General features: G+C 35.8%; 1 protein-coding gene across 1 annotated transcript; it reads left to right on the top strand.

The window, feature by feature from the left end:
- The first annotated feature begins 32084 nt into the window (after positions 1-32084).
- On the top strand, positions 32085-38714 carry LOC149158702 (protein LURP-one-related 8-like). The gene is made up of 4 exons (XM_089434072.1): positions 32085-32330; positions 32653-32895; positions 33441-33545; positions 38571-38714. Exons 1-4 carry the CDS (start codon positions 32085-32087, stop codon positions 38712-38714), a joined length of 738 nt encoding a protein of 245 aa, XP_089290198.1.
- The last annotated feature ends 33375 nt before the right edge of the window (positions 38715-72089 follow it).

The raw sequence follows: 72089 nt of genomic DNA, 5'->3' as shown, positions 1-72089 counted from the left end.
CCTTTAGGAAGGAAACTTGTCCGATGCAAATTGGTCTATAGGACCAAGAGTGCTGCAGATGAGCAAATCACTAAACAGAAAGCAAGGCTAGTAGCTAAAGGCTTCCAACAAGTGCATGACATTGATTATGATGAGACCTTTGCTCCAGTAGCAAAGATGGATTCCATACGCCTTACGCTTGCCATTGCGGCTGCCCAGGGATGGGAAGTACATCAGATGGATGTGAAGAATGCCTTTCTTCACGGAGACCTATCAGAGGAGATTTACATGGAGCAGCCACATGGTTTCATTCAAGATTCATCTTTGGTTTACAGACTGAAGAAATCTCTCTACGGCCTTAAACAGGCCCCAAGAGCTTGGTATGCGAAGATGGATTCTTTTCTCTTATCACAAAACTTTGAAAGATGTAAGTCTAATCCGAATGTTTACGTGCTCAGGACACATGATTCTCTTCTTATCTTAGCTTTGTATGTGGATGATTTCCTGATCACAGGTAGCTCGACTTCAGGCATTACTGTAGTCAAGAGGGCCTTGCATGATAGGTTCTTGATGATGGACATGGGTCCGTTACACTTCTTTCTTGGTCTTGAGATTAGCCAGGATGCCACAGGCATCAAACCCTCTTAGGCTAAGTATGCACGGGATCTCCTCAAGAGATTTCACATGACTGACTACAAGCCAACATCGACTCCTTTTCTGTCTGGGGTCCGCCTTGAGGATGGAGGTGACACTCCATTAGTTGACAGCACTCTCTACCGACAACTAGTGGGGAGCTTATTGTACCTCACCCACTCCAGACCAGATCTCTCATATGCAGTAGGGGTAGTTTCCAGATACATGCAGGAGCCACATGAGCTACACTGGAATGCTGCCAAGCGCATCCTCTGATATGTGCAGGGCACCATCACCTTCGGGATTCACTATGCAGCAGGCATTGCATTGAATCTCCTTGGCTGCACCGATTCTAATTGGGCGGGTGACAATATTGATCACAAGTCCACCTCCAGATATTCACTCAGTCTAGGGTCTAGCCCTATCTGTTGGTCGAGCAAGAAGCAGGTTGCTATTGCTCTCTCTTCAGCCGAGGCCGAGTACAGAGGAGTAGTCAACATCACCATTCAGGCTCTGTGGCTACAACACTTCCTCACTGAGTTGGGTGTCTAGTTCCACCAACCCATTGTCATCTGGTGTGACAACTAGAGCACTCTCAAATTTTGCAGGGATCCAGTACAGTGGCAGCAGATGAAGCACATAGAGATCCATATGCACTACATCAGAGACTTAGTACATGATCGGGTCATTGATTTGCAATTATGTCATTCAGCAGAACAAACTACAGACATCTTCACCAAGATATTCATTGAGCAGAAGTTTTGCTCTCTGCGCGATCATCTTGGAGTGAAGGACATGGTTGCTTAGCAACTGTCTTTTCTTCCTTTTTTCTTTTGATTACATTGTATTTTGAGGGGGGAGTTTTCCCACGAGGTTTTCCCTCTTTCCTCAATTTTAGTACAAGTTGCACTATCTTTTGGGTGACCTTTGGCCTTAGATTCTAGGGACCATTTTCTATTTTTCCTCATAGTGGTGTTTAGGGGGGGTGTTGGAACTACTACACACCTACATGCGGACTCTTAGTTAGATCATGGGACTACATGCAAGATTCCATCTACATGATATACTCCTTGATTTTCTCCTTCTTTAACTCCGTAACTGATTAGTTCTTCTGCATGATTTACTCCTAGATTTGCTCCTTCTTTCACTCCGCAACTGGCTAGTTCTCTCCGGAACTTGTTGTAGGTGTTGAGTCTTCTCATTGATCACCACTATGGTGCATTACCTTGGGATCTTCACCCAATAATTCTATATCATGAGCATTGTAACCTATTTTCTAATGAATCATTCTTTTGTTCTTTCGATTTTCTTTTAGTGTTTTTTCTCTGCAAAGCTATGTGTTTAACCTTTACTAGCTAGATTCATCTGTGCAGGTTTTCTAACACATTTACACCCAATTAAACACTAAAAGACACAGAACGGGTCTCAATGGCCCACCCTGACAAATTAAATGGAGAAGTACTAATGGGCAGTTGAAAATGGAATTACATCACGCCCAGAAATGACCCTTCCCCTCCCCGGGAACATGTTGGAAACGTTCACGAGAGGATGGATCGTGCGGGAATAATGCCCACAACCCTCCAAAAGAAGAAACACCACCAGAAGGACATCCAAAACGAGCAAAAATGTAATGAACTGACGCAAGGAATTAAAAAATTAAAAGGAGTGATAAATGAGGATCCTAGACCACATGGGGAAGGATCCGATAGATAGATGGGCATAAATGACGAGTGATCCAGATAGTAAATGCCACCCGCCCACCCCGGAGATTTTGAAAACCACCCGAAAAAAGGAAAGGGTTCCAGCGTTGGGAAACTAAACCAGGAAAGAACCAGAGCCAGAGGCCTATTCAACCATCTAGAATAGGAAGAATGTAATTACATGTCATCACTGCAGCAACAACAATAACATCCCTTGCAGGTTATCCAATAGTTACAAACTCTAAACCCGAATTTCTTGCATGGTCTAGTAATAAAGAAAAAACTCATCCATTAGTCCCAAAGGATTGTAAAAACATTTAAATTCATGCAAGAGCCCTCCCCAATGAAGATAGCAAGCCAAGCATCCCAAAATGTTTTAGACTCACACGGCATAAAGTCGATATATCAGAGGATGAAATGAATTATAAAAATGCAATAGCGGATATAGATCACAAGGGAAAAAATCACCGAAATATGACAGAGTTCAGACCACATGAGACTGTAAAGAAACATGTTATATATGCCAATATATCCTAGGCAGTAAACTATGAGGTAATGGATGACAATAAACCAGCTATGAACACCATAACAATCCACCCAGAAACAAATACCTCTAGCGATATAGCCAGATAGGGAAAACACGCCAAATTTTCTAGATTAAACTATTTGAACGGCCCACTAAATCTTACTCCCCTTAAAGACGTCGTGACATACCTAGATATCTATATCAGATTGATGGACAGGTGAAATATGGTGCATGAGCACTGATGATAGCTGTTAACAGTGCCTCTCCCTTGCAGCTTCAGACTCTTCTTCCTACTTCGGCTCATACATGCTTAGCCCTATGTTGCTTGGCCTTGCTCCAAGGAGATTGGTAGTTTATACATATTTCTAATCTCTAAAATTCTATAAAAATAAAACCTGATTCCAGAATCTTCGCCTCTTTAAATATTTATGTCTGTTTGTTATCTCCATGATTTAAAAAATAAAAATTGGATTCTTCTTCAATACTTCTTGCCCCTTGTCGGCCTTGGTAGATACTTCTTACCACCTGTAATATTCATGGTTGCCCCTTGTCACCACTAGTCATATTCATGCATGTTTGTAATCTCGAGTTCCATACCCATTTAAAAGTACAGCCAAATTGTTTTGTAAATGCATAACTTGGACACGTTTCTTAATTTTTTCTCTGTGTTTGTTGATCCAACTTTCTTTGAATATTTTATGGGTCAGGTATCTATGACCAACCGAGCTTTGTTTATTACATTTTCATTTCATTGGTCCTTTGGATACCTTTGCACCATTAAGCAGGCAGGTAGAGTTGTTATCAACATTTTATACATCAACGCTCCTCTCATATCTAATAGAACAAACAACGTTAAAGATTCATGGCTTTGTACGGTGCGGGTTGCTGCAACTAATCAAACGTGAAATTTTCAAAGAATTCTCACGTTCTAATGTTTCCATGGCTGGCTCATGGTCATCTTTCTACATACTCAGAGCTAGCCAACAGACTCGCAGACCGTGGCATCAAAGTCTCCTTTCTCACAACTCCTCTCAATGTTCCCAAGATAGCGCCCCTCTTCATCGTCACAAATCGAAGCACGCCAAGAAAAGTTCAGACAGTGGAACTGCCATTGCCAGCGGTGGAAGGGTTGTGTTAGGGCCTGCGGTCCGTGCGACGGGTAGGGCAACTCCACCGTGCGAAGTGCATGCAAAATATGAAACGAAACGAGCCAAGAAACGAGTTTATAAGGTGTTGGGCGAGTTGAGGGGGCGGTCCCATGAGTTGGGCAGGCCGACCATCCTCTTGGGCGAAACAACACATGTTGAACAAGTCAGCTTAGGTGTTTGGTGTGGGTCTGCCGGGTGACACAACCTGCCACCCGCACGTATATAGTGGAGTTCATTTGGAGGCAAACGACCATCATTCGATCAACACGAGTTCGAATAAGGAGTTCTGCAGTGCGTGGATGAGCCCGCACGACGGGCAGAACTCGGGTGTAAACTCGTCCAGAAAAGTCGTTCAGACAGTCGTTCGGTAAAATTGTTCGAACAGTTGTTTGGGAAAATCGTTCGGACAATCGTTCAGGATAGTCGTTCGGACAATCGTTCAGGAAAGTCGTTCGAACAGTTGTTTGGGAAAATTGTTCGGACAGTCATTCGGGAAAGTCGTTTGGATAGTCGTTCGAGAAGTCGTTCGGGAAGGTCGTTCAGAAAAGTCATTCAAGAAGGTTGTTCAAGCAGGTCGTTCAGGAAGAACTCGGGCGAGGTCGTTCGGGCGACCCGGGCGAGGTCGTGTGGCGACCCGGGTGAGGTCATTCGGGCAACCCGGGCGAAGTCGTGTGGTGACCCGGGTGAGGTCGTTCAGGCGAACCGGGTGAAGTCGTGTGGCGACTCGGGTGAAGGCGTGTGGCGACTCGGGTGATCGAAGTTGGGTGAACGGGTAAATGTGCGGACGGGCAGACGGGCGAGGGCACGCCATGCACGTCGGAATGAAGAATCGTGCGGACGGGCGACTCGGGTAGGGCGCGCTGTGCACGATGAAACGGAGGAAATAGTGAAGTGTTGAGATTGTGAACGAAGGTGTGACTCGTGCGGAGGTGCCCGTGTGTGGCGACTTGGTTACGACGAGATGCGCCCAAGTTGGGAAAACAACACGATCATGCGACGAGGTGAACAAAGAGTTGGTGAGTCGTGCGACGACCGTGCAAGGTGCCGACGAGCTAAGCAACTGAGCTTGCCGAAGTTGAAAATTGGCTAAGTGTAAATTTGGGGTTTCCCAAGATTTAACTTGTACTTGTAAAAGAAGATTAAATATATTGATTCGGGTAGACTCATATTGCAGGGAGTTGCCCCTCCCTTTATACTGTTGTGAATTCCTCTTGTATAATGATATTATGTGAATGTTATGGGCTTTCACTTGTATAAAGGAACACATTAATAATACTTGGTAACGAAAAATAAACGAAGTATGGAATGTTAGGCATAGTCTACAATCGTAAGTATTGGTGAAAAGAAAATGGTTGGTAGTGCCGCACGTCGCTATAAGCAGTTGAAAGACTACCACAGGTGTAGGGGCGTGACAGGTGGTATCAGAGCTCATGGTTAGAGTTGGTGAACTGAATCAAGGAGCTGATTCTACGAAGACCGAAGACTTGGCAGGGAATTCAAGTTTTGTGGGTGACAGCTGGAATATCAAGGTGATTCAGGTGCATAGTGAAACAGGTTTAGCAGAGGTGAAGCTTAGTGCTTCGGCCAAGCTGAACGATAAGGGATGGCAGGTTTGGAAGAATGCGAAGGGAAGCTCTTGCTTGCCTTATACAGGTTGAAGTGGATGAAAGAAGAGAACCCCCAGATTCGAAAGGAACTTGAAGTCTTTGAAAAGAATGTTGAAGATGAACTTCTTCAACTTGGTTGGACAATGGAGTAGGATGAAGTTACAGATTGTGCTGACAAGGAAGAGGAACCCGTGATGATTGAAGATGTTGCAGATATGACAACGATGGAGGATGAACTTGAGATTGATCAAGTTGGACCAGGATCGTGCAGTTTGCAAACATGGATGGATGGGGATACTCACATGGAGGAGCCTCATGATGATGATGTAAGTACTATTGATACTTGTGTTTCACTTGAGAATTTAGTAGATGGACAGTAAGCAGGGAAGGGCAAAGTTAGTTTGCTGATGCTAGGGAGGATCATACCATGGATGTCTATGATGAGACCTTGTATGGAGAAGCAAGGATTGTTGACTGTTGCAGGACTTGTTGGAGTTGTTTGTGACCTTATGGTAGAAGGTACAAAGGCCCGTGACAAGGGAGGAACATGATGGTCATTGCATATGAATGGGTCATTCTTTAGCCACATGGAGAATTGGCTAAGTGCCTGGCATGACTCATGGATAGATTGGAGGGCACACACTTGGGTATGATGATACTTGGGTAGACTTCTCATGGCTGAGACTAAGAGCAAGTGTTGGTGGAACCTTCAATGGGGGAGCTATGATGGAAGAGACTCATGATGATGATATGGTTGGGTGACCGAGTTCACTAGACCGAAGATTGCAGACTTGGATGAGGATGACCGATTGTTGTGATGAGTCTACTTGGTTGGACTACATGGGCAACTTAGTCATGGACATCAGGTTGGATACATGGAGCAGGGCAGCCTTATGCAGGGAAATTGTGCAAGAGCACTTGTAGAGGTGTCACTTATGGACATCCAATGAAGAGTGCCAAGGAAAGGATGTTGTGCAGGTGGATTTGCTGTTGTCACATGGAGACTTATTATTTATGAGCCAATGGAGAGGTTGTGCACTCTTGCACAACAAGGCCATGGGCTTGGATGGAGTTGTGAGCAGACTATGGAGCATTCCTACTACAAGGAGGGCTGAGGCATCTTGCAGATACCTTTGGGCCGAGACTTGTATGCTTGCTGAGATATTGGTTGGAGATGACTCATGGAGCTCATGATGACATGAAGTTGTGACTTCTAGGGGGACTTCATATATGGTGGACTTAGAGGATCTGTTGCATTGAGGAGCTGAGGTCAGAGACTTTGATGCAGGATGGGGTGCATACTTTCGAGTACATGTATGGGTGTGGTTTGAAAGAGTGACTTGATGTGGAGGATCGATATGATACACTTTGGAGTGATGGAGTTACAATGATGATGATGCCTTAGTGGCAACACTTGGGAATGGGTTGAGCTAAGACTTAACCACTTTTGGCACATGGGAGATGATTGATCTATGATCATGGGCAGCACATGGACAGATGAGACAGGTATATACTTGTTTCTATGGCAGACTTGAGGGATGGCATATTGCAGATATGATGGAGGTTGCTTCATGGACCTGGATGTGGCACATCGAGAGTCGGAGATTGATGAAATGGTCTGTTCATATTGAGGAGGTACACATATGGATGATGATGTTGGGGTAGATGCTGATTTCATGTAGCACATTAGTACAAAACATCATGGACAACATGTTGCAGATGAGATGGAGGCTACTTCATGGACCTGAGCATGGCTTACACTTGTATGGAGATGGATTCTTGATCAAGTTGAGGATGTGACGAGATGTTCTGAGAAACGACTAATGGTGGCATGAGGATGTGCATTCTCATGGTTTGAGCGTGACAGTTCGATTAGTTACCCAACTAGTTCAGACATGAGGGGATCTAGTGTACAGAGATGTGTTAGCATTGTGTTGGAGTATCATGGCAGCAGTTCACATGAGGACGATACATGATGAGGTCGACACGATATGTTGCAGGAAGCATGTAGCTTGAGATGGGGGGACCAGCCTTCCACGATGGGGAGCAGCATGTGGAGATTGTGACAGGGTGGTTGATGATCATGGATTGAGATGATTTCCGATGTATGACATATCGATGGGGTGTATACCTTGGTATGGTGATCTTGGTGACAGATGGTTGCCGGGATGAGATATTGTCGAGGACGACAATGACTTCCAGTGGGGGAGGATGTTAGGACCTGCGGTCCGTGTGACGGGCAGGGCAACTCCACTATGCGAAGTGCGTGCAAAATATGAAACGAAACGAGCCAAGAAACGAGTTTATAAGGTGTTGGGCGAGTTGAGGGGGTGGTCCCATGAGTTGGGCGGGCCAACCATCGTCTTGGGCGAAACAACACATGTTGAACGAGTCTGCTTGGGCATTTGGTGTGGGTCAGCCGGGTGACACAACCCGCCACCCGCACGTATATATTGGAGGTCGTTTGGAGGCAAATGGCCATCATTCAATCAACACGAGTTCGAATAAGGAGTTTTGCAGTGCGTGGATAAGCCCGCACGACGGGCGGAACTCGGGTGTAAACTCGTTCAGAAAAGTCGTTTGGACACTCGTTCGGGAAAATCATTCAAAAAGTCGTTTGGTAAAATCATTCGGACAGTCGTTCGAGAAAGTCATTCGGACAATCGTTCGATAAAATCACTTAGACAGTCGTTCGGGAAAGTCGTTCGGACAGTCGTTCGGACAGTCGTTCGAGAAGTCGTTGGGGAAGGTCGTTTAGAAAAGTCATTCAGGAAGGTCATTCAGGCAGGTCGTTCAGGTAGAATTCGGGCGACCCGGGCGAGGTCGTTCGGGTGACCCGGGCGAGGTCATGTGGCGACCCGGGTGAGGTCGTTCGGGTGACCCGGGCGAAGTCGTGTGGCGACCCAAGTGAGGTTGTTTGGGCGAACCGGGTGAAGTCGTGTGGCGACTTGAGTGAAGGCGTGTGGCGACTTGGGTGAACGAAGTTGGGTGAATGGGTAGACGTGTGGACGGGCGGCCGGGCGAGGGCACGCCGGAACGAAGAATCGTGCGGACGGGTGACTCAGGTAGGGCGCACCGTGCACGACCAAACGGAGGAAATGGTGAAGTGTTGAGATTGTGAACGAAGGTGTGACTCGTGCGGAGGCGCCCGTGTGTGGCGACTTGGTTACGATGAGACGCGCCCAAATTGGACAAACAACACAATCGTGCGACAAGGTGAACAAAGGGTTGGTGAGTCATGCGGCGACCATGTGGAGGTGCCGACGAGCTGGGCAACTCAGTTTGCCGAAGTTGAAAATTGGCTAAGTGTAAATTTGGGGTTTCCCAAGATTTAACTTGTACTTGTAAAAGAAGATTAAATATATTGATTCGGGCAAACTCATATTGCAGGAAGTTGCCCCTCCCTTTATACTATTGTGCATTCCTCTTGTATAATGTTGTTATGTGAATGTTATGGGCTTTCACTTGTATAAAGGAACACATTAATAATACTTGATAATGAAAAATAAACTAAGTATGGAATGTTAGGCGTAGTCTACAATCGTAATTATTGGTGAAAAGAAAATAGTTGGTAGTGCCGCACCTCGCTATAAGTGGTTGAAAGACTACCGCAGGTGTAGGGGCATGATAGGTTATCTCGGGGATCGATTGCACGTACAACATGCTGGCCCATCTATCGCCTCTCTTACGTTGTGAAGTGCACCTCATAGAGAAGCCCTTCGAAATCCTACTGTGCCGCGTTACTCTGGATGTGGTAGTCTTCGAATTGCTTCAATATTGAACTTCTCGAGTGGCAACGAAGCTTGGCATACCCACCGTGTTCTTCCTCAATTTCGGCACAAGATATTTGAGTTATTAGCTCTCACCGCTCAACGCCGAATATGGATAACACATCACTACAGACAACTTGATGATGCCTCTGTCGGGATAACCCTCATTCACAATCTCATGGCTGTGGTTTTAAACACATTTTACATTCAATTCTGATATGGTGAACCTTGGGAGAGAATAAATGAAAAACATGGGAGGGTAGTAAGAAAAAATTGGAGAAGTTGTAGACGCCAATGTATATTATTGGTTCCAAAACAAAAAATCCAGAAAAAAATGAAGACGATCTATCTCCAAAAATAAACCAGCCTTTTCTATATAATAATATTCCGCTCTGCTTCTGCCCGTTGTTTCCTTTGAAAGTTCCGATTCCACGAAGTCTCATTCTCAGAGAAAGGCTTGGGCTTTTAAAAGGTCCAGTATTCGCCGTTGAAAAGCCGGATGAGAGACAGTTGGAAGGCGGTGTGCAGGTTTTGGGCATTATTTTTAGGAATATACATGTGATATCGTAGAAAATTCCACAGCTGTAATTTTCAATGGTCACAGCTCAAGTTGAAGAAAATCCCGCACAGGCCGACCGTGCAATCGAAAGTACCAAAGTGGTAAAAATTTATTTAGAGAGAGGAGGATGAAAATAAAAAAATCCATTGGCTAGATTTGCCCAGCAAAACCCATCATAGCGACACCTTCGATGTAATTACGTCATTAACCTTGAGTATTAGACATGGTGTGGGTCGAGTCTATGAGAAGTTTAACATGCATAATCAAGATGGTTGTCAAATGGAGGCCTTACACCATGACATATTATATATTTTATCCCATATGCAAGGTTTATAAGATGAACGATGGTATGCTCAAGGGAGTTAAAGCTTAAAAGGTTGCAACATATACATATGTGAGTATGTTAATGATTGGATTTGGAACTTTCGCATTAGGATTATTGATAGTTAACCATCATGCTTTGATAAGGGGAGAAATCCACTATGATCCAGTATAAAAGTAATGGAGTATAAAAGTAATGGACAATGGAACTATAAATTAATTTTATGCTATATGTAAAAATGTTTGGTAATATTTTTGTAAAAATATTCAAATTTTTAATAATTTTATGTAGTCTTTATATAAAATTTTGGTGATTTTTAAAGTAAAACAATTTTATACTATAAAAGTTGAGCGAATATTTTTTAGAAAAATGGAAATTAGCGAATACTTTTTTTGTAAAAAGCATGGAATATTAGCCCACTTACAAATATTAGCCTCTAAAATTTTCCCTGGAGTGGAACTCATCAAATTGAACCTTCTATCAACTTTCAAAAAATCTAAATCTATCTCATCATTTGACAAAATATAGATATGCAGATCTAAATCTTTCTCATCATTTGACAAAATCTAGATATGAAAAAGATTTGAAATCTAACCATTTGAAGGGTTTTTATTCATGATTTGAGAGAATTCAGATATCTTCCATTTCTTATCATTTGACGAAATCTTGATATGCAAAAGATTTGAAATCTAGCAATTTGTAGGGTTCTTATTCATGATTTGAGAGAATTTAGATACATGGAAGATTCAGAAGTCCACTGTTTATTTAGATATGGAAGTCCAAAAATCCATAACCTCTTTGTAATGCCCCTCTACTTTAGAAAATATTATAGTTAAGATGTTGTTATTTAATTATTGAAGTACTGTGAGTAATGGCATGATAGCCGAGAATTGTTTTCTGGAGGAAAAAATATGATAATCTAATTATTTGAATTTGAGATAAATTAAATATAGTATTTGAAGAAATGACATGGAATGAACAAAGAAACGAATGAGATGATTATCCTAATCCATATTCTAGGATGGATAGGTTGGATGAAAGGAAAAAAAATATACTTTCCCAGATCACGTCAGAAAAACCCTTGGAGTGAAATCATGTTTTTTACTAGATAAGAAGAGAAAAATCTGGGAAAATCATCCAATGCAGGGGAAACCACATTGGAATGGGTAAATAAGCACCATAGTGGAAAAATATGGGCCTTAATGGATGAAAAAGAATCCTTTAAAGAAAAATATCAGTAAAAGCCTAGGCTATGGGAATTGGTAGAACCCAGAAAAATGGGATGTCGTTATGGAAATTTTGCTAGGGAAAGTGAGGCATATGAATGCCTTCACCCAGAAAACAAAGTTTGTTGTTTCTGGGGGAAAAGAAAAGGGAGATCTCAACATTGGTGAGAACCAATAGAGAAGGTTCATGGTTGGGATGCAGAAATTGTTATTTTCAAGTTATTTTCATCTACTACTATAAGATGTACATTTTCTTTTTGTACGATTTTGTACTAGAAAGGAATGTTGCAATTTACTTAGATGAAATGATGTATATGATTTTAATTCATTGGCTGAAGTTAGATGTTTGAATCAATTATGGTAATGAGATCATAGTTTATTTCGATCAAAGTACCTATGGTGTATTACTAATTAAAAGAAAAATATACAGATAAGTTAAAGGAAGTTAATTACTAGTTCAATGTATGACAGATGAAAAAATCACAGTAACGAATTGAGTATAATGTATTTGTTCAAGTATTCAAGTTGTAGTTTTATTGCTTATACATTGGTTAGCTTTTAGTAAAAAATGGAATGTAAGTGTGGTAGTAAAAACAAGATATGGTTTAGAGAAGAGCCCGAATGATGTGAGTGTAGATAGGTTCAAGAGAATTACTGGTGAAGAGAGACAACATCAGGCTATATATTTTATAACATAACCCTGATAACACAGGGACTAGTTGCCTAAAGTAGAACGACCTCCTGGTTTGCTACACGAAAGCCCGTAAACAGCCATAATAAATCTTCATAACTCAAAATGTTTTCATATACCTAGGCGCTAAATAAGCAGAAATAGACCAAGAAATTTAATTGGAATCTAGTTAGCATGGAGAGACAAAGAGATATGGAGGTGAAAGCATCCATTCCAAGTAGGCTTGGAAATGTCACACTCACCAGTTACATATGGGAAAACCCGAATAGAGAATTAGGGGAACTGTTTGGACAAAAGAAAAAAAAGTAACAGAGATCACTGTAATAGTTTTTATTTACACCTTATGGTACAGAACAAAAAAAATATGTTGGAATTCCATTGGGTTATGTCTGATCCAAGTACAGGTCTATAATAAAAAATAACTCCCTACTCAATACCATATTTGGGATTTAACCCCTATACAATCCAGAAATTAATGGAAAGAAATCTCTCAAAATGACATTAAAACAACAAGCCAATTTCTCATAGCAAAATAGAAAAATTATAAGTGTGTTCATGTATAACTGGAAATCCCATAAAAGTAACGTTTTGTACCTATAATTTTTCTATTTTGCTATGAGAAAAATACATGTCACTATTTTGAATCCATCGAACTAGTTTAACCTCTAACATCAATTGAGTTCGCCGACCACATAGGGTAGGTAGACTGGTAATAAATAAAAATAAAAAATATGTATCTCACAATACACAGTCCTCTGTGGAATGGAAAAATTTTCCCTACAATAATACACTTAGTCTCTGTTGTTTATCACAGAGAATAAGAAAAAATAAACGCTGTCATGCGACAACGCAGAGCACAGGAGTTGTGTGCCACTAGTATTTTTGAATTCTCACTTGATAATTCTTGTTGAACCCCAAAATGAGTCGCAAGAACCAACCTCGAAGGTTTGAAAGAATGTTTGTGTGCATTCTCGTTACTTCTTCCAAGGGAGACACCCCAAAATTAGAATGTGGGTACTGGCACCTACACACACCAATAGCCAAATTAGAAAACACATGATGTATTCTGGGTTGAATAGAATTGATGTCAAGCAATTAGACAGGTAAGAGAGGAAAAATGCACTCAACTTATCTGGGCGGCTTGAGAACTATATATGGAAGGCTAGGAAGGAGTCGACCTATACCACCTTATCCCACTCATACTCTACCACACCAAAACCAAAATTTACCGTTAAGAATAGGAGGAAAAGAGAGGAATTACTAATTTAAGGGGGAAGATTAGTCTAGTAAATCCCCTTTGGAATTCTACAGCCGTAGACGACAAGCATATGAAACGAGGACTACACAATAAGATGAAGGGATCTATGGAGGTTGTTACCTGAGCGTAGCATGCAAGATGTTTTTTAGAAAACAAAGTCCACAATTGGGGAAGTAGCGTATCGCGCCCTATACGCAGTTAAGGGGAGAGTGATAAGAGCAGCAGTATCTTATATGCTAAACCCAAGTACAAATCGTAGAGTATACCTGGAAAATGTGAACAAAACATCCATTAGGAAAGTTAATAAGGGTTAAGCACCCGTAAGAAATAAAGTGAAATGCAATTAGAAAAACTGGTGTATAGAAAAAAGGTAAGCGTCATTTCTGTTGACTAACTGAAGTTATGTCAGAAGCGACCGAAAACCTCATAATAGGACCATGAAATTTCATTGTGGGCTACCCAGAACTAGAAATTTATGAGAATTCAAGACACTAGGTATAGACTAGAAAAATTGGTCATCTCTGTGCTAAGGAAGAAAAAGGAATGGTGGAGAAAGAATGACATTAAAACTGACAAGAACACGATAAGAACACCAAATAATAAAAAAAAACTTACCTGCTAAACCCGCTTTGGGACATTGAGACTGTGAGGGAATCGGCCTCAAATGGGTAGAACCATTCCTCCATTCACATTCCTTGGGGAGATAAAATGAGAGCAAACTTACTATGGAATAACAATTATACAAGCAAAACACCCAAAACCTTGTAACAAGGGACAATGAGTAGAAAGATAAACAACCTATCAATGTAAAGGTGGCCTTAATAACTAGGTGAAGTAACTTCCACTTTTCCCCACTCCACTAGATAATTGCTAAGAAGTCCATCATAGCTGGTATGGAAGTTCCATGGTACCAAATTTGCAGGGGTATAGCGATATACTACTAAGTTGGTTACTCCTGTGTGAGCATTGCAATCCTGGGAGTGTCTAGAGTGAGACAGCATGCAACTGAGAGGTTATGGTGGTGGGCATAATAGCAACCACCTCACCTTAGGGAGAAACCTCCTTCTGATCTTGAATATTCAGACCAAATGTGAGGGAGAATGGGCATAGGGACCTTAGTGTTTGTGAGGAGAGGGCATCATCGTCGATCTAAACCAAAGAAATGATGGCCATCAATCTCACACCAATAATTGAGGTGTACGTTGGGCAGAGGAGATGTACAAGACTTCACATGGGAGAGACAATGTGAATGCATCAGATTGGGGGTTTAGTGGTCAATGTTACACGGGGCACTTTGACAGACAGTTCACACAGTTTCCATAAGTAAAAATGGAAACCAAAAGAACTTACAATACTTCCACGAGAATGAATATTGGACATCAGAGTTAATATTCATATCGAACTTAACAAGAATACATTCAACCCCATTATATAAAGTAAGTGAGAACAAATTAATACCATTCAATAATTCCAACGCTAATCATATATCACAACAAGACTATAGGAATATTTATAAAGCGTCCAAGGCCTTGATTAGAGAACATTAATATTGGTCTACTTGAATATTAAATAATTCAACCATAAGTGTTTTGGTTAAGAAGCTCTATGGAAATGGTGTAGTGAACCTAGTTAGTTACCAAAATTGTAAATGTAATACAAGAAGAAAAAAAATTATGGAACCTGGGAGTTCGTGACAAATGTAAGCCCATATTTCTTCACTGGGTTTGAATAGAGGCTCCATCACTGGTTACTATTGCACAAGATTAATGTTAGAAGGAAATTCTCTAATATTTGTTGAATTGCTTGATTGATAGTTACTCTACTTTATTTCAAGGATGGAAGAGTCACCCCTAGCCATTACCAGAGGGGATGATTTATACATGGAACTAGCGGAAGGCAGTACTTCAATGCCCACTCAGTTTGCAGAGATACTAAGGATCTTGTAATAGGAATTAGCACAACTCCGGAGTGGCAATGATTATTTAATAAAATATAGTAAAGAACAAGAGAAACTAATTAGGGAATGGACTAAGAAATAGAGTCATAAGAGTTTGAGCCTGAATGGTCGAAATGAAAACCAACGAGATCAATGCGAGAAAAATATGGAAGTGATGAATAATCTCACAAAGCAGATTCCAAATCCCATAAGGATAAGAAGAAGAAGGAATTATAGGGAGAATTCCAAAAGATAAAACCTCCTGCCTTTGACAGGTAAAAAGAGGAGGACACAGAAGCCTAGCTCCTGAACATGATCAAGTACTTTCAGGTGTATGAATATGAAAGCAACTTGAAATCGAGATTGGTTGTTTATTAGTTGTAGGGAAAGGCCACCCTATGGTGGCAGGAGACAAAAATGATACATCTGGTGGATGAGAAAACTATTTCTTGGGAAGATTTCAACCAGAAATTTAAAGGTCGTTATCTGAGTGAGGTATTATGATGATCAGGAAAAATAATTCCATGAATTGAGGTTGGGTTAGCTTACCATGGATGAGTTTGTGACTAATTTCACCAATCTACTTCGGTATGTGCCTTACATTAACGAATAAAAGGCTAGGGTGCAAAGATTTTTGAATTGTTTACTAGATGTGTACAAAGAAAGAATTGAATTCGATAATCTAAGAACTATGGGTGAACTAGTGTGTAAGGCCAGACTTTTCTACCAGCAGTTCAAAAATCAAAGTGAAGGCTCCAGACCCTGCAGAGAAATGATAAAAACAAGATGGGGATGAATGTGAGAAGGCAGAAGCCTGCCTATTTAAATAAATTGTGTAAGGACCACCAATGGAAAAAAAATTAACAGAGGGGATCCAAGTCAACCTGCACAATCTTACACTAGCACAAAACTGTGGAGTTGGGCAACAAGAAGGGTACACGAAGTAAGGAGAGGGAGCCACTAAAATTATGGGGTTGTGATGAACCACACTTGCTGTGGGGTTTCCCTCGCAACCTCAAATCCATTCAGAATGTCCAAGTGGCACATGAAGCTTCTATAGTGGACGATGTCACCAGAAGAATAATGAGAATTAGTGTAGCATTGGAGGATTTGTAGGAAAAACATCAATCTACAATGGTTGATATTGAAGGTATTATCCAAAACCAACTTGTGCCTATTTTAATAGATCCTGGGGTTAGTATAAGCTATATTAGTCATAAGATAGTGGAAAAGTGTAGTTTAAAATCAGAAAAATATTCAAAGTTTCTCGTTGGTAAAGCTAGCCATTGGTACCAAAACAAAGGTGACCCATGTGGTAAAACAATGTGTGGTATATTTAAATGGATACCATATAGAAATCAACTTAAAAATTCTTCCCTTAGGGTCATATGACCTCCTAATTTGGATGGATTGGTTGGAACAACAAAAAGGTGTTGTAAATTGTCTAGAAAAGATTGTGAGTTGCATTGACTCACAGGGGAATTCCTTTTTTATAAGAGGAAAACCAAAAATCAGTCTCCTTTAGACAAATAATTACCTTACAGTTGAAAAGAACAACAAGGAAAGGTTGTTAGGTTTATATGGTGCATTTGGAAGAAGATGGACATCAGATAGAAGGTGAAAGGATAGACCAAATTCCTATAATAAGAGAGTTCCAGGATGTATTTCCTGAAGAAATTCCCAAGTTACCCCCTCGGAGAAACATAGACTTCTCAATTGACTTAGTTCTAGGTGCTGCGCTTGTGTCTAGAGCCCCATACCGAATTAGCATGCTAGAGTTGTTAGAATTGAAAATGGAGCTACAAGACATGCTATATAAAGGTTATATCAGACCGAGTGTGTCACCGTGGGGAGCCCCAGTATTGTTTGTTAAGAAAAAAGACAAAACATTTAGAATGTGTATTGATTATAGGCAGCTAAATAAATTAACCATTAAAAATAGATATCCCCTACTTCGAATTGACAATTTGTTTTATCAAGTGAGGGGGCCAACTATCTTTTCAAAGATTGATCTACAAACTGGATATCATCAGTTACACATAAAGGACGAGGATATACATAAGACAACCTTTAGAATGAGATATGGTCATTATGAGTTCGTGGTATTACCTTTCAGTTTCACTAATGCACCTGCGAATTTCATGTGTCTCATGAACAATATGCTCCATAAGTACCTTGACTGGTTTGTGTTAGTCTCATTGATGACATGTTAGTGTACTCTAAAAATGAGGAGTAACACCAAGAGCATCTTAGATTGGTGTTGCAAACATTAAGGGAGCATCAAATTTATGCAAATAGCAGTAAGTGTGAGTTATATAAACCCAAAATCCAATATTTTGGACACATCATCTCCAAAGAGGGATTAGCAGTAGACCCTGAGAAAGTTAAAGCCATTATGAATTGGCCAATAATGGGGATTGACGGGTACTACCAAAAATTTGTACAGGGGTTTTCAAAGTTGGCCTACCCCATTACCTTTCTACAGAAGAAGGGGGTGAAGTTTAAAGGGATAGGAAAATGTAAAGAGAGCTTCAATAAACTAAAGAAAATGCTGACAACATCTCCTATCTTAAAGATAACAGACCCAAATAAGGAGTCTATAGTGTGAACAAATGCTTATATGGAAGGCCTAGGAGGTGTGCTACTGCAAGATAATGTTGACATAGCCTATGAGTTAAGAAAGATGAAAAAACATGAACAAAATTATGTTGTTTAGGAACTGGAGCTAGCTACAGTAATTCATGCCTTGAAAATGAGGCATTATTTGCTGGGAAAAAAGTTTGTGTTAGTGACTGATCATATCATCTTAAAGTATTTCTTTAGTCAACCTAATCTAAATGGAAGACATGTAAGATGTTTAGCATTCCTTAGCGAGTTTGAAATGGAAATCAAACACATTAAGGGAAAAGAGAACAAGATTGCTAATGCACAAAGGAGATATTGTCATTCTCTTATATCAAGTGTAGAAAGCAGTGTGAAAAAAGATTTTGAAGAACGGATATAGTTAACAGTGCAACAATACCCATGTTTTGAATAAATGTAGCTGAAATTACAGCAGGAAGAAATCTTGGGTTATGCTCTAAACTCAAGAGGTTTAATTACATATCGAAATAGGTTGTATATCCTGGTTGTAGTAGTATTAAAACAAATTATTTTGGATGAATTCCATAAGAGACCATACGTCGGTCATTCAGGGTATTAGAAAATGGTAACAACCTTAAGAAAACATTTTTTTGGCCAGGTATGAAGGAAGAGGTAGCAAACTATTTAGCCAAATGCTTGGAGTGCCAACAGGTGAAAGTGGAACACCAACATCCAGCAAGATTACTGAATCCACTACCCATACTAGAATGGAAGTGGGAGGTGATCTCCATGGATTTTATAATAGGGTTACCAAGGACCAACCATCAACATGACTCCATTATGGTGGTAGTTGATACGTTGACTAATGCAACGCACTTTATCCCAGTGCAATCCAATTTTGGTACAACACAAATTACTAATATATTCATGAGGGATATCTTCAGACTTCATGGGATACCAAAGATTATAATTTTGGATAGGGATGCAAAATTTACCTCCAACTTCTAGAATCCCTTGTTCGAGGGATTGGTAACTAAGTTGAACTTCAATATTGCATACCATCCTTAAATGGATGGGAAAACTGAAAGAACAAACCAGATTCTAGAGGATATGCTCTGAATGTATGTGATGGATAGGCCCACGAAGTGGGAAGATTTTCAGCATCCAGTTGATTTTGTCTATAATAACAACTACCAAGCTACTATCAAGATGAGGCCCTTCGTTGCCTTGTATAGAAGGAAATGCCATACCCCACTCAGTTGGAGCCAACCTGAGGATAGGTTGATTCTTGGACCCGAGGTTCTACAGGAAATGGAGCAGATGGTGTGAGAAATTCAACAAAATATTAACACTACCCAAGACCGAAAAAAACGTTATGCGGAAAGGAAAAAGACTCATAAGGAGTTTAAAGTAGGAGAGCATGTCTATTTGAGGGTTAAGCCTTAGAAAAATACTATGAGAACCGAAGGGTGTTCTAAATGAGCACCATGATTCTGTGGGCCATTTGAAGTTCTGGATCGAGTGGGTCCAGTAGCATACCAGTTGGCTCTACCCACTCATGTTAAAGTTCATAATGTATTTCATGTACCGTTACTGAAAAAATATGGTCATGATCCTTCTCATATTGTTGACTCGAATATGTTACAAGTGGAGCCCGAAGGAGACATTCCACAAGAGCCACTCCATGTCTTGGAGCTAAAAGAGACCATGCTCCATAATCAGGTCGTGGCCCAAGTTAAAGTGTAGTGGAGTCACTTTACTCCTGAGGAGGTCACTTGGGAACTGGAAGACAACATGAAAAATAGTTATCCAAGTTTGCTTGATAAAGAAATTGCTGAGTAATAAACACTTAGGACGGTGTTCTTTTATTTTGGGGGGGGAAGATGTAATGCCCCTCTATTTTAGAAACTATTATAGTTAATATGTTGTTATTTAATAGTTGAAGTAATATTAGTAATGGCATGATGCCCGAGAATTGCTTTGTGGGGGAAAACTATGATAATGTAATTATTTGAATTTGAAATAAATTAGATATAGTATTTGAGGAAATGACTCGGAAAGAACAAAGAAATGAATGAGATCATTATCCTAATCCATAGTGCAGGATAGATATATTGGATCAAAGGAAAAAATATACTTTCCCAAATCACTTTAGAGAAACCCTTGGAGTGAAATCATGTGATTTACTACATAAGAAGAGAAAAATATAGGAAAATCATCCAATGCGGGGGAAATAACATTGGAATGGGTAAATAAGCACCGTAGTGGAAAAAGACTGACCTTAAAGGATGAAGAAGAATCCTTAAAAGAAAAAAGAAAAAACAGGAAAGGCCTAGGCTATGGAGATTGGCATAACCTAGAAAAATGGGATGTTGTTATAGAAAGTTTGATAGGGAAAGTGAGGCATAAAAATGCCTTCACTAGGACAACAAAGGTTGTTGACTCTGGGGGGAAGAAAAGGGAGATCTTAGCACGGGGGAGAACCAATAGAGAAGGTTCAAGGTTGGGAGGCAGAAATTGTTCTTTTCAAGTTATTTATATCTACTATTATAAGATGTTTTTTCTTTTTGTACATTCTATACTAGAGAGGAATGTTGTGATTTACTTAGAAGAAATGATGTATATGATTTAATTAGTTGGCTGAAGTTACATGTTTGAATCAATTATGGTAATGAGATCATAGTTTATTTGGATCGAAGTACTTAAGGTGTATTACTAATAAAAATAAAAATATACAGATAAGTTAGAGGAAGTTAACTACTAGTTGAATGTATGACAGATGAAAATTTTACTTTAACGAATTGAGTATAATTTATTTGTTCAATTATTCAAGCTGTAAGTTTTATTGTCTGTACATTGGTTAATTTTTAGTAAAAACTGGAATGTAAGTGCCGTAGTAAAAAGAAGATATGGTTGAGAGAAGGGCCCAAATGATCCAAGTGTAGATAGATTCAAGAGAATTACCAGTGAACAGAGGCAACATTGGGATATATAATTTATAGCATAGCGTTGATAACGTAGGGACTTGTTTCCTAAAGTAGAATGACCTCCTAGTTTGCTAAAGGAAATCCTGTAAAAAACCATAATAAATCTTCATAACTAGAAATGTTTTCGTATAACCAAGCGCTAAATAAACGAAAATAGACTAGAAATGTTTTCGTATAACCAGGCGCTAAATAAACGAAAATAGACTAGGAAATTTAATTCGAATCTAGTTAGCATGGAGAGACAAGGAGATATGGAGGTGAAACCGTCCATTCCAAGCAGGATTGCAAATGTCACATTCACAAGTTACGCATGGGTAAACCTGAACAAAGAATTAGGGGAACTGTTTTGAAAAAAAAAACAAAAAAATTAGTAACAGAGATAGCTGTAATTCCATTGGGTTATGTTTGATCCAAATACAAGTCTATAATAAACAATAACTCTCTACTCAATACCATATTTGGGATTTAACCCCTATACAATCCAGAAATTAATGGAAAGAAATCTTTCAAAATGACATTAAAACAACAAGCCAATTTCTCGTAGAAAAATATATAAATTATAAGTGTGTTCAGTTATAACTGGAAATCCTAAAAAAGTAACGTTTTGTACCTATGGAAGAAGAAAAATATATACATAGGACATAGATTTCACCATTTTAAATCCAGGAACTGGCTTAACCTCCAACATCAGTCGAGTTCACTGGCCATGCAAGGCAAGTAGACTAGTAATAAATAAAAAGAAAAAATATGTATTTGGAAATACATGGTCCTCTGTGGAATGGAAAATTTAGTCCTATAATAATACAATTGTTTATCATAGGGAACAAGATAAACAAACAATACCATGTGACAGTGCAAAGCATAGGAGTTGTGTTGCACTAGCATTTTTTAATTCTTCCTTGATAATTCTTGTTGAACCCCAAAACGAGTGGCAAGAACCAACCTGGAGGGTTCAAACAAATATTTGTGTGCAATTTCATTACTTCTTCAAGGGAGATACCCCAAAATTAGAATGTGGGTATTGGCACCTACACACACCATTAACAAAATTAAAAAACACATGATGTATTCTGGGTTGAATAGAACTGATGCCAAGCAATTAGAAAGGTAAGAGAGGAAAAATGTACTCAACTTATATGTGTGGCTTGAGAACTGTAGATGTAAGACAATGAAGGAGTTGACCAATACCACCTTATCCCACTCATAATCTGCCACACCGAAATCAAAATTTACCCTTAAGAATAGGAGCAAAAGAGAGGAATTACTAATGACAAGGGGGGAGATTAGTCTAGTCAATCCCCTTAGGAATTCTACAGCTGCAGAGGAAAGGCATCTGAAACTAGGACTACACAATGAGATGAAGTGGGCTATGAAGGTTTGTACCTAAGCATAGCATGCATAGTGTTTTTCAGAAAACGGAGTCCACAACTAGGCAAGTAGCGTATCACGCCCTATACACAACTAAGGGGAGAGTGAAAAGAGCCATGGTATCTTATATACTAAACCCACGTAAAAATCGCCGATTATACCTGGAAAATGTGAAAAAAACATCCATTAGGAAAGTTAATAAGGTTTAAGCAGCTGTTAGCATTCAAGCGAAATGCAATCAGAATTGAATATTTCAAATGGGTTACATGTTGCTAAGAACAACCAGTGCGTGAAAAACAGGTAAGCATATTTTATGACTGTCTGATGCTATGTCAAAAATGATTGGAACCCTCATTATAGGACTATGAACTGTCATCGTGGGCAACGCAAAACCAGAAATTTCTACGAATTCAAGGCACTTGGTAAAGACCTAAAAATTGGTCATCTGTGTGCTAAGGAACCAAAAGGAATGGTGGAGAAAGAATGACATTAAACCTGAAAAGAACAGGATAGGAACACCAAAAAAAACACTTACCTATTAAACCCGCATTGGGACGTCTAGACTGTGAGGGAAACAACCTCAAATGGGTAGAACCATTCCTCCATTCACATTCCTTGGGGAGAAAAAATCAGAGCAAAATTACTATGGAATAATAATTATACAAGCCAAACACCTGAAACCTTGTAACCAGGGACAATAAGGAAAAAATATAAACAATATGTCTATGTATAGGCGGCCTTAATAACCATGTGAAGAAACTTCCACCTTTCCCCATGCCATTGGAGAATTTCTAAGAAGCTGATCACGGTCAGTAAGGAAGTTCCATGGTACCAAATTTGCAGGGGTCTGGCGATATACTACTAATTTGGTTACACCTGTGTTAGCGCTGCGGTCTGGGGAGATTTTAGAGTGACCCAGCGTGCAACCAAGAGGCTGTCGTGGTGGGCATAACAACAACCACCTCACCTCAGGGAGAAACCTCCTTCTAGTCTCAAATATTCAGACCAAATGTGAGGGAGACTGTGCACAGGAACCTTAGGGTTTGTCAGGAGAGGGTGCCACTGTCGATCTAAACCCAAGCAATGATGGTCATCGATCTCATACCAATAATCAAGGTGTTCATTGGGTAGAGGAGAAGTGGAGGACTGCACATGGGATAGGCGACGTGGATGCACCGAATTGGGGTTCAGTTGTCAATGTTACACGGGGCACTTTGACAAGCAGTTCACACAGTCGCCATAAGTAAAAAGGGAAAGCCAATTGACTTACAATACCTCCATGAGCATGAATATTGGACACCAGGGTTAATATTCATATCAAACTTAATAAGAATACATTCAACATGATTCTATAAAGTAGGTGAGAACGAAATTTTACCATTCAAGAATTTTAGCGCTAATCATATATCACACCAAGACTCTAGGAATATTTATAAATCGCCCAAGGCCTTGATTAGAGAACATTTATATCTTGATTAGAGAACATTAATATAGGTCTGCTTGTATATTAAATAATTCAACCATATGTGTTTCGGTTAAGAAACTTTGTGGTAATGGTTGAGCGAAACTAGTTAGTTACCAAAATTGTAAATGTAATACAAGAAGTTTTATTTTTTTTATGGAACTTGGGAGTTCATGAAACTTTTTAAATTGCACATTTTTGGGAAAACTTGAATCTAAATGGTAGTGGAGAATTATGTGGGGATCACATGGTCACCACATAGGAAAACCTGAACCACTCAGGTGAGTAGGTGCCAACATGATAACATGACATGACATTGTCATAGTATGACATGCCATGCTTATGTGACAAAGAGGAAAATTCAAGAGGATTGACATACTGATGTGGCGTGCTAAGTTGACATGGAATTTGATTTGGTAATCGTTATTGTTAGTGACATGGAGTCTAAAAATATGAAATTTGGAATTTTGTAAAATTTGTATTTATGTGATTTTTAGATGTTGAGTGGTCCATGTATCTTGAAATTCGATAAACTAGAAATGTGAATATTTCCTTTTGTTGACATGTCACTAATGATGTGGCCACATAGGAATGCTTACATTGACATGGAAGGCCAAGTGGATAGTGAATGTTCTAGATATTCAATCCGAAAAGACTTCTTTTATATAATTTGAACATTTTAATTTTTCTGGAAAGAAGGTGATTCATATATCAAGAAATTTGACAACTTTACCATAGTAGAAATCTATAAATCTAGTTTTTTGTTTGAGTGACACAAGAAAAATTTCATATTTGGAGCTAGAAGTTTTACTAATTAGATGAGTGTCAATGCCTAGATTTGTAATATGACGAAATTGAGAATATGTAGTGGTCGATAAATGGAAATCTATCATCAAAATATGAGTTGGCAAGTGAGAGTTTCAAACTCGTAGACATGGCAAAGAGGGGTGATGATACACGTGGTGGAATGCCACATGTAAGCCACCTAGATTATACAAATGATAATATGGTGCAAACAATAAAACTTTTGAGCACCATAACTTTGTGTCGAAAGCTTCGATTTTGATGAAATTTATATTGTTGGGAAACTCACAATCAGTAGAACATGATGATAAACATAAACTTAGTGGTTTAAGCTAAGCATTAGAAGTGGATGTTGAATATATTTTTTCTAAATTTTAATATATATTTTTCAATCAAATATCGTTTTTCCCTTAATTTTCAAAAGCTAAAAATTCTATTCAATAAGAAAGCATAACAATACATGTAATCTCCTGCCCAATTTATATACATGGTGACTTGTAACCATTAACAATTTCACCACGTATATATATATAACGTGGCAAAATTTAATTATAAATATATAGTGATGATAATCATCTCATTCTGAATAGTTAGCTCATTATTATGATAGGTAAGGGAATAGATTTCCGCTTGTCTTAGGGCCATTAACTTCCTTACATCCTAATAGAATAAGCTCTTATGCATCACCCTTAAGTTTTTCAAACAATATTTTTATGTTTTTGTTTTAGGGTTAAGGAACCAATTTTAACATAAATTATTTTGTAAAAAAAAATATTTTTCTTTATAATTATTTATAAAAATTATTTCAAACAAAAATTGTATTGTTTATTTTTAAGAGACAACTCAATTGGTAATAAAAGTAATGTGTAATCGTGCAAACCAACAAATATAATATTCAATCCCCCCATCATAACCTCTTTTTCAAACAATATTTTTATGTTTTTATTGTAGCGTTAAGGAAGAAACTTTAACATAAATTATTTTTCTTTATAATTATTTATTAAAATTATTTTAAACAAAATTTGTATGGTTTAGTTTTAAGTTTCGCAATCAAAGTGATGTGTAATCATGCAAACCAACAAATATAAGATTCAATCCTCCAATCATAACCTATTTTTGAAACAATACTTTTATGTTTTTATTGTAGCGTTAAGGAAGAAACTTTAACATAATTTATTTTGGAAAAAAAAGATATTTTTCTTTATAATTATTTATTAAAATTATTTTAAACAAAATTTGATTTGTTTAGTTTTAAGGGATAACTCAATTGGTAATCAAAGTGAGTTGTAATCGTGCAAATCAACAAATATAAGATTGAATCTCCCAATCATAACTTATTTTTCAAACAATATTTTCATGTTTTTATTGTAGGGTTAAGGAAGCAACATTAAAAGAAATTATTTTGGAAAAAAAAAACATATAGTTTATAATTATTTATAAAAATTATTTTAAACAAAATTTGTATTATTTAGTTTTAAGAGACAACTCAATTGGTAATCAAAGTGATGTGCAATCGTGCAAACCAACAAATATAAGATTCAATCCCCCAATCATAACCTATTTTTCAAACAATATTTTTATGTTTTTATTGTAGGGTTAAGGAAGCAACTTTAACATAAAGTGACGTGTAATCATTCAAACCAACAAATATAAGATTCAATCCACCAATCTTAACTTATTTTTCAAACAATATTTTTATGTTTTTATTGTAGGGTTAAAGGAAGAAACTTTAGCATAAATTATTCTAGAAAAAAAAAAAAGTATTTTTCTTTATAATTAATTATTAAAATTATTTTAAACAAAATTTGTATTGTTTAGTTTTAAGGGACAGATAAAATAGCACACACTCAAAAATATTCTATTATCTTGCATCAAGGAAATTACACACATATTTATACAGGCAAAAGTCTCAAGATAGGAATTCTATCTTAGACATACAGTAGTGTGGTTGAGAGATTCTCTCAACCACACACTAAACTAGGAGAAACTATATTCTAGCTAATTCCTATTATGTAGAAACAAACTCCTCAAATAGAGAATTACAACCATAGACAAGTAGGAATTAATTATTTCTAACTCCCCCCCTTAATGACTACTTGTCATGCTAGTGATTCACAAAGTCTGGTTGTGGTCAAACATAACAAAGAATATGTCGACGTCCATATAAAAGAGCAACCATCCACTGGAATGTATGGGTATCAATCGCTGCAACCGCTAGTCCTGTAGGATGTCCTTTGCATACATGATTCTGTCGACCATTATCACTGCATATATGTACCTACAAATCCACCACCATCGGGCGAATTGCATGTGCAGAACTTCCAAAAACAAAGAGAGATCAGTGCCTTTCTAAGCCAAATATTCATGTCCAAATAACAATTGCAAATAGTTGCGCTGATTGCACCTTTCGACGCAACTATCAGATAGAAAAGTGCACCAACCCTCTTATGCTCAGACACACCAATATCTGAGACCATGAGCCAGGTGTTACTGCAGTCCACCTGCTCCTACGAGCACAAAGCTCCCATGTACACGTTAGCCACTCAGGCAATATGCCACCACCGAGCAAGTCCGATCTGCCACCACCGGGCAAATCCTGTAGCCACTAAGGCTCTGCCACCACTAGGCAAGTCCGATCTGCCACCACCGGGCAAATCCGGAACTTAAATGTGCCACCTCCGGGCAAGTCCGATCTACCACCACCAGGCAAATCCGGAACTTAAATGTGCCACCTTCGGGCAAATTCTGTAGCCACTAAGGCTCTATGGATGGTTTTTGGCTCACCACCAACCAGCCACAAAGGCAATCCATTACAAAGTGGTTTTAAGATCACCACGAACTTTCAAATACCTTTAAAAGGCTTACATTTCATTCAACATTTTGGAGTTTCTAGGTACATACAATGACCATTACAACAACTAGACTTGTTTATAACATGCTAGGGAGTCTATTCCACAAACCACACTAACTCAAACAAACATCTATTTTGTTGTCCACCATAAACATTGTCGCTGCTCCTTTACCTCATCTGTTCATTGTTCACATCTTGGGCATCTTTGTCAAATAAATTCTTGGAACTCCATGCTTAACCTGTCATTCGTTAGAGTCGCGAATTCTAACAAAATAACTTTACCTACATTGAGTTAGCTAGGCTCAATAATATTTAAACATGACTCCAAGAAAATACAACGTAAACTCTTCAAATTTAATTTCTCTATCTCTACCCAAAGATAATTTTAGATAACTATCTGGAAAAAAAAAATCACACCGCAGTCAGCTATCCATCACACCATCAGAGATCTGCTATTGGAAAACTATAGAAAACTTCAGATCTGCTGCCGGAGATCGCCAATCTACACTGATTTCACCTTACCTTTGGCGATCAATCTACAATCCAACACTCTTTTGTTGCACCACCATAAACCAAGGCTTCGATCAACCCCCGTTCACCACACCAATGCTCCCAACACTCATCCTCCCTCTTGTCACAAATTTTGGATCACTCAACAAAATAAAATAATCATGGAGCATTACCTCACCAGTTTCGAGCACCCTTCTAGCTGCCTCCTCCGATCTGCAGCGAGCTCTCCATGATGGTGAGCCACACCAACGATCCTCTACACTGATAATCCCACAGCTTCACAGAGGCGCTACCTTATTTGCAGCCCTCATTCTTTCATGAAGAATCCTAGCATCACAGTTATTAATTACAACCTGTCTAAGATTTTGTGCGAAAAGGAGAACACTCTCGTCCAACGATCTGCTACCATTATAAAACTATCTATGCCCTTTATTCATGATCAAGAAGTTGGGTTAACACCATAGGTCTTTTACCATCAAGTGAGTGCTGCAAAACCAACCTAGAGGTCGATAGGGCAGAGACCACCGCGTGTCTCTTCTGGTTTAAGTTGTTTTTCTGGTGCCATTTTCGCCATATTTTCGTGGGGGCAAACATCCTGCCACCAAGGCACATGTTGTCGAAGGCTCCTTGGCCAGCTCTGTGTGTTCCCCCTTTGGCAACAGGGGAAATTCTGGAAACCGCTCGACCACACTGCTTCTCAACCACGCTGCTTCTGCAACCTCCGGACTTGCCCATAACCATCCAACACCCCAAGGATTCTTTCCATCTAAAGCATACACACAACAGGCAATCATCACATTCGCTGTGCATTCCAACAGGCTCACATTGGCTTCACGTCTCCGCCGTTTTCACCAGCTGCTTCTTGGGAGGATGGGACTGCGAAACGGCTTTAATGTAATAGCCATATTCATTAACGAAGTCGGGCGTCTTAGTATGCAGATTAAAAGGCTTCTCCGACTCCTCAGAGCTGCCTGCATGCTTCTTTGATGCCCATGGCCCTGACAGGAACTGATCATTCCTCTCCTGGTTGCCCAGAGAAACCAGTACTCCAACATTCTCCAATGCTCTTTCCACGGGACTCCTTTACTACCCACTGCAATGGCACAACTCAGATCGTTCATATTTGGGCAGTGTCCATCTCCACGCAGCCAGGAACAATACAACAAACAGATTTTCCTCTTGAGATTTGATTTGTGCAGCCTTCTAGAGCTTTTTCCAACAGCGCTCCAGGCTCAGTCCTACACAGCACTAGAACTGCTTTCTGATGGACAAAAAAAATAAAATAAAATAATTAATAAAGCTATACACACTCAGTGATTTATTTCTCTATGCTTAGGAAGGGCCAGAGGCCCTTACAGGCTCTGAAGCTTTGATACCAAGATAAAATAGCACACACTCAAAAATATTCTATTATCTTGCATGAAGGAAATTACACACATATTTATATAGGCAAAAGTCTTAAGATAGGAATTCTATCTTAGACGTACAGTAGTGTGGTTGAGAGATTCTCTCAACCACACATTAAACTAGGAGAAGCTATATTCTAGCTAATTCCTATTATGTAGAAACAAACTCCTCAAATAGAGAATTACAACCATAGACAAGTAGGAATTAATTATTTCTAACCGGGACAACTCAATTGGTAATCAAAGTGAGTTGTAATCGTGGAAACCAACAAATATAAGATTCAATCTCCCAAGCATAACCTAATTTTCAAACAATATTTTTATTTTTTATTGTAGGGTAAAGGAAGCAACTTTAACATCAATTATTTTGGATTTTTTTCTTTATAATTATATATTAAAATTGTTTTAAACAAAATTTGTAAAAGGGACAACTCAATTGGTAATCAAAATGATGTGTAATCGTGTAAACCAACAAATATAAGATTCAATCCTCCAATCATAACCTATTTTTCAAATAATATTTTTATGTTTTTATTGTAGGGTTGAGGAAGAAACTTGAACATAAATTATTCTAGAAAAAAAAATATTTTTCTTTTTATTTATTAAAATTATTTTAAACAAAATTTGTATTGTTTAGTTTTAAGGGACAACTCAATTGGTAATCAAAGTGAGTTGTAATCATGAAAACCAACAAATATACGATCAATGTCCCAATCATAACCTATTTTCCATACAATATTTTAATGTTTTTATTGTAAGGCTAAGGAAGCAACTTTAACACAAATTATTTTGGATATATATATATATATATATATATATATATATATTTCTTTATAATTATATATTAAAAATATTTTAAACAAAATTTGTAAAGGGACATCTCAATTGGTAATCAAAATGATGTGTAATTGCTGCAAACCAACAAATATAAGATTCAACCCTCCAATCATAACCTATTTTTGAAACAATATTTTTATGTTTTTGTTGTAGAGTTAAGGAAGCAACTTTAACACAAATCATTTTGGGAAAAAAAAATTTTATATTATATATTAAAATTATTTTAAACAAAATTTGTATTGTTTAGTTTTAAGGGACAGCTCAATTGGTAATCAAAGTGATGTGTAATCGTGCAAAACAACAAATATAAGATTCAATCCCCCAATCATAATCTATTTTTCAAACCATATTTTTATGTTTTTATTGTTGGGTTAATGAAGCAACTTTAACATAAATTATTTTGGAAAAACAAAATTATTTTCTTAATAATTATTTATTAAAATTATTTTAAACAAAAATTTGCATTGTTTAGTTTTAAGGGAGAGCTTAATTGGCAATCAAAGTGATGTGTAATAGTGCAAACCAACAAATATAAGATTCAATCCCCCAATCAGGGTTAAGGAAGCAACTTTAACATAAATTATTTGGAAAAAATGATTATTTTCTTTATAATTATTTATTAAAACAATTTTAAACAAAAATTTTATTGTTTAATTTTAAGAGACACCTCAATTGCTAATCAAAATGATGTGTAATCGTGCAAACCAACAAATATAAGATTCAATTCCCCAATCATAATCTATTTTTCAAACAATATTTTTATACTTTTATTCTAGGATTAAGGAAAAATCTTTAACATAAATTATTTTGGAAAAAAAATAAAAAATCTATAATTATTTTGTACAAGTAATTTTAAGAGATAACCTAATTGATAATCAATGTGATGTGTATTGGTGCAAACCAACAAATGTAAAATTCAATTTCCAATCATAACCCATTTTACTACATATAAAAACGTAAAAAGACAAGTCCAAAATAATATATATTATTTAATAACAATTAATCATAATTTCATACCAATTTCACACCAATACTACTTGGCTTACCATCTAACTTTCACATGCTAAAAAAATAATAAAATGAAAATATGTAAATAAAATTTGGATTAAATATTGCGCATCTACCCGTTGAATTTTCCAACCTATTTAAAAAATGATAGAAATATGCTTAATAAAACTTTGATTAAATATATTGCACATCCATCCCGTGGAATTTTCCAATGTTTGTTTTAGTATCACCCACTCCAAAGGAGTTGAATATTCATGCGCGTGCTTTAATGTGAACAACACTGTACTTAACCAACATCAAAATCGATGCTTCCATGTTCGCTGTACGTGAGTCATACTTCCATGTCCGTGGTATTTTCATTCACATCGATGATTTTACCATGTTCGGTGTAAGAAAAGGGTTTTGTAAAGAACAACGCAAACCTGATTATTTTCATTGTATCTGTCCAAATTCGATGTTGGTATGAAAGTGACGTATCCTCAAAAACTGATCAGCAAATAAAGATGATGCCTTCATTTGTGGGAGCGTGAGCGTGCCCACTCTTGTGCCAAATTTACAGTCCAAATGCCAAGCATAAGGCAAGCACGTGGGTGTTTTGTTACATTTCAATCTTTTAGATACTTATAGAGAACGATTGGAGGAGGTTTTAAAGGCAAGCAATCACATATACCTGAGCCTTAAGGGGTATGTGTTTTCTAATGAAGAAGTAAAGGAGAAACAAGGCTAAAACCATTAGCCATCGAATGTATGAAACGTCAGGCCACAACCCCATGCAATGAACCCACTCATGACCCTTGCAGTTCTCTCTACGTGACCATGACCTCAATATATACCACTAGTGTTTCTCAATTCTTTCCATCATTGTCGTCCGCTCTATCCTTGCCTCCTTGGTTGATCATATCCTCATCGAAATATGGCTGCCAACAACACACAGCTCGTCCGCTCTGTATCGACCGACGATGAGCTCTGCAAAGTCTCCGCCACAGTGCTGACAGTGTGGAAGAAATCTCCCATGTTCAACTGCAACGGTTTCACTGTATTTGATCTGAGTGGGAACCTGATTTTCAGAGTAGATAGCTATATTGGTTCCAATCCCAAGCATCAAGTAGTTCTCATGGATGCCGCAGGAATTCCACTTCTCACAATGCAGCGACGAAAGGTATAAAAATACATATATTAATATCTCTCTGACAGTTTTCAGTGTTTCTTTTACACTTTGACAATTATATTTTAATATTTCTTTGACAGTTTTCAGTGTTTCTTTTACACTTTGACAATTATATTTTAATATTTCTTTGACCGTTTTCGGTGTTTCTTTTACACTTTGAGAATTATATGTGTTTTCAAAAGATTTTTCAACTTAAATCACATTATAAAAGAGAACAGATCTTCCAACAATTATATTTAACTAGGAAACCGCTATATTTAAATTCAACAAATTATATCCATGCCTTTGAAATTCATTATATTGTAATTTGCAGAGACTGGGTCTGCACAATGAATGGAAAGGATTCTTGGGTGAATTCTCGAACACGCAGAGGCCATTTTTTATGATGAGAAAGCCAGTCTCTCTACTTCCCACCAAGACTTTAGCAGAGGTGTGCGCGGGTTCTCCCGCTAAACACAGTAAGTGGAAGTTGCAATCTGAGTACCTGCATATTGAAGGATGTTATTCTAAGCGTTCATTCAACTTTCATGACAGTTCTGGAGATATCATTGCAGAGGTCGGATTCACTTTAATTTTTATTTTATAGGGTTTTATTCAATGAATTTATGACATATTAAGTGTATTGGTGTGCATTAGTGGTATAGGTATATTAAATAATATATTTATTTTTATTGTATATTGGAAAATACTTTTAAAATTTACATTATTTAATAGTCTGTTAATACTAATCCAATATATCTTTTCAACTTAAAAAATCCTACTTTCACATATTATAAGTATCCATTTTTTCATTATATTTTTTATAATCATTTATATTTTTCAGTAATTTTGAACTATATTTTTTATAGGATTACCCCTATATATATCCCCAAAATATTAGGTAATTTGTTCCTATATATCCCGATATAAATATGAATAATTTGTTCCCATATATATCCCCGAGTAAAACCCCTTGTTTACCCCTTGACTTGTATTTCTCGTGTATTGTAACTTTATCTTTAAATTTGTTACTGCATTGTTGTAAAGGTTTTTTTTTTTTTTAATTGTAACTTTATTTTTAAATTTGTTACTGCATTGTTGTAAAGGGTTTTTATTTAGCAGGTAAAGCCAAAGCAAGTGAGAGCAGGAGTGACACTTGGAGGAGATGTGTTCAGTCTGATAGTGCACCCTGGTTATGACCCTGCATTTGTTATGGGTTTGATTATCGTACTCGATCAGTTGATGCCATCTCAGTGAAAGGACGTCGATTCCACTCAGTCCCAGAATGAAGATAGAGGACGGCCTAGGTTCTAGGTCGGTCCCCTCTTGGTTTTTCAAAACCTTGGAATCTGTAAATCAACTGCCGCAAAATCCATGTAGAAGAGAATTGGATTTATCAACTCCAAGGGTCGCGGATGTAGAAGAGAATTGGATTTATCAACTCCAAGGGTCGCGGCATGGATTCCCGAATAGAGTGTTAAACTGGTTTAGTTTTTTTCGAGAGTATTCCGATGACGATAAACGATTTATGGGGCATGAGCACTTGTAGATCACAAACCTACCTAGCAGGAAAAGATAGGATCATACTGAAACCAGAATGTTGTGGGTTTTTTTTAGCATGATTAAAAGATTTGACAGCAAAAGTCATACGCAATTATCGCCCGGAATATGGTTTTACGGGAGAAATTAGAATAAATGGTATAATGTTGATATGCCTCGATGTAGATATTGTAGATTCAGTCACATCGGACATCAATGGGAAACAATAAGTTTATTTTATTTTGTACTCAAGCGATAATGCACTGTTATCAAGCGATAATGCACTGTTATCCTCATAATTTATTTTCTGCTTTATCACCTTGGGTTTGGTTTTATTGCGTTTATTAGGATTTTACATTCATTGTTTTGATTCCCTTAATCAGGCTTTAATAGTTTTAATTCAATTTTTAATTTATTTCTTGAACGGTAGAAATTTATTCTATAAATAAAATATTAAAATATATTTTATAAATAGTAGAAATTTAATTATATAGAATATTGGTAATAATTGAAATTTATTTTAAAGTAGCTATGTATTTTTTTTTTTTAATTAGATTTATTGTTTAAAAATTGTGATATGAATAAGTGTGATATAAAAGGAGTCATAGTTTTCCGGGCATAGGTTACAAGTTATGATATTGGCTTATAATATTGTAATAAAGCTGATTTAAATATTAAGAATTTTCATGATAAAGTGAATTGAATCTCTATGATTAAAAATCTTGTTACATATTTTTTCTCAATGTAAATATGTTTAGCTTATATATTCCTTCTTTTTATTATTAATAATTATTATTATTTTAAATAAATTTATAATGTAGTTATTTTTTATTATTTTTTAAATTTTAATAATTTGAGATGTATGATCAAATTTTTTGATGTTTATTGTGAATTGATACCTAGTTTATATTGACTGTATTATTTTTATTTTTAGTGTGATTTATTTAAATAAAAAACTAATTTAAATTTACCTTGATTTATTTAAATAAAAAATTGATTTTGTAATTTAAATGAAAATCTAAAATACTACCTATATAGAATCTAAAATACTACCTATATAGAAAATGTTTAATTTATCATTATAGTAATAATAAAATAAATGGGATAAATCAATATGTAATTTATTAAAGATAAATATTAAATTATATTTTTAATTATATAAAAAAATTAAAATTAATTTAATTTAAAGTAGAAAGATTTTAATTTTATAAATTATTTTTAATTTCGTTACCATAAAACTAAAATTCATTATAATAAAATTATTATATTATTGGTTAGTATTGAACATCTTAGTACCAACTTAAAATTAACCTAATTAACTTTCAAAATATATATATACGGATTAATTTAAAGATATACCGGTAAAATATGTAAAATACGTGTTTAATACAAAACCATTAGAACACATATTCTTAAACAATAAATGAAAATTATATCGTAGACTACTTGAAGATATGTTTTTATTTGATTTTGTCATTTAGCTATCAAATTTCATCCGACCGTATTTATATTTTCTCACTCAGTTTCGTGATTTTATTATTTTCCATAACTAAATTCGTAGGGGGAATGCACATGTGAAATTTAATTTATAGAAATTATATGCTTAATGCACATGTGAAATTTAATTTATAGAAATTACATGTTTAATACATTATAAATATTGTGTATATGGAAAGAAAATGAAATGATATTTTAAATAGTTTATGAAATCATTGGTTTCCTGTTTAAAATATTTTATGAGATTATTAGTTTCTTGTTTTTTACTTCTTGCAATTTAATTTTTTTCTGATTCAAATTGATGATGAGCTAGTCCAATCTTCCAACAATCCCCTCATTGAAAAGACAATGCCAAGAAACTAATGCTAACATGTTCTCATAAATTTCTCTTATGGTCTTTGAATGCCTCACATTCCAAAATGAAATGTAAATGTTTTTCCGATTGTAGCGCCCGAGACATGCAAAATGTACCCACCTGTTCTTCCCAAAATTCTTTAGGCCTTTTGCACCGACCTATTTCTAACGCAGGGTTACCCCTGCTTACACCCACAGTATGCATAAAATGCATAAATACATCTGTCCTAGGTATTTAATTCACAAAGGAGTTAAATATTCCATCTCTAATGGTTAAGGTCCCTTTTTATAGTCTCATGTCAAATGACTTATAGACCCACAAGTCTATCATTCACCCACCATTTCCTTTCCCATTGGGAATTAAACACCCCACATAAACCTTAGTTTGGACTCTTATTAACTTTTCATTAATCCTCTTATCGGGACTTTAAATCTCTTCACAACCTTTCTAAACCCTTCGTTAACCCTTAAACACACATATATAGCCTTTTCCTTCCTTAACTATGGTTTTAACGCATAAATATCTCATCGACGCTATTTTCCTTTCTAACCCATTTACAAAGGAAATACTCCCAAAACAAACATTTCCGCCATGTACGACCTCTGCACACTTCCCGAGATTAACTTTATTGCAATTGGGATATTTCTTCTTCCACGGTCACATTACATATGTGCCTCATCGCATACGATATGCGATAACACAATATTGGACTTCAAACCCATTTAACTATGCCATATAACTCCATCAGGTCCGCACCTTCCAACCATTCCTGAAGCGCTCCTTCTTTCTGCCGACCTCCAATTAAAGCAGGACCATAGATCTGACTTCCCATCCAACGGTTGCAATTAAATCGCTATCACTATTGCCATAGTTAAAAGGCTCGTTCCAACCTTGTTCCAATAGCTCCGATTAAATCTTGACCGTTGATCTGGCGATCAATCCAACGGTCGAGATCCTTCCCTGTTCCAAAGGTCACTTAACAGTTTTCCGTCATTGATCTACACTTAGTAGATCCAAAGCTTTACATTTGTTTCGGGTTGACAACATGCAAGGGGTGTAACCGCCCGATAAAGCGGTTTCTCCTCACCACCTTTGTGCTACGTGTTGAATAGTGAGTGGAATCGGGTGCTCAGCCCTCAATACCACTTATCACTCCTCGCTCGCCCGAAATACTACTCCTATATGTAAACCCACCGATGTGATATTAATTTCCTCTGTCTCTGCGATATGATCCTGTCTGTTGATCATATCGATCCAACAGCCACTGTGTATTGAAGCCTCACTTCACTATTCTTGCTTTTTACTTAGAATTTACGCTGTTTCCGCAGTGTTTCTCTATGGTTCGGGCTTGCCTTCAAAAGGTTTCTTCAAAGGTTCCACTGCTCAACTTCCTCTGAGCTATTCTTTTCTACGAAATTTCCCTTCATTATTTCTCCCCAGAGCTTCACTCTGATCTTCAACTGGATTCAATGACCCATTTATGATTCCTTTGAATCATTATGCGCCTTTGTGTATCCTTTAGAATTCTGCCCGCAACCCTGTACATAACCTACGAATTCACAAGTAATTCATTCATGGAATACTCGTTTCACACACACTGACACAGTCAGGAATAAAACTCTGTATATATATAATTATAAACAAGAGATTACATTCGAGACTCTATGTCTCACACAGGCCTGGTCTTCAACTATCAGTGGCCTCCTCCTTTGCACTCTACCCGTAGGCTTACATTTATACCAGAAAGGTTTGTTGAATTAATCCTAGTTCGACTCCTAAATCTAGTGAACTGACTCCTAAATCCTCTATTCACTTTTACTTCAATTAATTCCTAAAAGCTATCTCTCGTCCCTTGAATCATGAAACTGTTTTAAGAGCCCTGATTGACTTCTAACCCTTGTCATTTATTCACCACTCATGTTCTCATTTATTTGAGAGCATTTACAACTTTCTCTAATTATCTAATTAAATTACTTAAAAGACTAAATATTACATTAACTTCAAACTTAGGAAACTAACTTCCCTAAAACACATTACCCCCATATGTCTACTTAATTACAATGATTTTCTCTTGGGTTGAATGCTCCTGCATCAGTTTCACACCTATGTTGATGGGAGTTGGTCCTTAATTGAGCAATAAGAATTTTTGTCCTCGACAGAATGCTAGCTCCAATGAACTCTTTTTCGTGTAGATTACACATAGGGTTTAATTCCTCAATGTAGTACTTCTTCTTTCTACCCAACTCTTTTTCCTGTACTCGAAACTTCTCCATAAAAAAATTCTTTTGCTTCTGGCTATTTGTGGGACAAGCATTGAGATAAATATTCTATATTTGCATTCATGTGTAGTTTATTTTCATCCATGTTTTCTTTTTTTCTCTCATATTTTCATTGAAGATAACATTAGGCCATCTACCTACTCTTATTTTTTCAATTATTTTTGAAAATTTTATATATTTACACTTTTCGTTCAGCAAATTTAACTAATAATTAAGTAAATTTAACCAATAATAAACATTATTTAATATTTAGGTTATTTCTTTCCAACATATTTTAAACACGTGACAAAACATAACCATTAAAAAATTTGGTCAAAACACAATAATTATAGAAAATTTTAAATTCTTATGCTTTTTTTGGACAAGATTTCTGACCGTTCTTTTACAAGCATCCCAATACCCAACATTTGACAGAACAAAGAAGACCGATTAAAGAAAGGAAGCCATACCTTCGAAGGATATGGTGTTGCAAACTAGACAGAGCATGAGAGTTTCTGTAAGTAAACGGACAGTTTCCTGGTGTTCCTTCAAAGGATCGAAGGAGGGTATGATTGAATTAGCAAGCTGCATGATTTTTTATAGCCACTCGGAGAAGCCAAAGCCGAGGACACACTCACCAAGAACAATTACAGGTGGCCAACTTCCGAAACGGGATTCGCTATTCGCCCAATTCGTGAGTTCGTGGCAAATCACCGTACCATCACCGGTAAAATGGTGAAAACTTAAGATGGCATCCAAACTACAATCGACGTCTGGATATCCGATTCCGTCGGGAGCGGAGAAAGTTGGTATGCCTAGTTTAGGGTGTCGACTCCGCTGCACGTCTCTGGCATAAACCCCGCTCGAACTTTAGAGCAGTCGTGCCCGTCGAGCTTGTCCGATCCGACGACTCTAAAGAACATCACGTGTCAGTCCCCAGTTTCGCAATGCCCCTGCATCGGCGTAATTACAACTATAATTATTTTTAAACTCAGAAAAATAAGCATAAGTCAAATTGGGAAAGGCTCCAGAGCGTTTATCACATAACGCTAACACGAATCTGGACAATTTAGTAAGCCCTGGACTGATACAACAACCTCATAAATTTATAACATAGCCCTAACAACTTAGGGACTGGTTGCGTAAAGTAGAATGACCTCCTAGTTTTCTAAAAGAAAGAATCTAAACAACCATAATACATCTTCATAACTGGAAATGATTTTGTATAACCAAGCGCTCAATAAGCGGAAATAGACCAAGAAATTTAATTGGAATCTAGTTAGCGTGGAGATACAAAGAGATATGGATGTGAAAGTGTCCATTCCAAATAGGCTTGGAAATGTCACGCTCACTAGTTATGCATTGGTAAGCCCGAACAAAGAATTAGGGGAACTGTTTTGAAAAATAACAAAATAAAAAAAAAAAAAATAACAGAGATCAATGTAACAATTTTTATTTACACCTTATGGTACAGAAAAAAAAAAAGTTGGAATTCCATTGGGTTGTGTCTGATCCAATTACAAGTCTAGAATAAACAATAACTCTATGCTCAATATCATATTTGGGATTTAACCCCTATTAATGGAAAGAAATCTCTCAAAATGACATTAAAACAACAAGGCAATTCCTCATAGAAAGATAGATAAATTATAAGTGTTTTTAGTTATAACCCTAGAAAATTAATGTTTTGTACCTATGGAAGAAGAAAAATATATACATAGGACATACATGTCATCATTTTAAATCCAACGAACTGGTTTAACCTCTGACATCAGTCGATTTCACCGGCCACGCAGGGCAGGTAGACTGGTAATGAAAAATAAAAGAAAAAATATGTATCTGGCAATACACAGTCATTCGTGGAATGGAAAATTTAATCTTACAATAATACACTTGGTCTCTGTTGTTTGTCATATAGAACAAGAAAAACAAACACTGCCATGCGACGATGCAGTGCACAAGAGCTATGTGCCAGTAGCATTTTCGAATTGTGCCTTCATAATTCTTGTTGAACCCTAGAACAAGTAGCAAGAACCAACCTATAGGGTTTGAACGAATGTTTGCATGCCATGTCGTTACTTCTTCCAAAGGGAAATGTCCCGAAATTAGAATGTGTGTATTGGCACCTGCACACAGCATTAACCAAATTTAAATATGGATGATGTATTCTGGGTTGAATAGAATTGATTGCAAGCAATTAGAAAGGTAAGAGAGGAAAAATGAACTCAACTTATTCTGGGATGCTTGAGAACTGTATATGGAAGGCTAGGAAGGAGTCGACCTGTACCACCTTATCCCACTCATACTTTGCCATATTAGAATCAAAATTTACCCTTAATAATAGGAGAGAAAGAGAGGAATTACTAACGACAAGGGGGGAGATTAGTTTAGTAAATCCCCTTTGGAATTCTATAGCCATAGAGGACAAGCATCTGAAACTAGGACTACACAGTGAGATGAAGTGGGCTATGGAGGTTTGTACCACAGCATAGCATGCATGGTGCTTTTCAGAAAATGGAGTCCACAGCTAGGGAAGTAGCATATCACACCCTATACACAGCTATGGGGAGAGTGACAAGAGTCATAGTATCTTATACGCTAAACCCAAGTACAAATTGAGAGTATACCTTGAAAATGTGAAAAATACAACCATTAGGAAAGTTAATAAGGTTTAAGCACCTATAAGCATTAAAGCGAAATGCAATTAGAATTGAAGATTTCAAATGGGTTACCTGTTTCTCAGAACAACCAGTGCGCATAAAAAAGGTAAGCATCATTTATGTTGACTCGTTGACGCTATGTCAGAAGCGACTAGAAATCTCGTAACAGGACCATGAACTATCATTGTGGGCTGCCCAAAACCAGAAATTTTTGTGAATTCAAGGCGCGAGGTATAGACCTAAAAACTTGTCATCTCCGTGCTAAGGAACCAAAAGGAATGTTGGAGAAAGAATGACATTAAACCTGAAAAGAATAAGATAGGAACACCAAACAAAAAGAAATTACCTGCCAAACCCGCATTAGGATTTTGAGACTATGAGGGAAATGAGCTCAAATGAGTAGAACCATTCCTCCATTCACATTCCTTGGGGAGATAAAATCAAAGAAGAATTACTATGGAATAACAATTATTCAAGCCAAACACCCAAAACCTTGTAGCCAGGGACAACAAGGAAGAAAGATAAACAACATGTCTATGTAGAGGTGGCCTCAATAACCAGGTGAAGTCACTTCCACCTTTCCCCACACCACTAGAGAATTGCTAAAAATATGATCACGATTGGTAAGGAAGTTCCATGGTACCAAATCTGTAGCGATGTGGCGATATACTATTATTTTTCTTACACATGTGTGAACGATGCGGTTCGAGAAGTGTTTAGAGTGAGCCAGCATGCAACGAGGAGGCTGTAGTGATGGGTATAGTAACAACCACCTCGTCTTAGGGAGATGTCACATACGCCGGTAACCTCGCATGTAAAAGCAGGGAGTTAGAATTTTTATACAAATTACCCACAAGTAATTATCCAATTCACAACTCCACAATTCGTCATTAACCATTAGATATAATGTTCATTAGTGCATCAAGTAAATTGCAATAACAGACAGTAAGTTGCATAACCTTTAACCACCACCGTGGTAGTGTAATAACATAAACTGTCTCATGAATCCTTGCATCCATTTCATGATTTCCTTAACCATATTAGTTAATCACATATTTGGACATTATGATTATGCCATCAAATAAAGAACCATCAACATCAAGGATTCATCATCATCAAACTGACACAAAAGGCAATCACACCATTGAACACCAATATGCCCTGGAAACCCCGTAGGGTGAAAACCAGCAAACGTTTAATTCTTATTACTAAACACTCATGAGGGATTTCACCCCTCACTCAATGGCTTATAAGGGATTCCATCCCTTAACCATTGTTATAAAATCATTACAATGAATTATCATTAAGATGTCACATAAATAGCTAAAAGCTAATGCAGTTTCCATGTAATATTTTACTTACATACTCCCACATACAACATTCTTTGTGGCATGATTGTTCTAGCATTGTATGATCCTGCAACTCGAACTCATATGCATGGACCATTAATCCTTTTCCTGCCACAATGTTAACTTCACCATTCCTTTGGCACCATCCGCCATTGTTTCCTGTCAATGTAGTTGTCAACAAGCTTGGCAACAAGATTAGATACCATATTAATCATTCAATAAGCAACCTCTAATAGAGATCTTTTAACTTCTACCCATATGCATGAGCAAGCATGACATACTATATAACTAGTACATATACTCAAGTAAACATTGTTTTACCTCCTCAATGTTTATTTACACTAATGTATAATTTTTCTTAAGAGTTCCAACCCATTAGTTCTACTAATATGTATAACAGAATCGTTATATCTTCATAAATGTAATAAACTGCTAATTCTATGCTTAAGCAAATATGTTCTTTTCACATAGTTATTTTTCGAGAACTCAACATAGTCTCTCTAACATACAAAGAACATAACTCCATTTCACAATGACTATTCTTTGTGCATACCATAGCATATCACATTAGCCCTTCTTTAATGTATGCAATACACATTCCCGTCACTAGAATACTACCATCATTTCCTACAACAAACCACCTACCTCCTTCTTAAAGGAAGTCAATATAACCTCATTTCTCTATCTTCCTATATGAGGGTTTCTCAACCTTCCCTTTCAAGAAATTATTAAAGATATTCATCTTTATGCATAAAAATCAAGATACAAAAACAAGGTTTACTTATGCATTCAAAATCAAGAAATCAACACAGCTCATCTAACAAGACAATCTCTTCAAGAGATTATTGTTTTCAAGAAAGTTAGCATGATGACTTACTCTATATACACACAGACTCATATTTCCAAAGTCACAATAGCTACCCTTATGCGAATGCAACATGTGCTTTTCCTAACACAATTACTTTTACTTCAATGCAAAAAGTATGGATTCTTGGTATGATAAGAACACTATTCATATGTCTTTCAAAAATAGGAAACTCTATTTTTGTTTCAATAGATCTTTTCATAAAAGCCATCATCCTCATACATGAAGTATGCATACTTTTCTAGAAAGAAACCATATTTATTATGTATATAAAACATACACTTTCTTCAAGAAAGTTAGTATGATTACTTATGTGTCTAGAAGCACATCATTAGAAATTTTCTATCATGTATGCAATGCATATCTATTTCTCAAGAACTTCGAAATCAGATAACAACACAAAGCATTTAAGCTTATTAGCAATTTTCTATCATTCATGCATGCATATCTATTTCTCAAGAACTTCGAAATCAGCTAACAACACAAAGCATTTAAGCTTATATCCGTTTTCAAGAAAACAACAAATGACTCGGCATTTAACACAGGGAAATCTTTCAACAATACCCAAATAAAACATACTTATATTTTCCTTTCAAGGAAGCGAGCAAGATACTTATCTTATTCATGACAGCCTCCTTGCCTCCATCACCCTCGGCGGTTCATCCAGTCTCGACGTTGAAGCTTCCAGAAAACCGCATAACACCAATCAGTTTTGTCGCATAGGCTTCTCAAGATCTGTTGCAACATCATCCCCATCTTTTCCTCGAGCTCGAGTCAAATACGACCAATATGGCCTTTTTTTAATAATATAATGTAATTTCGATAATCTTCACTAGCTGGCTCGGCACGAAACCCTACCAACCCGCTTAATGTGTAGTCCAAACCTTCGTTTTCCAGGCGGCATAGCGATGTTCAACCATGGTCCGCCCATGGCTTTAATCTCTTTCTCTCGACATCGAAACAACCAAATGAAGGCACGAAAACCCTAACCAGACCGGAAAATCGAGCATTTCTTGCAGAATAGCAAAGTTTTCTCTCTTACAGACTAACCGTTGCCACCGCCATAGTTAGGCAACATCAGAATTCGTGCTCCCAGAGCTCGAACCCCAGACCTGCCGAACAAGCAGCTTCAACTGCCCTTGGTCAGAATAAGAAATATAGCCGAGAAATTATCAGTCGATTCTTCAGCCGTAGAACGAGAAAAGAGAGATCATCGAAACGGCTAATGATCTGCTACTTCGAATCCGCACTTTCGGCCTTTTAAATAAAAAGATGCGATCGTATTCCGGCTTTCTCCATATCTGCACGCTCCTTTACCGTACCAAATAAAATCCCCAGAATGTCTGTCATGCCAGCGGGATGAAGGACAAACAGCGGTGTATTGAGGCAGTTTTCAAGAGGAAGCCAAGAACTACTCATCGTGTCCCAACAACGCTCAAAGGCAACTCCCCTTCTTCCCCGGCCAAGTTCTGCCTCTTCCACTTTCTTTCCTTCATCCTCTATCCGTTCCACAACTACCAAGAATCAGTTAATAACTGATTCATAGCTTGAAATTACTTTTACGCAGGGTTAATTATAATAGGGATATTACATACTCCCCCCCTTAACAAGAACACCGTCCTCGGTGTTCATCTCTCATTGGAACTTTAGATTGTACTCATGGTATAACCATCTAAACCACACAAAATGTGATCCTTCCTCTTTTAAAATCAAAGATTTCATTCCAAGAAATGACAACAAAAAAAATAGTAATGATATAATCATAAGAAAGATCAATAGTCATAAGCATTCATAACTGCAAAAATATGCAAGTTCTAATTGCCAACACTTGGCCCTTATTCAAATTCAAAAACCAAACTCTATATCAACTTACCATTACTTACCATCTACTCTTGAAAATCATGAGAACTTTCGCATAAGCATTTTAATAGTGGTTGGTCAACGCATCAACCCTCCATGGTAAGTAATCCTGTAATAAGTGACAAACAAATTTAATCACATTAGTCATAATGTTGTGAGTCAAATGAAATACTTTTAATTATCAATCAACTGTGAAATGTTAGATGATTTTTAAATCACAGTACTTTTACAAGTACTTAAGAGCTCATCACTGCTCCACATGCACACTGAATTATCTTTCACTAAAGACATCCACAAAGTACTTCTAAAAGTACCAAAAGAGCACCTAGCTCCCTAATCATCAAACAATCAATCACAGCATCAAGTAAAAATTGTCTTAGCCCCCACTAAGATGTTCACAAAATTTATAATACAATAAAGGAATTAAAATTTCCAATAAGTCCTTATTGGGAACTAAGCTCATTTCCTGTTAAATGTGCATAACATATTTTACACAACTATATATAGAATTTTTAACATAACATATAGCTGATTAGTTAATTTCTTTAGCTATGAGAACAACAATAGGCTAAAGAATTCCCAACCCACGGGAACTGGTTTCTACAACCAGATCGAGTCATTTTCACATCCAGAAAGTTTCTTTGATAGAGACCTTACCAGGTCCAACATGGAATTCCACTTGCCAACCAGCTCAAGAATTCTAGGGAGAGGAAATCTAGGCAAACAAGTACCATCAACCCCTCCAGGCAGGTAACTGCCATCAATCCAAGGCATTCTAGCCTTTCACATCTATCTACAACTGTCTGGCATGTTAAATGTATCTGTTATCACTCTTTCCAAAAGTAATTTACAAATGAACTATATAATCATTATCGTTAACAAAACAAACATGCATGTATACCATGCATCTACACTTAACCCTCAACATGGGTCCACAACATCTATATTTTTAGGAAACACAACTGACATACATGTTGTATGCATTCTGATTTCCAAATAACACAATCATGCATATCATATAACATTATTCTTTCTCATTTATGATTGCAATTCTCATTGCAACATTTTACGTGACGAGTTTTCTTGTTGCCGTTAAGATACCACTACTTAATCCCATTAGCAACATTAGTTATACATATGCATCCTTTAACAAGTATTCACTTCCCTAATCTTTTAGTTTTCGGCACAATACTATCATGCATAAAAGTATATGCAAATATTCATTACTGTGTAGATGTCAACAATAGTTGAGCTAACACTCTAAACATTTTCCAATTTCACTCAATGTATTGCCATCAACAGACCAATACATGAAGTAACTACAGTAATCACTTGTTTGTGAATTGTGATAAGCTCGAATCAAATTCAATTCACACACATACGTGCTATCAGTTAGTCATAGAACACTAACCAATCACAACTACCAATCATCTTAATGAAACCATGGAAAAACTTAATCAAAATTAGTTATGACAATCAAGTCTCGCTACTTGACTCATTGCATATTTTCAATATCTAAAGGGGTTCTTCTAATGTCCTTTTAAAACAATTTGTCATCCTATTCAAGGATGTTCCCCTTAATTTATATTCATACATTGGCTCATTAAGTTTCGTTCATTGTAACTTCAATCTTGTTTAATAAATGCATCATTGTTATTGCCATATTTGCAAATCAAAAGTTGGTAGTTGATTGTCACTTTCCTCAATGAGGGTTCAATATTGTTCATAAGTGTAATGAGGGTTCATTATTGTTCTTAAGTGCGACAAAAGTTTCATTGTCTTTTATCCTCATCAGGAATCCAATGTCATGAACATAGTTATGCAGTAACTTTATTACTGACTACTCAAAGCAGTTTAAACACGAATCACACTTTTCATGCTGAAAGTAGTGTACTACGTAAATAAATAGGTGAATGGTTAAACTCATACATGAGTTAATGCCCACTGACGGCGTACTTCAATTTCCTTTCCGCTTACCAATTCCCAAAGGCGTCAGTGCTGCAACCTTTAGCACTGATACCAATTGTCACATACCCTGGTAACCTTGCATGTAAAAGCAGGGAGTTAGAATTTTTATACAAATTACCCACAAGTGATTATCCAATTCACAACTCCACAATTCATCATTAACCATTAGATATAATGTTCATTAGTGCATCAAGTAAATTGCAATAACAGACAGTAAGTTGCATAACCTTTAACCACCACCGTGGTAGTGTAATAACATAAACTGTCTCATGAATCCTTGCATCCATTTCATGATTTCCTTAACCATATTAGTTAATCACATATTTGGACATTATGATTATGCCATCAAATAAAGAACCATCAACATCAAGGATTCATCATCATCAAACTGACACAAAAGGAAATCACACCATTGAACACCAATATACCATGGAAACCCCGTAGGGTGAAAACCAGCAAACGTTTAATCTTATTATTAAACGCTCGTGAGGGATTTCACCCCTCACTCAATGGCTTATAAGGGATTCCATCCCTTAACCATTGTTATAAAATCATTACAATGAGTTATCATTAAGATGTCACATAAATAGCTAAAAGCTAATACAGTTTCCATGTAATATTTTACTTACATACGGCCACATACAACATTCTTTGTGGCATGATTGTTCTAGCATTGTAGGATCCTGCAACTCGAACTCATCTGCATGGACCATTAATCCTTTTCCTGCCACAATGTTAACTTCACCTTTCCTTTGGCACCATCCGCCATCGTTTCCTGTCAATGTAGTCATCAACAAGCTTGGCAACAATATTAGATACCATATTAATCATTCAATAAGCAACCTCTAAAAGAGATCTTTTAACTTCTACTCATATGCATGAGCAAGCATGACATACTATATAACTAGTACATATACTCAAGTAAACATTGTTTTACCTCCTCAATGTTTATTTACACTAATGTATAATTTTTCTTAAGAGTTCCAACCCATTAGTTCTACTAATATGTATAACACAATCGTTATATCTTCATAAATGTAATAAACTACTAATTCTATGCTTAAGCACATATGTTCTTTTCACATAGTTATTTTTCGAGAACTCAACATAGTCTCTCTAACATACAAAGAACATAACTCCATTTCACAATGACTATTCTTTGTGCATACCATAGCATATCACATTAGCCCTTCTTTAATGTATGCAATACACATTCCCTTCACTAGAATACTACCATCATTTCCTACAACAAACCACCTACCTCCTTCTTAAAGGAAGTCAATATAACCTCATTTCTCTATTTTCTTATATGAGGGTTTCTCAACCTTCCCTTTCAAGAAATTATTAAAGATATTCATCTTTATGCATAAAAATCAAGATACAAAAACAAGGTTTACTTATGCATTCAAAATCAAGAAATCAACACAACTCATCTAACAAGACAATCTCTTCAAGAGATTATTGTTTTCAAGAAAGTTAGCATGATCACTTACTCTATATACACACAGACTCATATTTCCAAAGTCACAATAGCTACCCTTATGTGCATGCAACATGTGCTTTTCCTAACACAATTACTTTTACTTCAATGCAAAAAGTATGGATTCTTGGTATGATAAGAACACTATTCATATGTCTTTCAAAAATAGGAAACTCTATTTTTGTTTCAAGAGATCTTTTCATAAAAGCCATCATCCTCATACATGAAATATGCACACTTTTCTAGAAAGAAACCATATTTATTATGTATATAAAGCATACTCTTTCTTCAAGAAAGTTAGTATGATTACTTATGTGTCTAGAAGCACATCATTAGAAATCTTCTATCATGCATGCAATGCATATCTATTTCTCAAAAACTTCGAAATCATCTAACAACACAAAGCATTTAAGCCTATTAGCAATTTTCTATCATGCATGCAATGCATATCTATTTCTCAAGAACTTCGAAATCAGCTAACAACACAAAGCATTTAATCCTATATCTGTTTTCAAGAAAACAACAAGTGACTTTGCATTTAACACAGGGAAATCCTTCAAAAATACCCAAATAAAACATACTTATATTTTGCTTTCAAGGAAGCGAGCAATATACTTATCTTATTCATGGCAGCCTCCTTGCCTCCATCACCCTCGGCGATTCATCCAGTCTCGACGTTGAAGCTTCCAGAAAACCACATAACACCAATCAGTTTTGTCGCATAGGCTTCTCAAGATCTGCTGCAACATCATCCGCATATTTTCCTTGCGCTCGAGTCAAATACGGCCAATATGGCCTTTTTTTTAATAATATAATGTAATTTCGATAATCTTCACTATCTGGCTCGGCACGAAACCCTACCAACCCACTTAATGTGTAGTCCAAACCTTCGTTTTCCAGGCGGCGCAGCGATGTTCAACCGTGGTCCGACCATGGCTTTAATCTCTTTCTCTCGACATCGAAACAACCAAATGAAGGCACGAAAACCCTAACCAGACTGGAAAATCAAGCATTTCTTGCAGAATAGCAAAGTTTTCTCTCTTACAGACTAGCCGTCGCCACCAGCACAGCTAGGCAACGTGAGAATTCCTGCTCCTCGAGCTCGAATCCCGAACCTACCGGACAAGCAACTTCAACTGCCCTTGGTCAGAATAAGAAATATAGCCAAGAAATTATCAGTCAATTCTTCAGCTGTAGAACGAGAAAAGAGAGATCATCGAAACGACTAATGATCTGCTGCTTCGAATCCGCACTTTCGGCCTTTTAAATGAAAAGATGTGATCGTATTCCAGCCTTCTCCATACCTGCGCGCTCCTTTACCGTACCAAATAAGATCCCCAGAATGTCTGTCATGCCAGCGGGACGAAGGACAAACAATGGTGTATTGAGGCAGTTTTCAAGAGGAAGCCAAGAACTACTCATCGTGTCCCAACAGCACTTAAAGACAACTCCCCTTCTTCCCTGGCCAACTGCTACCTCCTCCACTTTCTCTCCTTCATCCTCTATCCGTTCCACAACTACCAAGAATCAGTTAATAACTGATTCGTAGCTTGAAATTACTTTTACGCAGGGTTAATTATAATAGGGATATTATAGGAGACACCTCCTTCTGGTCTTGAATATTCATACCAAATGTGAAGGAGACGAAGCACAGGGACAATAGGGTTTGTGAGGAGAGGGTGCCACCCTCGATCTAAACCCAAGAAATGATGGCCATCAATCGCACACCAATAATCAAGCCATATGTTGGGCAGAGGAGAAGAGGAGGAATTCACATGGGAGAGACGACATGGATGCAATAGATTGGGGGTTCAGTTGTCAATGTTACACGAGGCACTTTGCAGGCAGTTCACACAGTCAGCATAGGTAAAGAGGGAAACCCAAAGAAGTTACAGTACCTCCATGAGAATGAATATTGGACACCAAGGTTAATATTCACATCGAGCTTAATAAGAATACATTCAATCCTATTATATAAAGTAGGTGAGACTTAAATGTTACTATCACACCAAGGATATAGGAAGATTTATAAAGCACCCAATGCCTTGATTAGAGAACACTTATACCTTAATTAGAGAATATTAATATAGGCTTGCTTGCATATTAAATAATTCAGCCATAAGAGTTTTGGTTCACAAACTCTGTGGCAATGGTCCAATGAACCTATTTAGTTACCAAAATTGTAAATTTAATACAAGAATATATATATATATATATATATATATATATATATATATATATATATATATATATATATATATATATATATATATATATCTATATATATATATTATATTATATTATATGGAATCTGGGAGTTCGTGACACTCTTTAAATTGCACATTTATGGGAAAACTTGAATCTGGATGCTAGTACCAAATTATGGGGGGATAACATGCACTCCATATAGGAAAACCATGAACCACTCAGGTGAATAGCTGCCGACACGACATGATATTGTCATGGTATAACATGCCATGCTTATGTGACAAGGAGGAAAATTCAATAGGATTGGCATATTGATGTGGCGTGCTAAGTTGATATGGAATTTGATGTGGTAATTATTATTGTTAGTGACATGGAATTTAAAAGTATGAATTTGGGAATTTTGTAAAATTGACATTTTATGGGATTTTTAGATGTTGATTGGTCCATATATCTTGAAATTTGATAACCTAGAAATGTGGATATTTCCTTTTGTTGACATGTCACTGATGATGTGGCCACATAGGATTGTTGACATTGACATGGAAGGCCTAGTGGTAGTAATGTGGCATGCGAAGTGGATAGTGAATGTTATACATCCTCAATCCGAGAATTCTTCTTTTATATGATTTGAACATTTTAATTTTTCTGAATAGAAAGTGATTCATATATCAAGAAATTTGACAAATTAACCATAGTAGAAATCCAGAAATCTAGAATTTTGTTTGAGTGACACTTATGAAAACTTTCATATTATATTTAGAAGTTTTACCAATTAAATGAGTGCCAATGCCTAGATCTGGAATATGAAAAAAATGAGAATATGTAATGGTCTATAAATGGAAATCTATGATCCAAATATGACTTGGAAAGTGAGGGTGTCGAACTTGTAGACATGGCACAGAGGGGTGATGATACATGTGGTGGAATAGCACATGTAAGCCGCCTAGATTATACAAATGATAATATGATGCAAATGGTAAAACATTTGAGGGCCATAACTTTGTGTAGAAAACTTCGATTTTGATGAAATTTATATTGTTGGAAAACTCTCAATGAGTAGAACATGATGATACACACAAACTAGACGGTTTAAGCTACCCATTAAAAGTGGAAGTTGAATATACTTTTTTCCTACTTTTTAATATATATTTTTCAATCAAATATCATTTTTCTCTTAATGTTCAAAAGGTAAAAATTCTATTAAATAAGAAAGCATAACATTACATGTAATCTCCTACCTAATTTTATATACATGGTGACTTGTAACCATTAATGATTTCACTACGGTTTTATATATAATGTGGAATAAATTAATTATAAATTATAGTGATGATAATCATCTCAACCATTAATGATTTCACTACGGTTTTATATATAATGTGGAATAAATTAATTATAAATTTATAGTGATGATAATCATCTCAATAGTTGGATCATTATTATGATAGGTAAGGGAATAGAGTTCCACTTGTCTTATGCCATTAGCTTCCTTACATCATTATTATGATAGGTAAGGGAATAGATTTCCACTTGTCTTATGCCATTAGCTTCCTTACAGCCTAATAGAATAAGCTCTTCATGCATGAGAGACATGCTTAAGATTTTCAAACAATATTTTTATGTTTTTATTGTAGGGTTAAAGAAACAACTTTAAAATAAATAATTTTGGAAAAAAATATATATTTTCTTATAATTATTTTAAACAAAATTTGTATTGTTTAGTTTTAAGGACAACGCAATTGGTAATCAAAGTGATGTGCAATCATGCAAACTAACAAATATAAGATTCAATCCCCCAATCATAACCAATTTTTCAAACAATATTTTTATGTTTTATTGTAGTGTTAAGTAAGCAACTTTAACATAAATTATTTTTGGAAGAAAAATAAAAAATCGTTATAATTCTTTATTAAAATTATTTTAAACAAAATTTGTATCGTTTAGTTTTAAAGAACAACTCAATTGGGAATCAAAGTGATGTGTAATTGTGCAAACCAACAAATATAACATTCAATCCCCCAATCATAACCTATTTTTCAAACAATATTTCTATGTTCTTGATTTGGGGTTAAAGAAGCAGCTTTAGCATAAATAATTTTGCAAAAAAAATAAAATTTCTTTATAATTATTAATTAAAATTATTTTAAACAAAATTTATATTATTTAGTTTTAAGGGACAACTCAATTGTTAATCAAAGTGAGTTGTAATCCTGAAAACGAACAAATATAAGATTCAACCTCCCAATCATAACCTATTTTTCAAATAATATTTTTATATTTTTGTTGTAGGGTTAAGGAAGCAACTTTAACATAAATTATTGTGTAAAAAGAAATATTGTTTTCCTTTATAATTATATATTATATATTAAAATTATTTTAAACAAAATTTGTATTATCTAGTTTTATGCAATGCTCAATTGATAATCAAAGTGACGTGTAATCGTGCAAACCAACAAATATAAGATTCAATCCCCAATCATAACATATTTTTTAAACAATACTTTTATGTTTTTATTATAGGGTCAAGGAAGAAACTTTAACATAAATTATTTTGGAATAAAACATATATATTTTTTATAATTATATATTAAAATTATTTTAAACCAAATTTGTATTGTTTAGTTTTAAGGGAGAGCTCAATTGGTAATCAAAGTGAAGTGTAATCGTGCAAAACAACAAATATAAGATTCAATCCTCCAGTCATAACCAATTTTTCAAACAATATTTTTATGTTTTTTATTGTAGAGTTAAAGAAGCAACTTTAGCATAAATTATTTTGAAAAGAAAAAAATTCTCTTTATAATTATATATTAAAATTATTTTAAACAAAATTTGTATTGTTTAGTTTTAAGGGACAACTCAATTGGTAACCAAAGTGAGTTGTAATCATGCAAACGAACAAATATAAGATTCAAGCTCTCAATCATAACCTAGTTTTCAAACAATATTTTTATGTTTTTATTGTAGAGTTGAGGAAGCAACTTTAACATAACTTATTTTGGAAATATATATATATATATATATATATATATATATATATATATATATATATATATATATATTATTCTCTATAATTATATATTAAAATTATTTTAAACAAAATTTGTAAAGGGACAAGTCAATTGGTAATCAAAGTGATGTGTAATCGTGCAAACCAACAAATATAAGATTCAATCCCCCAATCATAACCTATTTTTCAAATAATATTTTTATGTTTTTATTGTAGGGTTAAGGAAGCAACTTTAACATAAATTATTTTGGAAAAAAAAAAATCTTTGAAATTATATATTAAAATTATATTAAACAAAATTTGTATTGTTTAGTTTTAAGGGACAGGTCAATTGGTAATCAAAGTGATTTGTAATCATGCAAAACAACAAATATAAGATTCAATCCCCCAATCATAATTTATTTTTCAAAGAATAATTTTATGTTCCCCAATCATAACTTATTTCTCAAAGAATATTTTTATGTTTTATTGTAGGGTTAAGGAAGCAACTTTAACATAAATTATTTGGAAAAAAAATGACTATTTTCTTGATAATTATTTATTAAATTTATTTAAAACAAAAAATTTATTATTTAGTTTTAAGGGACAGCTCAATTGGTAATCAAAGTGATGTGTAATCGTGCAAACCAACAAATATAATATTCAATTCCCCAATCATAACGGATTTTTCAAACAATCTTTTTATATTTTTATTCTAGAATGAAGGAAGAATCTTTAACATAAATTATTTTGGAAAAAAAATATATATTTCTTTTATAATTATTTATTAAAATTATTTTGTGCCAATAGTTTTAAAGACAGCTCAATTGGTAATCAAAATGATGTGTAATTGTGCAAACCAACCAATGCAAAATTCAATCCCCAATCATAGCTTATTTTACTACATAAAGACTTAGAAAGACAAGTCAAAAAAATATATATATTATTTAATAACCTTTAATCCTAATTTCATACCAATACTACTTGGCTTACCATTTAACTTTTACATGTTAAGAAAAATGTGGCTTACCATTTGACTTTTACATGTTAAAAAAAATTTGGCTTACCATTTAACTTTTACATGTTAAAAAAATAATAAAATAAAAATATGTAAATAAAATTTTTATTAAATATTTGCGCATCTGCCCGTTGAGTTTTCCAACCTATTAAAAAAATGATAGAAATATGTTTCATAAAACTTTGATTAAGTATATTGCACATCCATCCCTTGGAATTTTCCAATGGTTGTTTCAGTATCACCCACTCCAAAGGAGTTGAATATTCATGCGCTTGTTTTAATGTGAACAACACTGTACTTAACCAACATCAAAATGGATGCTTCCATGTTCGCTGTACGTCAGTGATACTTCCATGTCCATGGTATTTTCATTCACATCGATGGTTTTACCATGTTCGCTGTAAGAAAAGGGTTTTGTAGAGAACAACGCAAACCTGATTATTTTCATTATGTCTCTCCAAATTCGATATTGATATGAAAGTGACGTATCCTCAAAAACTGATCAGAAAATAAAGAGGATGCCTTCATTTGTGGGAGCGTGCCCACTTTTAGTACCAAATTTACAGTCCAAATGCCAAGCATAAGGCAAGCACGTGGGTGTTTTGTTACATTTCAATCTTTTAAACACTTATAGAGAACGATTGGAGGAGGTTTTAAGGGGACGAAATCACATATACCTGAGCCTTAAGGGGTATGGGCTTTCTAATGAAGAAGTAAGGGAGAAACAGTGGTAAAACCATTAACCATCGAATGTATGAAACATCAGGCCACAATCCCATGCAATGAACCCACTCATGACCCTTGCAGTTCTCTCCACGTGACCATGACCTCAATATATACCACTAGTGTTTCTCTATTCTTTCCATCATCGTCGCCCGCTTTATCCTTGCCTCCTTGGTTGATCATATTCTCATCGAAATATGGCTGCCAACAACGCACAGCTCGTCCGCTCTGTATCGACCGACGATGAGCTCTGCAAAGTCTCCGCCACAGTGCTGACAGTGCGGAAGAAATCTCCCATGTTCAATTGCAACGGTTTCACTGTATTTGATCTGAGTGGGAACTTGGTGTTCAGACTCCAGAGTGGAGAGCTGTATTGGTTCCAATCCCAAGCATCAAGTAGTTCTCATGGATGCCGCAGGAATTCCACTTCTCACAATGCAGCGACGAAAGGTATACAAATACATATATTAATATCTCTCTGAGTTTTCAGTGTTTCCTTTACACTTTGACAATTATATCTCTGCCTTGAAATTTATTGTATTGTAATTTACAGAGACTGGGTCTGCACAATGAATGGAAAGGATTCTTGAGTGAATCCTTGAACGCGCACAGGCCATTGTTTATGATGAGAAAGCCAGTTCCTCTACTTCCCACAAAGACTTTAGCAGAGGTGTGCGCGGGTTCTCCGGCTAAACACAGGAAGTGGAAGTTGCAATCTGAGTACCTGCATATTGAAGGATGTTATTCTAAGCGTTCGTTCAACGTTTACAACAGTTCTGGAGACATCGTTGCAGAGGTTAGATTCACGTTAATTTTTTATTTTATAGATATTCACTCAATAATGACATATTAAGTGTATAGGTTTCATTCAATAAATCTATGATATATTAAGTGTATTAGTGGTATATTAAACAATATTTTTATTTTGATTATATATTGGAAAATAGTCAAAATACTTCTAAAATTTACATTTCTAAAATTTACATTATTTAATGGATTGCTAATACTAATCCAATATACCTTCTCAATTAAAAAAAACTATTTTCACATATTTTAAATACCTATTTTTTTATATCATGTATATCATTTTATTAATTTTGAGCTATATTTTATACATAATATAAAAACTTTTACCCCTATATATATCCTGAGATATTATGTAATTTGTTCATATATATCCCAATATGAATATGAATATACTTAGTAAGATATTACTCCCGACATGAATATACGTGGTAAGATATTATTCCGGAGTAAAACCCATTGTTTACACCTTGACTTGTATTTCTCGTGTATTCTAACTTCATTTTTAAACTTGTTACTGCATTGTTGTAAAGGTTTTTTTATTTTGCAGGTGAAGCCAAAGCAAGTGAGATCAGGAGTGACACTTGCAGGAGATGTGTTCAGTCTGAACCCTGGTTATGACGCTGCATTTGTTATGGGTTTGATTATCGTGCTCGATCAGTGATGTCATCTCAGTGAAAGGACGTCGATTCTACTCGGTTCCAGAATGAAAATAGAGGACGGCCTAGGTTCTAGGTCGTCCCCCTCTTGGTTTTTCATAACGTTGGAATTTGTAAATAAACTGCCGCAAAATTCATGTAGAAGAGAATTGGATTTAGCAACTCCAAGGGTGAATAGCGCGTTAAATTGGTTTAGTTTTTTGGAGAGTATTCCGATGGCGATAAACGATTTATGGGGTATTTGCACTTGTAGATCACAAACCTACCCAGCAGTAAAAGATAGAATCAGACTGAAACCGGAATGTTGTGGGTTTTTTAAGCATGATTAAAAGATTTGACAGCAAAAGTCATACGCAATTATGGTCCGGAATATGGTTTTACGGGAGAAATTAGACTCAATTGTGTAATGTTGATATGCCTCGATGTTGATATTGTACATTCAGTCACATCGGACATCAATGGGAAACAATAAGTCTATTTTATTCTGTACTCAAGCGATAACCCACTGTTATCCTCATAATTTTATTTTGTGCTTTATCACCTTAGATTTGGTTTTATTGCGTTTATTAGGATTTTACATTTGTTGTTTTGATTCCCTTAATCAGGCTCTAATAGTCTTCGTTCAATTATTAATTTATTTATTTCTTGAATGGTAGGAATTTATTCTATTAATAAAATATTAAAATATATTTTATTTAGAAATTTAATTATATAAAATATTGGTAATAATTGAAAGTTATTTTAAAGTAGTTATGTATTTTTTGTTTTTTTAATTAGATTCATTGTTTAAAAATTGTGATATGAATAAGTGTTATAATAAAAGAGATAGTTTTTTGGGCATAAGCTATTAATAAGTCACGATATTAGTTTATAATACTGTAATTAAGCTTATTTAAATATTAAGAATTTTCATGATAAAGTAAATTGAATTTCTATGGTTAAAAGTCTTGTCACACGTTTTTTCTCAATGTAAATATGTTTAACTTATATATTTCTTTTCTTATTATTAATAATTATTATTATTTGAAATAAATTTATAATGTAGTTATTTTTTATAATTTTTTAAATTTTAATAAATTTGAGATATATAATCAAATGTTTTGATGTTTATTGTGGACTGATTCCTAATTTATAGTGATGATTTATTTAAATAAAAAACTAATTTAAATTTACCTTGATTTATTTAAATAAAAAATTGATTTTGTATTTTAAATGAAAATCTAAAATACAACCTCTATAAAAGATAAATGTTTAATTTATCATTATAGTAATAATAAATATAAATGTTTAATTTATCATTATAGTAATAATAAATTAAATTTGATAAATCAATATGTAATTTATTAAAAATAAATATTAAATTATATTTTTAATTATATAAAAAAAATTAAAATTAATTTAATTTAAAGTAGAAAGATTTTAATTGTAAAAATTACTTTTAATTTCGCTACCATAAAACTAAAATTCATTATAATAAAATTATTATATTATTGGTTAGGGTTGAACATCTTAGTGCCAACTTAAAATTAACCTAATTAACCTTGAAAATATATATATACGGATTAATTTAAAGATATACTTGTAAAATATGTAAAATACGTGTTTAATACAAACCATTAGAATACCATATTCTTAAACAATAAATGAAAACTATATCGTAGGCTACTTGAAGATATCTTTTTATTTGATTTTGTCATTTAGCTATCAAATTTCATCCGACCGTATTTATATTCTCTCATTCAGTTTCGTGATTTTATTATTTTCCAAAACTAAATTCGTACGGGGGAATGCACATGTGAAATTTAATTTTAGAAATTATATGTTTAATGCATTATAAATATTGTAGGTAGGGTGAATCCACATGTGAAATTTAACTTATAGAAATTATATGTGAAATTTAACTTATAGAAATTATATGTTTAATGTATTATAAATATTTTTTATATGAGAATGAAATGAAATGATATTTTAAAGTTTACGAGACTAAAAATAATTTATGAAATTATTTGTTTCTTGTTTAAAATATTAATTTATAGAAATTATATGTTTAATGCATTATAAATATTGTTTATATGAGCATGAAATGAAATGATATTTTAAAGTTTATGAGACTAAAAATAGTTTATGAAATCATTAGTTACTTGTTTAAAATATTTTATGAGATTATTAGTTTCTTGTTTTTTACTTTTTGCAATTCAATCTTTTTCCAATTCAAATTGATGATGCGCTGGTCCAATCTTCCAACAATCCCCTCGCTGAAAAGACATTGCCAAGAAACGGATGCTAACATGTTCTCATAACTTTCTCTTAGGGTCTGTGAATGCCTCACATTCCAAAATGAAATGTAAATGTTTTTCCGATTCCAGTGCCCGAGACATGAAAAATGTTCACGCCAGTTTTCGTGCAAAATGTACACACTTGTTCTTCCCAAACTTCTTTAGGCCTTTTGCACTGGCCTGTTTCACACCTAATTTGATGCGAGTTGGTCCTTAATTGAGCAATAAGAACATTTGTCCTCTAGAGAATGCTAGCTCCAATGAATTTTTTTTGCTGTAAATTACAGGTAGGGTTGAATTCCTCAATGTAGTACTTCTTTCTACCCAAAAACTTCTCCATAACAAAATTCTTTAGCTCCTTCCTATTTGTGGGACAGTTATTGAGGTAGATATTCTATATTCGCATCCATGTGTAGTTTTGTTTCATCCATATTTTCTTTCTTTCACTCATGTCTTCATTGAACATAACATTACGCCATCTACCTACTCTCATTTGTTCAATTCTTTTTGAAAATCTTATATATTTAGATTTTTAATTCAGTAAATTTAACCACTAGTTAAGTAAATTTAACCAATAATAAATATTGAATTTAAGTTTTTTTTTTCATTCCAACCAATTTTAAAAACGTGACACAACATAACCATTACAAAATTTGGTCAAGACACAGTAATTATAGAAAATTTTAAATTGTTATGCTTTTTTTGGACAAGATTTCCGATACACACTGCCTCCGTTCTTTTGCATCTAAATACCCAGCATTTGACAGAACAAAGAAGACCGATTAAAGAAAAGAAGCCATACCTTCGAAGGATAAGGTGTTGCAAACCAGACAGAGCAGGAGAGTTTCTGTAAGTAGACGGATAGATTCCTGGTGTTCCTTCAAAGGATCGCAGGAGAGTATGATCGAATGAGCAAGCTGAATGATTTTTTATAGCCACTTGGAGAAGCCAACGCCGAGGACACACTCACCAAGAACAATTACAGGTGGCCAACTTACGAAACGGGGCCTCGCTAGTCGCCCTATTCGTGAGTTCGTGGCAAATCACCGTACCGTCAACGGTAAAATGGGGAAAACTTAAGATGGCATTCACACTACAATCGACGTCCGGATATTCGGTTTCGTCGGGAGCGGAGAAAGTTGGTATGCCTAGTTTGGGGTGTCGACTCCGCTGCACGTCTCTGTTATAAACACCGCTCGAACTTTAGTGCAGTCGTGGCCGTCGAGCTTGTCTGATCCGACGACTATAAGTAACATCACGTGTCAGTCCCCAGTTTCATAATGCCCCTGCATCGGTGTAGTTACAACTATAATTGTTTTTAAACCAAGAAAAATAAGAATAAGTCAAACTGGGAAAGGCTCCAGAGCGTTTATCGCATAACGCTAACACGAATATGGACAATTTAGGAAGCTTAGAAATTAAATATTCAAGCGCCATCAATGGCAAATGCAAGCCTATAACAATATTATTTAATATTTTTAATAACCAATGAAGATGCACCTATTTTATCTCTAGTAATTTTCAAAACAAAATATATATTCAACCAACATTATTATTAATAACTAAAGAGGATAGGCATTACATGCATTTTCCATCGAATACTGTATTATCACTAAGTCATGATCCATTGAAACCACTTGGTATTTAATATCCATCAGTATAAGAAAGAAATCCCTGTGTATGTATATTTAACATTTCTCTGCTTTCAATTAAAATTTGTATGTAGTTTTTATAATAGAATGTCTAAAAAGGTTGGTCGAAAACCATACAAATTTCCACGCCAGTTAGCAAATTTAAGTGTAACATGGCAACAATATTGTAAGTATAACATTCCAATGCGAATTGATACTGGAACGATTGATGGTTGATTTTCTTCATATCATAACATAAATCCCCTATCGTTGATTTTCTTCGTATCATAGCGTAAATCCCCTATGCAAAGGACGTTCAACCTGTTGTGATCTTATCCCCTTTAGTCATACCAGTAGTCTACTAATATTCATCCCCTGTCACCCTAAGGTCAAGTTGTCAACCTCGCTATTTTCCACGCTCTTCATGGTGGTCAGACTTTGTCGTACTTTCACTGTCATTTTGCTTTGAAGTCGAGAGTTCTCTTGATGTCATTTGCTTTGAAGTCGAGAGTTTTTTTGGTGTTGATTTATTGTTTGAATCTAGGTTGAAAAATGAAAAGGTGTATAATTAAATATTAAGCATTAAAATAATTGTTGCCTTGCAGTGATCCATAGGTTCATTTTATAAGCCAGCGTAAAGGTTATGTATAAGTATATTAGTCTATTTCAAAATAAAAATAAAATATTGTTTAAATAAAAAAGAAAGGTAAGCTATAATGAAGAACAAAAAGATTATGCTATGCATATTTAAGTAGTTGTCTATATAACCTAATATAATTTCATACAATTATCCAGACGAATCTTCTTTATGTCCAAAGCAATAAGTTGTCGAGAAAAATACCAGAAAGGCTTGGGTGACCTTCTCAATTTAGTCCATTTAGTCCATTTCAATACCAGTAGCAATAATCTGGAGGGAATTATTTCGAAATAGTTGGGACAATGTACCAAACTCATCGAACTCGACCTATCCTAAAACAATATGAGTGGAGAAGTATCACCGAAATTGGGATAATGTGGTGGTGTCAACGTTCTTGGTTTCACAGGAAACCAAGGCACAGGGCACATACGTTCTTTTCTTGGATTTTTAAAGAATCCAATGTTGGTTCTTTTCGGTGAGAATTCCTTGTCCAGAGCTCCAGATAGAGAAATTCCTCCAGATATAAGAAGGTGTAGTGAGTTGAAAATTTTGGCATTGAATAGAAATCATCTTGAGGGATTGTTACCGTTGGAGTTGGGTCAGTTGCAAAGTCTAAATGTGCTAACCCTTTCTGAGAATTTCATCACTGGTTCCATCCCTAAAGAAATTTCCAATTGCACAGAATTAACAAATTTCAAATTAGATACAAATAACCTCAATGGATTGAGATCAATACAATCCGAGGTAGGTTTCAAATTAGATACAAATAACCTCAATGGATCAATACCATCCGAGCTAGGTCGGTTGCAGAATCTCAAGTTGCTTCACTTGTTCAATAATTCGTTGAAGGGTTCCATCCCTAAAGAGCTTGGTCATTGTCAGCAGTTGACAGAATTGAAGTTGAATACAAATCAACTAGAGAATTCGATATCGTTTGAGCTGAGTCAATTGCAAAATATGGGGTTGCTCCATTTGTTCAAAAATTCTCTCAATGGCTCCATCCCTAAAGAGCTTAGCACTTGCACACAATTAAAATAATTGAGGTTGAATACAAATCAATTGGAGGGATTGATACCATCTGAGCTTGGTCAGTTGCAACATCTAAGCCTACTTCACTTGTTCGAAAATTTGCTCAGCGGCTCCATCCCTAAGGAGCTTCACAACTGTACACAATTGATAAAATTGAAGTTGAATACAAATCAATTACAGGGATCGATACCATTAGAGTTGGGTCACTTGCAAAATCTACAATTGTTTCATTTGTCTGAAAATATGCTTAATGGCTCTATCCCCAAAGAGCTTAGCTACTGTAAGAATATGACAAAATTGAGGTTGAATACAATCATCTTGAGGGGACTATACCATCAGAACTGGGTCAATTACAAAATCTCAGGTTGCTTCACTTATTTGAAAATTCTCTCAATGGAACCATTCTTGTGGAGATTTTACAACTAGAGAATCTAGAAGAAGTACTTATGTATAAGAACAACCTTGTGGAAAACATATTAGTAGCTATTAGCAACCTGAAGCGTCTTAGAAGATTGGATCTCCACCATGACCAACTCTCAGGGGAAATCCCACCTACATTAGGTGCAAATCAAAGCGAGCTGATTGAAATTGACTTAACATGGAATCAATTCTGCGACACAATACCCACCATGGTATGTAATTCAGGAAAGCTAGAGATTCTTGCCATTGGAAACAATATACTCCAAGGATCTATTCCCTCCCAAATTGGCCAATGTCCCAGTTTGAAACGATTGATAGTTAATAACAATAATCTCAGTGGTGTTATCCCAGATTTTCTTAGTTTGAAGCCTTTTATGATTTCTTATTTGGATCTAAATGGGTAGCAATCATCTGGAAGGAAAAATCACCTCGAGCCTGGGGAAATGTAATAATCTTATATATATAGACCTGTCGATGAATAATTTGATGGGAAATATACCAAGAGAATTTGGGCAGTTATCAAATCTGGAAGTCCTGAAGTTATCCTCAAATCGCCTCGTTGGTTCTCTACCTCCTTTAGGTGATTGCAAACAACTTCATTTCCTTGATTTGGGTTTTAACCTTTTGAATGGTTCAATACCAGCTGAGCTCTCAAACATTACCAGAATGGAGCATATTATTATCAAGGAGAACCAACTATATGGAAGCATTCCAATGGTCTTCTTCAAGTTACACTAACTGTGAGAATTCAATCTTGGAGGAAACCAGATGGGAGATCCTATCCCTCCTACACTCAAGAACCTTACAAGTCTATTGATTGCGTTGAATTTGAGCATAAACAGATTGACTCGGCAATTTCCACCAGAGTTAGGAAGTCTTCATTAACTTAGAAGCCTCGATTTATCTTACAATAACGTAAGTGGACCTCTTCCGTCTGCCATGGATGGTCTTGTTTCATTAAAAATACTGAACATATCCCACCCCTGCCAAAGTCATGGTTGAACTTTCTGAGCTTTTCCCCTTCCTCATTCTTCGAAAATCCAGTTCTACGTTTGCCAGAAACAGAACTTATTGAAGATATTAGAGCAGGTAAACCCATTGTGTGGTCTCAGAAACGAGTTGTTGGCCTGGACAAGATCAATCATCATCTTTATATAAGATTTATTTTATTAGAAATAATATTTTTTTAATGTTTAGTGATTTAGTTTTTAAGATAATCTAATTCCAAATATGTTATTTATACAATGTATTTTTGCACGTCTAGAAACAATTGCTAATTTAAAAATTAAATTGATTGAAACGATTATTTTAATTATGTCTAGAGAAGGCTTTCACCGACTTTCGTCGTCTGTCGAGAGCCTATGAACCAGAACCACCGGATTATCTTTATGCATTTACTAATTTGTCTTTATGCATTTATGACAGGCAACAAATAACGAGCATGCTATAGGGCCTATAATGCACCCTACAGTGCCCATTCAACCATATATGAGCATGGTATGCACTAGAGGCCTCATCTGAGATGTGACAAGCGGAGGGACCACGCATCAATGCAAATCGACGCCTACTTAATCTCTAAATGACGATGTCTTATTGCGCATTTCTAAAATCAATACTATCCTGCCATCCAAGCGCCCACGGTACATTCATTTGAATTTGGAAACCTGCCAAAACACGAGCTTGAACCCTGGCATTCATATTCTAACCTGGTTTGAAATTTGAAAATGAATCCGTGCCATTCATCTTGTAAGCCGATTTTAATTTGAAATTGTCCCCATAATGAAGGCCCAAGCCCTCCGCAACAGCTCCATCTCGTCGTACATGTCCATCAAGAAAATGATGGAGATCAACCCGGAGAACGCCATAATGGAGGAACTGAGAAAGAGATCTGAGGCTGACAAGCATGACAAATCGGTGAAGGATCTAGTGATGCTCTTGTATGAAGCCGCTTTGGTTACCTCGGGGTCCAGCGTGGAGGATCCAAACACATTCATTTCCAAAATTCACACGACACTCAAACTTGGCCTCAGAATCAGGGACGAATCCAGCAAACACCATGGGCTACTACTCATCAGCTCCATGAGATATATATCTAACCTGAACCAGATTATGTCAACATCAACATTTGAGAGGTCAATTCTTGAGCTGCAAACTTTTATTAACTTTGTAGACTGAAAAATATTTGTAATTTAAAATACTCTCTGAAATGCATGATAAAACTGTATCAAAATGAATGGGGGTTACTTGGGAAATATCAACTTATGCTGGGAGCATTAGCTCACATTATTAACTAGCATCGAATATTTTTTTGAGTTTCAGCTGTAATCAAGATGTAAACGAATTAATAAATTTGAGTTGTGTAAATTGGTGTTTTTACTCTCACGTAATGCGTTTAAAATGCAAAGGCTTCCTATTAGGTTTGAGTTACAGCCACTGTGTGACCAATGGTGTTGGAATCACCAAATATCCTAAGGCTTTGGGTGAAATAGCAAGAGGCTCAACAAGCCCAGGGGTTCCTCTAGTTTGGAACAAAGAGAAACCAATGGTGAATCACCCCGGGGTCCATGAATGTTATGATTTTGGGAAAAAAATATCACGAATCAATGTTGCAAGTGCCTGCAACACGAGGAAATGAGATTAAAATAATTTTATTTTGGTTCAAAGGAAAATGTAGCTTTAAGAAGCCATGCATAAGGGGTGAAGCATCCCACCCCATTCAAACTAATATTGATATGTGTGGTGATCCAGAGAAAATAGCTTTGATATCCCTGACGAGTACGTTTCCACAATTGTATTTCCCTACAACGAGCGTTCTCGAATTCAACCACCTCTTCCAAGGGTACTATGGAAATTTGGTAGCAACTGCTTACGCTAGGTCGAAATCTATGGATCTCACTCATCAAACTTTGTCCTTCGCCATGGAATTGATCAGTGAAGGGAAACAAAGGGTATCGGAGGAATTCCTGCAATATTTAATTGATCTGGTGGAGCTAAATGGGTGTCCACAATATAAATCCATTGGTGTTTATTGCATATCAAACGTTTCCATGATTTTGATGGATTTCAAAGAAGTATATTTTGGATGGGAAAGGTAGTATATGCTTTTCCTCTTTATCTCGAATCACTAAACGTTTCATTTTTATCAAGGCCTTCAATGAATGCCGTTGAAGGATTCCTTGTTATTGTTTCTTTTTTGTCGACTGCTATGCAAATATTTGAACAAGAAATAAATAATGCAATCAATGGTTTCCTACAGCCTCAGTGACATTTGAACGTGGGATGGAGACTGAATCAAAGGATTCTTAACGTTCATGATCAAATTAGTTATGTTGGGGTTGAATGCATTCATTCCTTGTGTTAAATTTAAGTTTGAATGAAGAAATAGTATGGACTTCTCTCTTTAACCCAATTGTTTTAAGCGCTTGGTTGGAGTGTTTCTTTATTTCTCTTCCAGTGTAATAACCATAGACATTAAGATCTTTGAAATGTAACTACTCTGGTGTGCCAAATATATTAAGGCTCCTCAATGTTTACACATTTTTAATGGAAGATGACAGTTAGATGTTCATTTTTTCTTAATAGGTTTATTTTATTTCAGTAAATTTTTAAATATTTCAAATTTATAATATTTTATTGTTTGAATATATATTCTTAAAAAAATAATATTTTTTTTATTTTAAAATAAGGTTTCGAGAATAAGCTTTTCTAAGAGTTTGGTTAATTTTTTTTTACACTTTTAATATAATGTTATAAGAGTTTGGTTAATCTTTTTTTTACACTTTTAATATAATGCTATAATGAAATATATATAAATCTTTATAAACTAGGTAATTGATATTATAATTTATTTATATTTATTAATTAAATTTTTAATAAAAAAATTGTAAGCTGGGTGGTATCTTTCCATTAATTTTCGAAAATAAAGTAGGTTAGATCCATATGTCTGAGAGTTAGGTGGCCTTAACCTACCCAGAGGGGAACCAGGTCTATTGGCCACCTAACCACAAAATATGCCATCCATAAGCAAAAACTAATAAGTCTATCCAACCATGCTATATAAACTTGAGAGTCTTTATACTTCCTATTTTCTAGATAACTATGAACATAACTGTTAAGAAGTCTAAAACTTTGGGTCTGGAACAATCAAAATGCAAAAACAAAGATGCATTGTGCTACTCATCATTAGCTGTGTTACACAGTATTTTTTCACATTCCCAACATTGTACCCAAAGTGTCATCCTCTGTGCCACTGCCGTCACAAATTTCGTAAAGCGATAAAATATGTGTAAACTCATTCACCATGTATTATATGCTCAATATATCCCTGAAGAGATGGAGAACGAATGTATTGAAGCAATTCTGGAAAAACTTATGAAAAACCCTAATTTGCAAGACCAATGCTGCTTAGTAGGTAAATCAATGCTAGTAACCTTTTGTTTAACTAGGAACTGGCACCAACACCACAAATTTTGATAGGAAAACCTGCTTTGATCCTCTTTAGACATTTTCTCCAAAAATGGGGTAGAAGTTTCTCTTACTATAAGCCTTGAGAATGACGTGCTAGTAGTTGTTGGATGAAGATATGTAAAGTACTCCCATTTAGATCCTTTGATCCTACCTTTATGGATATTAAGTTTGGGATAAGGATCTTCTTCCCCCTTTGGTGGATCTCTAACCTCCTCTACATCACTATTAATCAATTCTTCACCTTCCTCAATGTGTTGGCCATTGCTTGTTACCATTCTTCTACTCCATTGTGCTTAGATGCTGCCATTTTGATGACAAAGGAAAGGAGAGCTTGTTAAGTCTAGCTTGGACTTGGAACTCCTGAAGGAGGCCTTCAAGATCAATGCATCGGTTGTATGCCTCCCTCTTTGATTTAATCATTAATGCAAATCATTTTTTACTTCCCTTTAGCTTTTCTATGATAGTTTTCTTAGTACAATACTCCTTGATCTATTGTATATCTTACATTGGGATGCATATGCTATGATCTCTCTAGTTGTTGTCATTTGATCTCTCTTACACGTATTCAGGCACAAGAAATAGCATGGAGCGAACCTAGATCATAAAAGGTCAAGTGCATAGGAAAGAGGTAGGCCATCTCCCTTTCTCATTTTTCATTCTGATCTAGGTTAGGGAAGTTTTATTGTTTTGTCACGGTTGTTACTAGACCCACACATTGGGCTAGAGGGATCACTCCTATCCATGGAAGGGATTTCTTGGTAAACAAATTGGCGACTACACTAGGGCAGCTTACACCCTTTTCATCCCCCTTTCATTTTTTTCCTTCTTTTAACATTTGGCCAACCATTGAACGACCCTTTGTTCTGATTGATTTTTAGTATGTGCTTTAAATTGTTGTTTTATAGTATTTGGTCTAGAGTTTCTTCCTGAGTTTTTCTTGTTTTTCCTAAAATTTCCTTGCTCAGTACATGTTTTATCAGTGACAATCGTGCTAACAACGCATGTTTTTCCCTGTATAGTCGCACTAAAAACCCTATCTTCCACTGTTTACCTACGCTAAAGGCTAGCACGGGTTTTGCTATGAAAAGTAGTGCTACCAACACAAGTTTTTCTATGAAAAGTAGCGTTGATAACACTGTTAACACGGGTTTTGCTATATAAAGTAGCACTGGTCCTTGAATATAAGAATTTTTAGGGTTTATGTTGAAAACTCTAGTGTGTCCTAGTCTTTGAAGTCATATCCTTGCTCTGTGTGCAACAAATATTGTCTGTTTGCTTTCAACTTCTTTGTGGTGTGCAAAAGTCACTCCCGTCATTTAAGTGGTAAAAGTGAAATTTTGAATGAGTTTTTTTATGTTTTGAGTAAATTAAAATCAATTTTTGTTGCTTGTATGATTGGGAAAATACTAATCTGTGGTTGATTGAGCATTAGTAGTTCTTTTTGAATCATAAAAGAAATTGATCTTGTATTTATTTTGTTTTCATTTCAAAAATTTACTTTTCATAAAAGTGCATTAGATTAGTTGCATTGAAAAGTTATTTTTTTAGATTGATCATTGAAAATAGATCACATTTTTTGTTGATTGAAAGATAAAGAGTGCATTAGGTGCATTAAGTCATTCAAAACAAAAAGAAAAGTGAAATTTCATATAAGTGCATCTTAGTAAAAGTGAAAATCATTTTACTTTAGAAAAGTTGCATTTCGGAAGTGAAAAGTAAAAAACTAGTTAAGGGCACTTTGTATGCTGCATTACTTCTTATTGCATCATTTTTTCAAATATCTCCCCTTACTAGTTTAACTTTCATCAAATTGGAAAATAATATTTTTCTCATATAGCTGCATCTTAGGTGTTCAGGTGACATCACTTTGAGCCATAAAATTGAAACATAATTCAATATAAACCTAAAATTTACCTCAATTAACCTAAGGAGCATTTGTCATTAACAAAAAATATTTAGAGGTCTAGGCTAGAGACGTGTTCTGATGCCTATAAAGCTGGAAATTGTCATTATTTTCTAGTGTTTTATCCCAGGGGTGATATCCCATTCCATGTACAGAAGTATATAGGATTGTTCTCGAATACTTTTAGGTATATAAAAGGCACTCCAGGTATGGAAAGTATATGGGGATGCTCTCATCGACTGGTTACACATTAGACAATGGTAAAATGGAGTTATGCTCCCCGTACTGTCACGTATATATTGGGATACCCCAGTAGGTTGCTATCCTTTAGCCACAGGTAACTGAGTTAGCTACCTTATAGACGTGATACACCAAACATAGCATTCAGGGAGAATGGCTGCCGTACGATAAGTCCTTGGTTCCACCAAGGTGTATATAGCGGTTCATGGATACTTAGTAAACCATTTTTCCTAGTTACCCATTTTTTATTTATTTGTTGATAATTTCTAAAATTAATTGACCGTGAAATAATATCCTTCCTATGGAAATACTCCTTAGTATATCTTAGATTAAGACTAATGGCAACATTGCCTGAGTCTACGAACCAAAGAAAGCCCTCTGATAGGAATCCTAGTCCTTTTCCTTCTTTTGGAAATGTTGGTGTTCCCTATATGGCAATGTTGTCCCTTCTTGGGTTTACCATTGGTTTACCAGTTTGGTTATTTTCGACCACTATGGTTCTAAATGTCCAAACTGCTCCTCAACCACGCTCTCCTCCACCTGAGCAGTATCAGCCTTCGATCAATCTTAAAGTTGACCCTTTACCTTCTTCGCCTATTTGGTCTTGTTCCTCTTCTTCCTCTTCATCTTGTGAAAGCGTGCAAGCTAGTAACCAGGTGGATAAGAAGAAGAAGAAAAATAAGCAAAAGGCCAACCAAGCAGTCATTGCTACTGATTCACCTCATGTTGAAAAATCTTCCAATCAGCCTTGCAAAGTGAAATTCCCTTTCATGCTATGTAAGGGTGAAAACCTTCTTAGAGATTTCCCTGTTATTCCCAAGGTCTTAGAAGTGTGGTCCATAGGTTCCCATCAGCCTTCATCATCAGCCTCTAGAGATCATGCTGATGACAAACCTTTACCTAGTGACAGAAAAACCCATGGTAAAAAGGGAAAAGTTAAATTTCCCTGTAGGTTATGTGAGGGGAATCATCCTATTCACCTCTGTCCTTGTATGGGTGAAGCCTCGAAAGTGTTGGATAACCTTACCGCTTCTCAGCCTTGTCTTTCGACTGGTTATCGGAAGATTTCCTCAACCCTCCACTAGTTGACTAAGTGATTGATCATAGTTCATCTCTAGTCAATCCCCCTCTCTTTGAAGTTGAACCCCATGAGTCCATTCCCAACCAGCCATTGGTTGATAAAATGGTTGACCTGATTCCGCTTCCAGTTGATCAGATCTATCCTATATAGAGTGAAGTTCATATCACTCAAATTCTTCTGGTGTCTTCAGATTCTAAATAATTTAGGAGGAGATCCTCATGTTCCCACAGTGCAAGGGGCAAATCCTCCTATTCCCATGACACAGGGAGGCGATCCTCATGTTCCAGTAACTCAGGAGGGTTGTCCTCCCATTCCGATGGCACCCCCTCCAAGTAGTCTAGTCACTTTCCTTGATTGGAGTCAACTGACAGGATATCGTCTTCCTTATCATGTGAATTTTCAAGTCATAGTTCAATCTTATCATATACCTGTACCTAGAACAATCACATATGAAGGTGCATCTATTAGTATTTTATCTTCAACTACTTGGCAAGATTTAGGTTCTCCATAGCTTGTGCTCGTTACCCAGAATTTTTTAGCCTTTAACAGAGGAAATAGTCAACCGTTAGGGATCCTTCCTAAGTTGCCCATTACTTTGGGAGGAAAAATTGTTTATCTCGACCTTATGGTTTTCCAAGGCCCTTTGGATTTTAATTTACTCCTTGGTCGTGACTATGTTTATCTCATGGGAGCTCTTGTCTCTTCTCTCTTTCGTCTCATATGTTTCCCGCATCAAGGAAGAATTGTGGCCATTGATCATCTTTCGTTCGTTGGTCCTAATTCAACTCCTAATCAACCATCTTCCCTTAATGGTCCTTACACACAAGTCATATCTTCCTCGCCTCAGGTTAGTTATGTGGCCATCTATTCCATTCCTGCGTCAACTGATGATCTAGTTAGTGATATAGTGCACCATGTACTGGGGACATTGGAACCCGATCTTTCCATTAGATCCCTTGACAGGTATCCGTTCCAAAGTTTTATTCTCCCATCTGATGAGAACCTCTTGGATGCCATGGTCTCTTATAGTCCATTATCAAGGTCACGAGGATAATTCCCTAATTATGTCAACCTCGTTAAAAAATGAAATAGGTATCATGAGGATAGTTCTTTTACTATGTTAACCTCGTTAAAAAATGAAATAGGTGTCATGAGGATAGCTCTTTTACTATGTCAACCTTTTGAAAAAATGAAATAGGTGCCATGAGGATTGTTCTTTTACTATGTCAACCTTGTTAAAAATGAAATAGGTCCCCATGAGGATAGCTCTTTTACTATGTCAACCTCGTTAAAAAATGAAATGAGTCCCCATGAGGATAGTTCTTTTACTATCTCAACCTCGTTAAAAAATGAAATAGGTCCCTATGAGGATAGTTATTTTACTATTTCAACCTCGTTAAAAAATGAAATATGTTCCCATGAGGATAGTTCTTTTACTATGTCAACCTCGTTAAAAAATGAAATAGGTTCCCATGAGGATAGTTATTTTACTATGTCAACCTCATTAAGAAATTAAATAGTTCCCTATGAACATGGTTCTTTTACTTGTGTCAAGCTCATTAATGAAACAAGGTATCATGAGCATGGTTCTTTTCCTGTGTCAATCTCACTAAAAATATGAAACAAGGTTTCATAAGCATGGTTATTTTCTTGTGTCAAGCTCATTAAAAAATGAAACAAATCCCCTTCCAATTTGATTATTTGATTAGATCTCATAAAATCCCAGTCAATTCTTTCACTTGATCTTGTAAATGAACCTTCATTCCATCCACCTATTAGTAACCAGTAATCTCCTTCGGTGAATGAAATGAAACTTGGGGGACATGTACCTCGAATTGTCATTATGCTAGGAGCA

Source organism: Pinus tabuliformis, chromosome 5_2, assembly GCF_031772625.1.
Source record: "Pinus tabuliformis cultivar Carrire ecotype Pingquan chromosome 5_2, CPIR1, whole genome shotgun sequence".
NCBI lineage: Eukaryota > Viridiplantae > Streptophyta > Pinopsida > Pinales > Pinaceae > Pinus > Pinus tabuliformis.
This window is presented reverse-complemented; position numbering and strand designations above follow the sequence as displayed.

What these genes read in the sequence shown, in the direction of transcription:
- LOC149158702 (XM_089434072.1), top strand. Translation starts at nt 32,085, where the DNA reads ATGGCTGCCAACAACACACAGCTCGTCCGCTCTGTATCGACCGACGAT. An exon ending in TCACAATGCAGCGACGAAAG is followed by an intron (nt 32,331 to 32,652) that starts GTATAAAAATAC and finishes TGTAATTTGCAG; the next exon opens with AGACTGGGTCTGCACAATGA. An exon ending in TTGTTATGGGTTTGATTATC is followed by an intron (nt 33,546 to 38,570) that starts GTACTCGATCAG and finishes GATTTTTTATAG; the next exon opens with CCACTCGGAGAAGCCAAAGC.